This window comes from Grampus griseus (assembly GCF_964374135.1).
Source record: "Grampus griseus genome assembly, chromosome: X".
Lineage (NCBI taxonomy): Eukaryota > Metazoa > Chordata > Mammalia > Artiodactyla > Delphinidae > Grampus > Grampus griseus.
In genome coordinates, this window is record NC_138999.1 from 1,624,440 (window position 1) to 1,685,387 (window position 60,948).

General features: G+C 48.5%; 1 protein-coding gene across 5 annotated transcripts; it reads left to right on the plus strand.

Annotated features, from left to right (window-relative positions):
- The first annotated feature begins 25,941 nt into the window (after window positions 1-25,941).
- On the plus strand, window positions 25,942-60,555 carry LOC309839234 (CD99 antigen-like). 5 transcript variants are annotated; one of them, XR_014298489.1, is made up of 11 exons: window positions 25,942-26,084; window positions 40,907-40,939; window positions 42,214-42,252; window positions 43,512-43,553; window positions 44,191-44,259; window positions 45,549-45,593; window positions 48,745-48,789; window positions 50,760-50,873; window positions 57,250-57,306; window positions 58,591-59,016; window positions 59,248-60,555. XR_014298489.1 is itself a non-coding variant. In XM_082680894.1 (10 exons), exons 1-10 carry the CDS (start codon window positions 26,018-26,020, stop codon window positions 58,614-58,616), a joined length of 537 nt encoding a protein of 178 aa, XP_082537020.1. In that variant the 5' UTR covers window positions 25,942-26,017; the 3' UTR covers window positions 58,617-60,555. The 5 variants fall into 5 exon arrangements, 4 of the variants coding, with proteins under 4 accessions (XP_082537020.1, XP_082537023.1, XP_082537022.1 ...); XM_082680894.1 differs by having other exon boundaries at window positions 58,591-60,555; XM_082680897.1 differs by lacking the exons at window positions 57,250-57,306; window positions 58,591-59,016; window positions 59,248-60,555 and adding exons at window positions 54,212-54,248; window positions 56,127-56,631.
- Window positions 60,556-60,948: the final 393 nt, after the last annotated feature.

Below are 60,948 nucleotides of genomic sequence, written 5' to 3' on the forward strand. Positions count from 1 at the left end.
TTGGGGAAAGGGGGAGGGAGAGAGAGGCTGAGGCCAATTGGCCATTTCCTGAGCCATGACTGATTTACAGTGTTATGTAAGTTTCAGGTGTACAACCTAGTGGTTCAATGTTTGTACAGGTTAATATACTCCGCTTCCCTTTATTATAAAATGTTGGCTACATTCCTCGTCTTGTACAATATATCCTTGTAGCTTATTTAATACATAATAGTTTGTGCCTCTTAATCCCCTACGCCATCATGCCCCTCCCCCCTTCCCTCTCCCCACTGGGAACTATTAGTTTGTTCTCTATGTGAGTCCGCTTCTGTTTTGCACAGACGTTCATTTGGTTTATTTTTTTAGATTCCACACATAAGTGATATCATGCAGTACTTGTGTCTGACATCTCATTAAGCATAATATTCTCTTAAGTCTATCCATGTAGCTGCCAATGGCATTATTTCATTCTTTTTCATGGCCGAGTAATAGTCCATTGTATATATGGACCACATCTTCTTTATCCATTCCTTGGCTATTGTGAATAGTGCTGCTGTGAATACCGGGGTGCATGTATCTTTTCGAATTAGAGTTTTCATTTGTCTCTGGACATATGCCCAGGAGAGGAGGTGCTCGATCACGTGTGATGCACTCTTCTGCCCCCAGATGAGAAGAGCAGCATCACTGGGGTGTTTTAAGCCATCCACCGTATCCAGTGAAATCACTATGGGAACACACGGGCTCCGTGAGGCCGCGGGCCGCATGCGCGAGGGCGCGCCGTCCACAGGGCACCCGGGTGGCGGCCGCGGGGCTCGCCATCACAGCCCTTCCTCCCCGGAGAAACCTCAGTCACATCCGGGAACCCCGAGGAGCGCGGGGCTCAGGGGCTGCGAGTTTCCAGTGAAATCACTATGGGAACACAGAAGCCCTGGAATTTCAGTGGCTTAACACATTAAATGTTAAATGTTTATTTCTAGGAATTCCCTGGTGGTCCAGTGGTTAGGATTATGGCCTTTCACTGCTGCGGGCCCAGGTGTTTTTTTTGTTTGTTTTTTTGTGTTTTTTGGCTGCGTTCGGTCTTCGTTGCTGCAGGTGTGCTTTCTCTAGTTGCGGCGAGCGGGGGCTGCTCTTCGTTGCGGTGCGCTGGCTTCTCATTGTAGTGGCTTCTCTTTCTTGTTGCGCAGCACGGGCCCTAGAGCGTGCGGGCTTCAGTAGCTGTGGCACACAGGCTCAGTAGTTGTGGCTCGCGGACTCTAGAGCGCAGGCTCAGTAGTCGTGGCGCATGGGCTTAGCTGCTCCGCGGCATGTGGGATCTTCCCGGACCAGGGCTCAAACCCGTGACCCCTGCATTGGCAGGCGGATTCTTAACCACTGCACCACCAGGGAGGTCCTGCTCATTTATTTTTCAAGAAGTGTTTTCACGGGGGGAACATAAACTAATTGGTGGTGTTGGAAAGAGCCTACATTGTGTGAGACTTCCAATTATGATGGTAAAGTGATGTTTAGAGTGTGGCCATGGTGGTGACAGCTGAAGTTAATTGATAAGGGACGTCATGATCATAAAAGCGGTATCTTGATGAATATTAAGATAACTCCAAGAGGTGGGTATTCCAAGAGCAACGTAAATCAACGTCTGAGTCATGGGAGGAAGGGCAGAGGAACCCCAGAACGGTTAAGTTCACGTGCTTTGTGGGCAGAACCCAAATGCCACCTTCAGGCTGGATGACCCTCGGCAGGTCCCAGCCTTGTATCTCAGCCCTTCAAATGGGGTGTCTTTAGTCCATTCGGGCTGCTATAGCAAAACTATCACAGACTGGGTGGTTTATAAATAATAGAAGTGTATTCCTCACAGTCCTGGAGGCTGGAGGTCTGAGATCCCGGCGAGGGCAGATTTAGCGTCTGGTGAGGACCCTCTTCCTTGTTCATCGATGGTGTCTTCTCGCTGTGTCTTCACCTGCTGGAAGGGTCGAGGGAGCTCTCTGGGGTTTCTTTTCTAAGGACACTAATCCCATTTAGGGGGGCTCCACCCTCATGACCTCATCACCCCCAAAGGCCCCACCTCCTGACACCATCACGTTGGGGGTTAGGGCTTCCATATATGAATTTGGGGGGGGACATAGACTTTCACTCTATATCATGGGGGTGAGGAACCAACTCTGCAGGGTTGTAGTGAAAATAAAATCAGATCATGTAAAGGACTTAGTACCTGGTGCTTAAAAACCAGTCCATAAATATTAACTCTCATTACTTTTAAGACATGCCTGTTCATGTGGGAAATAACACTATAATAATAGGTTTAACATGCAAAGGAAAGGTGATTCTTTAATAGGTTGTGCTTCTCATAAATATGTTCCCAGGGACAGAAGATGTTCTGTTTCATATTAAAAATATAAAAAACCTCTTGACTTCTCATTAGCCTCTTAAAAATATTGCAGTGATGTCCATGGTATTAAAAATGTAGGGACTTCCCTGGTGGCGCAGTGGTTAAGAATCCGCCTGCCAAGGCAGGGGACACGGGTTCTAGCCCTGGTCCGGGAAGATCCCACATGCCATGGAGCAACTAAGTCCGTGCACCACAACTACTGAGCCCACGTGCCACAACTACTGAAACCCACGCGCCTAGAGCCCGTGTTCCGCAACAAGAGAAGCCACCACCGTGAGAAGCCCGCTGACCGCAATGAAGAGTAGCCCCCGCTCGCCGCAACTAGAGAAGCCCGCGTGCAGCAACGAAGACCCAACGCAGCCAAAAGTAAATAAATAAATTTATTCAAACAAAATGCAAACTTTTAAGAGATATTGTTTGTCGAGGAGCAGAGAGAGAGCAGTGGCTTAGCTGGCCTCTGGCCAGGATGGCTGGTGATTGATTGATTGAATTTTATTTTTTAATTATTCAAATCATACCTTAATTAAATGTTAAAATTCACATTCAGCATTGGCTTCAGGGTACTTGAGTGTTTCAGATGGTTTTCTCTCCCGGTGAAGAATGCAGTTACACGGGGCACCTCTCTCCCAGGGGTAGCTGGAAACAGAAGGAGACCTCACAGAGCCTCCTTTTTCCGTGAGTCTAGAATTCAGTTTTGACGCTGACCCTTCAAGGTATGGAGAACATTGTGTGAAAGACCGCACACTCAGTTAAGTGGTTTTAAAATCTCATTCTAAGCAGCCCCTGTTGGCCCCAGGAACTCTTTTCTTCCCTCTGGTTCTGACTGTCTGGGACACTTTGCCTTGCAAGGCAGGCTCTGTGGAAGGGAGGGAAGTCCTTCCGCATTTGGGTTTTAGATCCTCCTTCTTTTTCTGATCGCCGTCTGCTGGGAACAGCTTGAGATCTGCTCCCAGAAAATTTGTGAATTAATCTCATCCATGTTATTTGTGGTGAGTAAATTAATAAATATGGTAGATAGAGATAAATACATGGATGGGTGGATGCCTGGATAACCTGGATGGATGGATGGAGGGAGGGATGGAGAGATAGATGATGGATGGATTAGAAATAGATGATAGACAGATGGATATAGATAGATGGTAGGTAGGTAGATATAGATGCATGCATGGGTGGAAGAATGGATGGATAGAGAGGTGGATGGATGGATGGGTAAATAGATGATTGATAGATTTATAGATAGATAGATACATGGAAGGAGGGACAGGCGGGCCGAGAGCTGAAGCAGTAGTCACCCCTGAAGACTCCTGACCCAAAGGCCAGCTGCCGCAGAACCAAGAGCCAGGCCCTGTCCTCAGGTGGTGAAGGCTCCCGGCACCCTCTAGAACTAAGTGGGCTGGTGCGTTGCGCTCAGAGAAGAAGAATGGTCCATGACACTCATCATGAACCCCCTGAGTACCAGGCTTTGGACACAGGTTTTACTGAATCCTCCCCAGACCCAGGGAAGGGACCACAATCATGTCCGTGTCAGATACGTCAACAGTCCAGGAGGTTAGGAGTCGTTCAGAATCATGGGATTGGGCTTCCCTGGTGGCGCAGTGTTTGAGAGTCCGCCTGCCGAGGCAGGGGACGCGGGTTCGTGCCCCGGTCGGGGAGGATCCCACATGCCGCGGAGCGGCTGGGCCTGTGAGCCATGGCTGCTGAGCCTGCGCGTCCGGAGCCTGTGCTCCGCAACGGGAGAGGCCGCAACAGGGAGAGGCCCGCGTACCGCAAAAAGAAAAAAAAAAAAAAAAAGAATCATGGGATCAGTCTACATGGCCCACTGGGAGGGGCAGGCGGAGGTCGGATCATCCGTGTACCGGAAGATGCTGGGCGGACGAATCTGACCACAGAGAGAGATTGAGGAGGAGGGAGGACGCATCTACCCACGAGTTTGGTCAGACGGGGACTCTGACCTCTGTGTGCTTCTTTATCTATGTCTGCGTTCCTTATAAAATCCTTATTGTTCAAGATTGCATTGGCTTCTTTGCAAAAGACATGATGGTTACTAAAAATGGTACACCTAAATCCATCTTTATGGCAGCTTTGACTGCAAGAAAATTGACCTCCAATAACATCAAAACCTTTACTATTAGAAATGCATGGAATAGCTTATACATTATTAAGCTTTTCCTTCTTTGGCCAACGCCTAAGAGATGAGTCAGATATATTCTTGAGTGACTTCAAGCTCTAAATGCTGGCCTAGTTCCTGTTTTGTTTTGTTTTGTTTTCTGGGTGGAGACAACTTTCTGAAACATGTATAAAATTGTTTATCCTTCATGCATACTCCTTTCCATCTTGACAGAATTAAAACAAAAGACTTTTATAAATTGTTCTTTCCTTCCCCCCATCCTGTGCCAACAGAAAGCACAAGTGTGTTAGCCCATGTTTATTCACAAAGTTCTACTGCCAGATGTTTCATATCCTTGGAATAGGGTTTAACACACACACACACACACACACACACACACACACACACACACACACAACTTGAGAGTAATGGAAATGGGATAACCCAGGTCTGGATTTGAACATATAGCTCACAAAGTGTCCATTTTTGGACACAAAATATAGTTTTGCTCTGTTTACCTGTTTAAGCATTTTTTGCACTTTGTAAAGGACACCCACTTCTTTTTGGAATGGGCAAGGCTACGAGAACTCTGATGTGGACCCCTTCGTTGTGACATAAAACCGCATTGAACGGCCGATTTAACATGAATCACGCTTCCTCCCAGCTGCTTCTGCAGCTGCTTTGAGTTTCCTGAGGCCAGAATGATGCTCACCAGAAGTGACAGCTGGTTCCCAAGGAAACCTCACCCCAGGGGCTGCATCCGGGGAACCTTCTGCTTCCCTAAGAAGCAAATGACACACGCAACTGGGAAGCAACAGGGGTGCTTGCAAGGCACCCCCGGGCTCTGCTGCTTCCATTAATCTTTCAAACCTGAGAGTGACTTTGCAGACTTACATCACCTTGGCCGTGGTGACTCCCAGCCCTGTCTGTGTGATCCAGGGACCTTAAAGAACACCGGGAGCCACTCCCCTGCCCTGAGATTCTGATGTCTTTGGGGTCTTGGGGGCATCAAATACCCAGGGCTGGGAGGTGTGAAACTTGGGAATGAAACTCTTTATTCAGTGTCCTAAGCAGACAGGCATTTGGGCTGAACGGCCATGCAGAAAAGTAAGGATTAAACATCCAGCAATCCCACTCCTGGCCATATATCTGGAGAAAACCATAATTTGAAAAGACACATGCACCCCAATGTTCATTGCAGCACTATTTACGATAGCCAAGACGTGGAAGCAACGTAAGTGTCCATCAACAGATGAGTGGATAAAGAAGATGTGGTACATATACACAGTGGAATATTGCTCAGCCATAAAAAAGAATGAAATCATGCCATTTGCAGCAACATGGATGGACCTAGAGATGATCATACTGAGTGAAGTAAGTCAGACAGAGAAAGACAAATATCATATGATAGCACTTGTATGTGGAATCTAAAAAAAGCAATACAAATGAACTTGTTTACAAAACAGAAATAGAATGACAGACATAGAAAACAAACTTCTGGTTACCAAAGGGGCAACGTGGGGGGGAAGTGATAAATTAAGAGACTGGGATTAACAGATACACACTACTGTATATAAAATAGATAGGCAACAAGGACCTACTATAGAGCACAGGGAACTCAATATTCTGTAATAACCTATAATGGAAAAGAATTTGAAAAAGAATGGATATATATGTGTATGTATTGCCAAATCACTTTGCTGTACACTTGAAACGAACATAATATTGTAAATCAACTATATTCCAATAAAAATTTAGAGATAAACAAATCAATATTGGCTAAGAACAGGGTCCAAACAGCTCTTATGATTCAGCCCCTGCCTCTAGGTGCCTGGTCCGTGGGGCTCATGCCTTTGGGAGCGGATGACACCATGGCACGAGAGGGCAGATGCAGAAGGATGAAAGGGGGCAGTGAGGTGCCTTCACTTCCCGCCACTGTTGTCACAATTACCAACACTTAAAATAATGCAAACGTATTATCTGACGCTTCTGGAAGTCAGAAGTCCGGGATGGGCGTCGCTGGGTTACAATGGAGGTGTTGGCAATGTCACAAACGCTCTGGAATCGCTTCCAATGAATCCATTCCTTTTCTTGTCCAGTTTCCAGAGGCCACCTGCGTCCTTGGCTGGTGGCCCCTTTCTCCGTCTTCAAAGACCATCTCTCGGACCTCTGCTTTCATCAGCACACTTTTTTCTGTGGTTAAATCTCCCTCTTATGAGGACCTTTGTGATTCCGTTGGGATTGTGTGGAAAATCCAGGACCATCTCCCCATCTCAATATCCTTCACTTAATCCCATCTGCAGAGTCACCCTTTTTCAGGGACGCTAACACCTTCACAGCCTCCAAGGATTAGGATATGAGCATCTTTGGGGACCACTCTCCAGCCCACCACGTGATGTCTGTACAATTCATGGGATCCAGGAGCCTGGAAAGGAGGGAGCACTGGGTCGCTGTGGGGCTGGGTCCTTGAGAACCCAGTTGTTGGAGCAGGTGATCCAGGAAGGTGGTGACTCCTGAGGGCACCGGCTTAGCAGAATGAAGGGGTCCATGGATGGAGAGACACTGGGAGTCTCCAGCTGAGAGAGGGAGCCACCTACGTACAAAGGGAACCCTTTATATGTAGGTCCCTGTATGACACTAGGATTGTATCTAAGCAATTTACATGAATGGAGAAGTTCAACCTCAAGAAGGTGAGTGCAAGCGGTATCAGTGGTTTCCTTCAAGGGCAAATGTGAGTGTTGTGTGCGTGTGTGTTTTCCTCCATTTACCGTATTCTTTTGGTTTTCCTGGTTGTCTGTAATGAGCAGACTGCTTTCAAGATGGGAAAGTAAACGCGGCACTTTGATGCTCGAGGGAAGGATGTTAGCGATGGGACACCAGTAGAAGCAGCTTAAGAGCCCAGGCCAAGGGCAGCTGTGGGACAGGAGGGGGCTCTCGGGGAGCATGCTGGGATGGGGGGACCCCGTGAGCGTGGGAAGCAAGGATGGCCCTGGGGAAGAGTCAAAGGGACGTTTTCAGGATTGGGCTGCCCCCACCCCGCCCCCACCTCACCCTGCTCACTTTGCCCCACCCTAGTCCACACTTCCTCTTTTCTTTTCCCCACTTAGCATCACCCGCAGCCTCTGCCCCGCCTGTCACGTGGGATGCCGCCACCCAAAACTCCCTTCCGGCTCCCCTTGGAGTCACAAATCCTGCTTCTTCTTCAACAGTCAGCGCAGAGATTGCTTCCCCTCTCGCGAACCCCTCTGATCCCCATCTGGGCTCCTGCCAGACCCCCTGGGGTCCCCTTTGGAAGCATGCAGAGCCCCAGACCCCTCATCATTGTTGTTCGCACAGAGGTGCTTCATACTCTGTTGAAGATTTGGTTCCCAGCCTCCTCCTCTATTGGATTCTAAGCACAAGGAAGGTGGACGTCTGGCTGATCTGGGCAGACCCTGGGCATCTGGTGGTTTTCTAAGCTGGACCATCCCCATGGGTGCGGGAAATGGAATATTGCCAGCCATATCAGTAAACAAAGGATGTCACAGTCATCAGTGATTGCAGCCAGGTGAGAGGGTGAGCCCTGAAGGAACTCAGGAAGGGAAGAATGCCTGCCATCTAGCAGCCATCAGACGGCAGCCACTCCCCGCGGTGAGCCCTGAGGAAACTCAGGACGTGAAAACACGGGATCCTGGCCCCAGAGAGCTGAGGTGCCTATCAAAGGAATGCTTTCAGTGACCCCACACTCTTGCACTTTCCCATACATAAAAAAGCGCTGAAGTCCTTAACTTGACATATTTGGTTTTCTTTCTTTAACAGTAATCGTCTGACGTTGCGACTACCTGCCCTTTGTTACAAAACTCCTAGATATCCTAGACGCCCCCTCGCCTCCTAGGAGCAGTTCTCCCAGGGTCACTTGAGACGCTGCCCCCCAGGCTTGAAGTCTTAAAAATTCCCGCCGAATAAAACAGAACTCTCAACTTTTAGGTTGTGAAAATACTCTTTAGTCAGCAGGTGCACCTGTGCCCTGGGCGGGGGCCAGTCCTTTTGCTTGCTTCTTTCCTGTCACTGGACCGCCTCACCTTACTTTGCCCCCTGCCCCCGCCCCCGACCTTCACAGCTCATGCAGCTCCCAGGCTTCCTGGAAGTTCTCCCTGATGGCAGGAATGCATCGACGTGCCCCCTCCCTCCCATAAGTGCACAAATTCTGCAGCAGCTGCTACTCTGGGACTTTGTTGAGATTTCGCCTTTTTAGACATATCTAAGGATATAATGACAACGCACCTTCCTGCCAGCAGTCACAGGGAACAGCTCCAGACACCGTGAACGCGCCACACTTTCAAACCAACCTCTAATAGCTCTCCAGCTTAACACGGGCATCCAGCCTTCCCAGCATCTCCTCAGCTCTGTGCCCACCACCTCCCACCTCAATCCACCGTCTTGTCCCTCCTAATCCCCTGACGATCTTTGCAACGGCCATCATCAGATCCTAGGTCTTCAGCAAAACCAATAGCAGAGCAAAGACGTCCCTCTGGGTAACGGGGGCATCTTCCTCAAGTCTTGAACTGTTGACTTAATGTCCTCCCCACAGTAACATAAAGGTGTTATGTGAGTTTCCTATCTTTTCCTGTGACAAGTAGCCGCAAACTCCGTGGCTGAAAACCAAGCAGGTTCGTTCTTCTATACGTCTGGAGGTCAGAAGACTGCCCGGGTCTCACTGGGCTAAACTCCAGGTGTCAGTAGGGCTGGTGCCTTCTGGAGGCTCCAGGGGAGAATCCATTTCCTGGCCTTTTCTGGCTTGAAGAGGCACCTGATTCCTTGGCTGCGGGGCCTCTTCCTCCATCTTCAAAGCCAGCAATGCATCATCTTGAAATCTCTCTGACTCTGGCCCCCCTGCTTCCCTCGTTCACTTATAAGGATGCCTGTGATTCCACTGGGCCACCTGAGTCATCCAGGTACATCTCCCTGTCCCAGCGACCTTCATTCCATCTGGAATGTTAATTCAATTACCCATTGCCACATGATATAACATATCCAGAGGTTCCAGGGATTAGGATGTGGGCATAGCAACAGGTAGGGCTGTGGCTAGGGGGATGTCAACAGGAGTTGCCTAGGGATCCATGTGCTGGGCAGGAGGAATGGAGAGAGGGAGGGATGGATGGATGGGTGAATGGATGGATGGGTGAATGGATGGATGAGTATTTGAGTGGATGTATGTATGGGTGTTTGAGTAGATGGATGGGTGGATGGATGGATGGATGGATGGATGGATAGATGGGCAGATGGGTGTTTGAGTGGATGGTGGATGGTGTTTGAGTAGATGGATGAGTGGATGGATGGGTGGATGGATGGATGGATGGATGGGTGTTTGAGTGGATGGTGGATGGTGTTTGAGTAGATGGATGGGTGGATGGATGGATGGATGGATGGACAGATGGGTGTTTGAGTGGATGGTGGATGGACGAGTGGATGGATGGGTGGAGTTTGAATGGCTGGACGGGTGGATCAACAGATAGAGAGACAAAGGTAGCTTTATAACAGTGACAGCCAGAATTTCCCCCTTTGGGTCAGAAAGGGGGAATTACACCTCCAGGCCTGTGTCATTTTGTCAGCGTGGGGCCCTCTTCCCAGCCTCCCGGTGTCCAGAGAAAACCCGGTGCAGATGTAGAGTAACCCTGGGCGGTGAGCCCAGCTGTCTCCTCTGTGGGGTGATCTTCCCCAGATCCTTGAACTGTCCTCGGTCTCCCTCACCTCCTTTGTCAAGTGGAAGTCTCTGGGGTTCTCCTCCTCTGTGACATGTGGCTCTTCAGTATCCGGAGGAAAGGGGGGCAGCCTGAGCCTCTCTGGGAACCCCTTCCTGCCCACCACCTCCTATCTCTTTGGACCACACTTGAAACTCTAGGATGGGCTGCTCGGGTTTCTCTTCCGGGGCTGTTTGTGGGAGTCCCCGCCCCACAGATGCCTTCCCTCACCCATTCCATCCTCTCCTTCCTGCCAGTGAGCCGCCCCTGCTGGCATCAGCCACTTCCCGACACAGGGACCCTTGTTCAGAGCTCGCTGACAAGGCGCCGCCGCCTGAGTGGGAACCCGGCGGGGCACAGCCCACTGCAGGACATTTTTGCAAAAGTCACTCAAATGCCTGGTCGTTTACATCCTGTCTGCAAACACATTTGAACATGCTTTCCTCCCCACTGGGCACATGACTCCTTGCCCTTTCACCGCCAAACCAAGGCGGGGTAGGGAGGGTTGTCTATACTGCCCACGGGGTGGCTGGAGACAGAGTCTCCGAGCGTTTGAAAGTGGGGTCAGAGTGTTTGGTTTCTCCTAGAAGCCAGGCATGTGGCACTCAGGGCCACACCAGCTGAGTTTACGAGTGGCTGGCGGGGCAGCTGAGCGACAAACCAATGAAACGAGGCCCTGGGAGAGCTGGGGGGCTGGGATGCCATTTCCCTGCCCCAGTAAATTGCATTTTTTTGTCCTAGTTCTGGAGTCTTCCAGCTCTTTTTCCATCCCAAGTGGGCAATGGGATGTCTTTGCCTCTAGCCTGTCCCTGGGGTATCACCCCACCGTGCACTAAGAAAGACAGAACATGGACCAGGAGACCCAGCTTTTTCAGTCAGTGTGTGTATTCTTTTCCCCCATGGTGCGCACTAACTTATGGACACAGGCAACAGACTGTAACAGTATTCGAGCTGCCTGTGGATTTGTGACCAATCATAATCACAGGTATTTTCATATCACTGCAGTGGACTATCAAATATCTTAAAGTATCCTTTATGCTCATCACCACAGCAAAATTATCATGGTTATCATACCTGTAGATGCTTTAATTTAACGGATCTCTAAGTGCATGACAGGGTTTACCTGACAGCAAATGAAACCATGATTTACCAGTTGCCCAGGTGAATTGAAGCATGTTTGACAGCTGGGAAAAATCATTCAGGATTTTTAGAAGTCCCCTATGTAGCTGGATTTTAGACTTGGGAGTCAATCTCGTAGGATTTGCTGCCCGATTTTAAGATGACACACATGTTTGAAGACCTTGACTGTAGAATAGGTTTGGAAATGCCACGTTGGTTTCTAACAGCAGATGGATCTCATGTTGGGGCAAAACTGTATAGCCTTGGTAGTATCTAGTGTACACTTGTGTGGGCACGTGTGAAAATTTACAATTCTTTTCTATATTCATCTAAAGTGGAAGAGAACTGGAAATAGAGTGTGCTTCTTTTGCAATTCCCATACCTCTGCTTTATTCGTATATCAATTTCTAAGAGGAGCTAGTGGGCTGTTTTGCCTTTCAGAACAATACTCTTCCCTGACCCAAAATTTGAGCTGACCTAGAACCATCCCCACTGGACCCAACCGGGGACAAGCCAGCCTGAATTTTAGTGCTGTTTAAAATACATTAAAACCTCAATTGCTTTTTGAAGAGCTACCTTACCCTAGAACAAATGTGGAGATGTTCTCCTGTGGAAATTAGACATCTATCAGAGCAACCCAAGCTCTGCTTTACATAAGAGACCCACAATTATTTAGAAATGTCGATTCCTCGGGATTTGGAAATACAGTTCTAACCAGAAAACAGGAACTGCATGAACCCTTCCTCTAAACACTTTCAGTCGTCTTTCTGTTCAGAGTTGCATTTCCATCTTCTGTACAAATGCAGTGATGACGAGGAGGTCATGAATGCATGACTGAGGTCACTTCTGTGTGACCAGAAAGCTTCCGTGTTGTGAATGTGGGCATCTGTGATTCTCTCCAAAGGTTTCTCTTTAGTGTGGTGAATGTGTGATGGAGATGAAGATGTTCCATATCCTGAGGATGGTCCATTTTCCTCCAGACCACAGTCAATCACTGTGGCTTCAAAGGTAGATGTTCAAGCTCAGTTTTGCCCACAGACAGAGGCTGGTCATCACCTGTTTAGCAAGGGCACCATTAACGGTTGTGATCTCCCCAAGAGGACGGTGATGGTTGTTGTCATATTTTTTAAATTTATTTATTTTATTTATTTATTTTTGGCTGCATTGGGTCTTTGTTGCTGCGCGCGGGCTTTCTCTAGTTGCAACGAGAGGGGGCTACGCTTCGTTGCGGTGCGCGGGCTACTCATTGCGGTGGCTTCTCTTGAGGTGGAGCACAGACTCTAGGTGCGCGGGCTTCAGTAGCTGTGACATGTGGGCTCTAGAGCGCAGGCTCAGTAGTTGTGGCGCACGGGCTTAGTTGCTCCATGGCATGTGGGATCTTCCCAGACCAGGGCTGGAACCCTTGCACTGGCAGGCGGACTCTTGACCACTGCGCCACCAGGGAAGCCTGTTGTTGTCATTTTAATCGTGCCTGAATTTTAGCTGACATCCTGGGGGTGGAAAGCTCTGTGGGTGATACCCATTTCTCAGCCAAGGTGAGAAGCAGAGGTCTTACCTCCTGTGTCAGGGGAAGAGGCATGGACACCTGCACAGAATCAGAGTGTGGAGTGATGGGAAGGCAATCAAGGGCGTCTACTATAAACGTTTATGATGAATCCCTTCCACCTATCGACATTGGTTGCGGTGCATAGCCCCAGAGGGAAGAATACCCTGGAACAAGCAAGCATTGAGGAGAGAGTGAGGCTCAGGGCCTGGGTCCACGCCACCCAGGAGGATTCCAAAAAGTCTCAGGAAGCTCATTTCTGTTTCCTCTTTGGAGAGCTAGCTTTGGCGACTCATTCATCCAATCAAACGTTGCACAGATAGCTACCGAGCTAACCTGTCTCAGAGAAGCAGCCCAGAGGTGGAGACACAGGAGAAAGGGATGGCTGAGGCACACAGGGAGGGCATAGGAGACAAATCCTCGTGAGTGACATCAGTGAGCATCACTTTAAGGGATGCGGTCAGCAAGAAAGGGGTGAATTTTCATTTCAGAACTTTGCTCTGGGAGCAAAGGATGGATTTAAGGAGGACCAGAACAGAATTGAAACGATGTGTCCTGAAGGCCGGGGGGTTGGATGATGGGCAGACGCGAGTGTGAAGGTGACGAGGAACCCAATGGTGACGAGTTCATGGAAGGCTATGCAAGATAACCAAGGGTCATCTTTGTCAACTCATTCATACATTCTTCTGGCAGATAAGCACCGAGCCTCACCGTGCCCCACCGAGCATGTGTGTGTGTGTGAGAGAGAAAGAGAGAGATTTAGGGTGATGTAGCGGGGAGGAGAGAGAGATGGCAGGGGGCATTTGCTGAGGTGTGAGAAGAGGGAAAGAGTTCCTCCTTGGGACTTCCCTGGTGGTCCAGTGGTTAGGACTCCGAGCTTCCACTGCAGGGGGCACAGGTTCGATCCCTGGTCGGGGAACTAAGATCCCACATGCCTTGTGGTGCGACAAAAAAAAAAGAAAAGAAAAGAAGATTTCCTCCTTGGAGGAAGGAAGAGGTTGCCTACATCTATTGCCTTCGTGTGAATTACAAGACTTGGAGTGTCATGTGGGATCTGGCTTGGATGGAGATGCCCACTGAGTACCATATGTGTGATGGCAGCCATGCCAGTCTCCACGAGACAAAGGTATTCTGGTCTCCTTGTACCTGGAGTCCTATGGAGGGCCAGGAAGGGGAAGAATAAAGCAATATTCTCTTCCTGCATCTTGAAAGAAAGCATCACAGGCACCATCTCTTCCATGCAAAGGAGAAGACACACTCCACTCGCCAGTGACGTGGTTGTCAACGCTCCAGTGCAGACGGTCCTAGACTGTGTCCAACTTTCTTCAGGTTTGAGATGAGTGCGTGAAGGTTCAGGTCTTTAGGTCTGAAGCACGTCTCATCTATTTGGGGAGCGTGCCCTTAGGAATAGGATGACTTATTCTTATGCGCTGGGCAGAGGGGTAAAGATGGGGGTGATGAAGAGAGACAGAATTGCCCAGCACTGGGGCAGTCTCCAGTGAGACACATGCTATTTTTTGCCTCTGGGTCTGTGCTGTGTTTTTAAAAATATCTGTGGCTGATAAAATAACAAAATACTCAAAATATAGGAAAAATAAAATCCCTAAGATACCATAAAATATCTTCAGTTTATAGAGCTCACCATAATGTATCTTCAATTTGGAAAGGATTCAAACAGATACATATAGAAACTGCACGATAGAGTGAACTTTATTCTGATCAAAAAAAGAATAATTTTTTTTTTGTTCTTTGGACAAAAGATTCCTAAGAAGGAATAAGATTTGAAATATCAATGCTTACTATAAAGTTGCTTAAAGAAAAAAACTCAAAAAAAAATCCATGGCAATGGTAAGAAGCTTTTAAAACCTCAATCTGCTCCCCGATCTAACATTTTTCAGTTCCTGCAAACAAAACCTGCACCGGGGCAGGAAATCTTACTAATCTTCAGCCCTTCATTCTTTGTGGTTAAAAAAAAGCCCGATTTAGAGCTGCACAAGATCTCCATGGAGAAGGTGAAAACAAAACAGCAGAAGCGAGAAGTGCCGGCGGGAAGCCTGAGCTGAGCCACGCGGAGACCCGGCGGCGGCCGGGGCGGGGCAGCGGGCAGGCATCTGGGTGCAGAGGGCCTCTGCTGCTTCGGTATAGCTTTCGCTTGCGTTCCGCTTGGTAGCGAAGCAAACCAACACGGCCGTGCAGAAGTACCTTCATTTGTCCTGACCCCAAGCGAAGGGTGCTCCTTCTAGACCAATGAATATCTTATTTTAACACCACGGTCGGAGGGAAAAAAACGGACCTGGGGTTTTCCCTGAGACACATTTTACTTAATTTATGATTTAAAAAAATTTTTTTTTTAATTTTTAATTTAACTCATTTTATATTGGAGTAGAGTTGATTTGCAATATTGTGTTAGTTTCAGGTGTGCAGCAAAGTGATTCAGTTGTACGTATACGTATATTCATTCCCTTTTAGGCCCGGTGTCACCCTGACCGGAGCACATTGGCTGCCAGACAGGCCAGCTCCAGAGGACGAGGGACATATGATTTTTACGTGGCCGGTGACACCAAACGTCTTCCAGATGCTGGATGACCCATTTTTAAAAAAGTCGAATTCGTCATTAGAAAATGAAGAAGTATATGGGTGTCCTTTTCATTTTCATGGAGTAAAAGTCGCCTTTGCTCACGCTGATTTTTAGGGCCATTAGTGGGTTGAAACTTGGAGACCCTTCAAAGACATGTGGGAGACCCCGAAATAGGCTAAGACGAGGGGGTGTTGAAATGGGAAACGGAATTTCGAGGCAAATAAGCACGGCAGCTGGAGCGCTCTCCACGTGTGATTATTAATGAACGGTTCCTGACGGGCTGTGTGTTGAAAACATTAACAGAGCAGATTCACACGTCCCGGGAGATGAGGAACCTTATCATTTTATTTATTTTATTTTGTTCTCTTCTATTTTTTTTTTTTTTCTTGGCTGTGTTGGGTCTTCGTTGCTGCACACGGGCTTTCTCTAGTTGCGGCGAGCGGGGGCTACTCTTCGTTGCGGTGCGCGGGCTTCTCATTGCAGTGGCTTCTCTTGCTGTGGAGCACGGGCTCTAGGCGCATGAGTGTCAGTAGCTGCAGCACACGGGCTCAGTAGTTGTGGCGCACGGGCTTAGTTGCTCCACGGCATGTGCGATCTTCCTGGACCAGGTCTCAAACCCGTGTCCCCTGCATTGGCAGGAGGATTCTCAACCACTGCGCCACCGGGGAAATACCTCTATTTTTATTTGTTTTATCTTATTCTCTTCTATTCTACTTTATTCCTTCTTTATTCTATTTATTTAACCTTATTTATTCTTGTTTTCTTCTTAGTCGCACTTATTTTATTCTATTTATTCTATTCTATTCTACTGTTCTTATTTATTTTGTTTTAGTTTAGTTTAGTTTAGTTTTTCACAATTTATGGGATTTCTTTGTATTCCAATTTAAGCAATTCAACTGTAATCCAAGTATTTTAAGACAAAGGGTAAAGATATTCCCTGCCTTGATATTTGATGAAATTATGAATTGTTGATCTTATTATTTTTTTTTTTTGGTACACAGGCCTCTCACTGTTGTGGCCTCCCCCGTTGCACAGCACAGGCTCCGGACGCGCAGGCCCAGCGGCCATGGCTCACGGGCCCAGCCGCTCCGCGGCATGTGGGATCTTCCCGGACCGGGGCACGAACCCGCGTCCCCTGCATCGGCAGGTGGACTCTCAACCACTGTGCACCAGGGAAGCCCTGTAGTAGTTTTTAAATATGAAATTTCACCTTCAGAGATACTCAAATATTTATCGATCATTTTTAGGGTGTAATGGTTTTTAAATATGAAATTTCACTTTCAGAGGTAGTTACTCAAATACTTGCAGATGAAGTTTTATGATGTCTGGGATTTGTCTGTAAATAATCCAGCGTGAGATGAGCAATAGATGAAACAAGACTGGCTGAGTTTACAAGCGTACACTATTCTTTTTACCTTGGAAGAAAGGAACCTCCTATTTTAAACGAGACACTGAAAACAGATTATACGGCGCACTCACAGGGGTGACAGGGAAGGAATTTGCTGAGTGGAGTTTGGCTCAGTGACGCCTTGACACATCCTGGCGAATGTAGGGCCATTAAGAAGTGGATCGTGAAGTCCATTGCTCATGGCGGGCTGAACAGAATGGTGACAACTTTCCCACGTCTGGGCCGCTCCCCTCCCCGTGAACTCCAGCGCAGAAGCAACCTCAGAAGACATTTCCCAGTTTCCCTTGCAGGTGGAGGAGGGGACCTGAATCCTGGGGTCTGTGACCAGATGCATCTGTTCCCAGGATTTTCATGGGGGGCTCAAGACACAGCTGGAAGTCAGTCTCTCCAGAGGCAGAGATGGGACAGCAAGGCTGAGTTCCCGGGGCTGTGGTGCCCAGAGAAGTATCCTCACAGGCCAGTTTTGGGGGTTGGTTTGGGGGCATTTTCCTGTCTGCAGGGTCCCAAGGCTGCTTCTCCAGCTGAAGTCGTTTTCTGATAGTGCATAACCAACTAGTGCAAATTTAGCATCTTAAATCAACACACGTTTGTTATCTCATCGTTTCTGTTGGCCCAGGAGTCCAAGCCTGGCTTAGCTGGGTTCCTGCTTCAGGGTCTGAGCAGGCAGCCATCCTGGGATAAGCTGGGCTGTATTCTCATCAGATGCTCAGCTGGGGTCAGGTCCACTTCCTGTGGTGTTTGAGGCTGTTGGCGGAATTCATCTCCCAGCAGCTGCAGGCAGGGCTGATGCTTCAGTATCTTGTTGGAAGCAGCTCTCAGGTCACCGATCCTTCTGTATCATGTGAGCTCCTCTATCTTGGTCATTTGCCTCATGGCAGCTTGGTTTGCCAAAGCCAGTGACTAGAGGAGAGAGAGAGAATGAGAATAGAGCTTTTCTTGCTAAGAAAGCTACATCGTGTGTAATCATGGCAGGGACATCTCATCCTTTTTGCCATATTCTCTGGGTTAGAAGCACATCTCAGAGCTCACACACACCGAAGGCAAGGGGATTATACAATATTATAAACATATAAACATTTCATATCTGGGCACCCACCGGCTCTTTTAGCAATTCTGCAAATATCCAAATTCCTTTTTTTTTTTTTGCAACATCATTCAGAAGTCTATTCTTTGCTTGCACCTAAAAAACTGAATAGAGGACAGATCAACGGTGCAGCAGAATGACCCCAAACAACACTTGTGTCCCTTAATTATTTTTGCCTCTGACTGTCATATGTCTCTCCACCCTCCCTCACACACACACACAAAAATGATGATGTGAAGAAAGGCATGTGAGTGCAGAGAGGATATCGTTAAGCGCATGGACTCATCATTGTTTTATGGGAAAGACTGTCAGCACGGGTCTGATCTTTGTATGTATTTCCAGGGGCTGCCAAAACAAATTACCTCAAACTAGGTGCCTGAAAAACAACAGGAATTTATTTGCTCACTGTTCTGGAGACCAGAAATCTGGAATCAACAGGTCAGTGAGGCTAATTCCTTCTGGAGGTGCTGGGGGAGAATCTGTTCCATGCTGCAACCTCCACTTCATTCAGGTGGCCTCAGAGGCCACCTGTGTCTTCAAAGAGGTGTTCTTGGACCACCTCCTGCCTATCATGCTCCATCCTCATCACCCTCTCTGCCCATCACCCTCTGTATTTGTCAGGGTTCTCCAGAGAGACAGAAAAAATAGGATATGTGGACATACGTATAAGAGAAGATTTATTATAGAAATCAGTGGTGGTCCAGTGGTAAAGAATCCACCTTCCAATGCAGGGGACGCAGGTTCTATGCCTGGTTGAGGAACTAAGATCCCACAGGCCACAGGGCAACTAATCCCGCACACCACAACTACTGAGCTCGAGCACCTCAACTAGAGAGCCCGCATGCTGCAAACTACAGAGCCCACATGCTCTGGAACCCGTGCACCACAACTGCAGAGCCCACACACTTTGGAGCCCACGTGCCACAACTAGAGAAGAGAAAACCCGCATGTCACAACTAGAGAGAAGCCCATGTGCCCCAATGAAGAGACTTTGTATCACAAAGAAAGATCCCGCATGCCTCAATGAAGATCCCGCGTGCCACAACTAAGACCCGAAGGAGCTAAATAATAAATAAATAAATAAAATCATTTAAAAAAAAGAAAGAAAGAAATTGGCTCATGGCTATGGAGGCTGAGAAGTCCCACGGTCTGCTGTCTGCAAGCTGGACACCCAGGAGAGCTGGTGGTGTCAGTCCAAGTCCGAAGGCCTGAGAACGCTGAGAAGATGGATGTCTTTGCTTAAGCAGAGAGGGAGCAAATTCCTCCTTCCACCATCTTGTTTTCCCATTCTAGCCCTCAGTGGGTTGGATGAGTCCTGTCCACATGGGGTGTGACCTCATTCTTTTGGTTTCCAGCTTTCTGGAAGAGCCTTAGCCAACAACTTTACACTCCTGACATGGCCTCAGATGTAAAATTAAAGCCACATGGACTTGCTTGCTGCCATCTGCTTTTCTGTGTGTACCACCAAAAATGAAGTATTTCTTATTCATGATCATTTCCAGTCAGTGGCATTTAAACAGGAAAAAATTACGGTTTTCACTGTGAAACATTTCCTGTGACTTTTGGCTACACTAGTGTTCTACTTGTGCTTTTTTTTTTTTTTCTTTTCCTTGATACACTCTCTTTACATTAAGAAGCACCAATATTTCAGATATAATTAAAGACTATTTCAAACACTCCTATATACATTTTTTTAGTCTCAATTTTCTAACATCAGTTCGATGACAGATAGATGAGGGAAGAAATGATTCCTACCAATGAGAAATGCTGACGATAAGAAATAAAGTTCTAGCGGGCAGGTAGCTGTGTAGGTGGGGGCTTGGAGGAGGGAAATGCTTGTGGGCTTGGCCCTGGTGACTGCCAAAGGCCAACGGGTCAGGTGCTGCCCAGGCTTGAAGATTAAAGCCTTAAGCTTGAAAGGGCACTAGAGCTGACCTGATTCAGGGTAGCGGGCTGGCTGAATATACACCAGGTTGCAGATCTGTCAAGTTTGGCTGACTCCCCAAGAATAATTTAAACATCAGGAGAAAGTCTGGTGAACATGATTCGGTGTGGCCAGGTGCTAATAACATTTATCCATCCATCCCTCCATCCATCTGACCTTCCTTCCCTCCATCCTCCCATCCTTCCATCCATCCACTCATTGATCCATCCGTCCATCCACCTACTCCCCATTCACCCATCCATCCGTCCATCCACCTACTCCCCACTCACCCATCCATCCGTCCATCCACCTACTCCCCACTCACCCATCCATCCGTCCGTCCACCTACTACCCACCCACCCATCCATCCGTCCATCCACCTACTACCCACCCACCCATCCATCCATCCATCCACCTACTCCCCACTCACCCATCCATCCGTCCATCCACCTACTCCCCACTCACCCATCCATCCGTCCATCCACCTACTCCCCACTCACCCATCCATCCGTCCATCCACCGACTCCCCACTCACCCATCCATCCATCCATCCACCTACTCCCCACTCACCCATCCATCCATCCATCCATCCACCGACTCCCCACTCACCCATCCATCCATCCACCGACTCCCCACTCACCCATCCATCCATCCACCTACTCCCCACTCACCCATCCATTCGTCCATCCACCTACTCCCCACTCACCCATCCATCCATCCACCGACTCCCCACTCACCCATCCATCCATCCACCTACTCCCCACTCACCCATCCATCCGTCCATCCACCTACTCCCCACTCACCCATCCATCCATCCATCCATCCACCTACTCCCCACTCACCCACCCATCCATCCATCCATCCATCCACCTACTCCCCACTCACCCATCCATCCATCCTTCCATCCATCCACCTACTACCCACTCACCCATCCATCCATCCAACCATCTATCCATATATCCTTCCCTCCTTGCTATCTTCCTTTCTTCCTGCCATCCATTTTGTGTACATGTGAGACTTCAAGTTGACCATCCCCTATCCTTTAGCCCTTCTTCCACAGTATGGAGCTTTGATTTTATTGCGGGTGGTGATGTAGTGGACATTGTTGATGCTCCCCAAGCCTGGACACCTGACTGCCAACAGCTATGAGTGTTGGCTATTAACTGCCCCTTCTTCACAGAACGGTCCTGGCCTGAAGATGAGCCACCTTACCCTAAAGGTTATGCCCGTATACTCCCTTCCTAGGGTTGAAGGCAGTGCCTGGCCAACGACTGACGACTGGGGTGGACAGAAGCCCCTCTGGCCTCTAGGAGATACATTCCACGCTCCAGAGTGCCCGGCAGGGTCAGGGTAAGCCCTATCCCCAGCTGACACTACCTCCTTGCTCAGCTCTTGGCCCTGTCCTGGCCAGCCTCCCTAACTTTCTCCTCCCGCGAGCTCTCCCTCCATAACCCACTGGCACAAGAAGGCCCATCTCAGGTTCTGCTTCTGGGAATGCAACTCGAGCCTCCTCTTTCTCAGCGGCAGTACTTGATATTTTCTGCCAACTCCAGGAGGGCACTCTGCTCATATATTTTCTGGACTTCAGGCTTCCCATGGTCCTTCTGTCTGTTCTCACTGCTTCCACGTCCACGGGTGAGAGGGGAGGTCAGACTCCATCCTATTAAATTACCATCATATTTCCAGGACCTCCTTCCTGAACTAGGTCACACTCTAGGGCGTTCTCCAAATTTCCACTCTTACAATTTTAAAATACATTTACCTCCTATTCAAAAATAATGCAGTGCAGAAAATTTAGAAAACACAGACACCAAAACATCCCTCATAATCTAAGAACTAATCCCTACTGAAGGTTTAGCGTGTGTCCTGCTATTCACTTTCACTTGTTTATAGAGCGTTTCTATAGCGCTTGCATTGGCTTAGGCTGTGCCTTTAAGATGTACGAGTATCTGCAAATCATTAAACGTTCTTCTATGATGATTTCAAATGGCTGCGGAGTTTCCCAGTACACACTGATTTCCTGTAGTGCCTATCGTTGTTTTCTGTTGTGTTTGTTTTTACTATTTTGCTGTTGTAAAGAATATTCTTGATGGATGGAGGTGGTTATGGACTGAATGAAAATTCACATGCAGAAGCCCTGATTCCTGAGGTGATGGTGTTAGGATTTTAGGAGGTGATTACGGTTAGAGGAGGTCATGAGGATGGGGCCCCTGTGATGGGATTAGTGTCCTTATAAGAAGAGGAAGAGACACCAGAGCTGTCTCTCCATCATGTGAGGACACAGCAAGAAGGTGGCATCTGTAAGCCAGGAAGAGAGCCTGCCCAGGAACTAATCTGCCCATGCCATGAGCTCAGACTCCCAGCCTCCAGGACTGTGAGAAATAATGTCTGTTGTTTAAGCCGCGTGTGAGCGTGTGTTTTAGAGGAAATATATACCTATGCATGAATATCTGGCTTGGAGAGCAGGTTAGGAAGGGACCAAAGTCAGATGCATTAACAGTTGAAAACTGAAGAGATCGACGAGGTCCCAGCTTAAGACGGGGAGTCACCAAGGGTAACGCTGGAACACAGAATTGCCCTTTGCCTCCATCAAAAATGGTCCAACCTTGGTCACGTCCTGTGGTTCAACCAGCATAAGGCACGTGTTACTGAACCAGGTTTGTGCGCCTGACACCGAGCAAGCCAAACGCTGTGATGCTGAGGTCTGCAGCAGAGAGAAAGGGCTAATTCACGAGGCAGCCAGGTGGGAAGACAGGAGAAGAAATCGCACCTTGGCCTCCCTGAAGGTGAAGGGCTCAGGGTATTTATGGGGCAGAGCTGAGGTGTGGGGAGTGTGTGGAAAGGTGACTGAAGATAAGAAAAAAACGTGTGATCACAATGGTCAGAATGGACAACAGTAAAAAGTCTACAAATAATAAATTCTGGAGAGGGTGTGGAGAAGAGGGGACCCTCCTACACTGTTGGTGGGAATGTAAATTGATACAGCCACTATGGAGGACAGGATGGAGGGTCCTCAGAAAACTAAAAATAGAGCTACCCTATGATCCAGCAATCCCATTCCTGGGTGTATATCCAACTAAAACTCTTAATTCAAAAAGATACATGCACCCCAGTGTTCATAGCAGCACTATTTACAATAGCCAAGACATGGAAGCAACGTAAATGTCCATCAACAGATGGATGGATAAAGAAGATGTGGTATATATATACAATGGAATATTACTCAGCCATGAAAAAGAATGCAATAACGCCATTTACAGCAACACAGATGGACCTAGAGATTATCATACCAAGAGAAGTAAGTCAGAGAAAGACATGTACCATATGATGTCACTTATACGTGGAATCTAAAATTTTGTGTTCTAAAACACAAAAGAACTTATCTACAAAACAGAAACAGACTCACAGGCATAGAGAACAGACTTGTGGTTGCCAAGGGGGGGGGGGGTGGGGGAGGGATGGATTGGGAGTTTGGGGTCAGCAGATGCAAACTAATATATATAGCATGGATAAACAACAAGGTCCTACTGCAGAGCACAGGGAACTGTATTCACTGTCCTGTGATAAACCATCATGGAAAAGAATATAAAAAAAAGAATGTGTGTGTGTGTATCTATTTATGTATAACTGAGTCACTTTGCTGTACAGCAGAGACTAGCACAACACTGTAAATCAACTATACTTCAATTAAAAAAAATTTTTTTTAAAAAGTGAGTTGATCGTCACTCTGAGAAGGTGCAACTAAGGTCCAGGCTTCTTCATGGGACCATTGTTCAGAAAATGTTGGCATTAGCTTGTTCTGAAGGTTGAGTTTTTGGCCCTGGGATGTGAAAATGTCATCAAGTGGACTCTCAGAAATGCCCAGTTGGAGGGTCTGTGGTGTTGACCAGTCTTACCTGGCTTGAGCTCAAACTGGACACAGCTGAACCCAAGTTCCTGAAAAATAACTCTGGCAAACATCTAACAGTTTTTTTTTTGTTTTTCTTTTTTTGTTTGTTTGGTTTTTTTTTTGGCAAACATCTAACAGTTTAGGCTCTGTGATGCTTGGGGAGCGTGTGAGGCTTTTTGTTTTCTGGGTTTTTTTTTTTTTTGGTAGCAACAATTGAAGTGATCAGTGAAGGCAGGTTCCAAGTTCATCATGTATTAAGCACGTTACAGTTTAACGCATCTCACTGATGACTCCCCTGGGTTCCCCACTTGGAGCAAGAAGCCTGCTCCCAAAATGCGTTCTATCCAGCTCCCAGTCCAGCTTATGGACTTCACATGGGCTCTGTGGTGTTTGGATACAAGGGAGGAAGCTTTTTCAAGTAATTTAATTTTCATTCTGGAAGTTAGAGTTTTCTGAAGCCAAAGCATCTGCATGATGTTATGGAAATTTTTATTTTGAACTAAGGAAGGCAGCACTTAAAAAAAAAAAGAAGAGAAGTAGCCAAAAGTCATCTTAATAAATTACAGAAGCCTTCAGAATGCCTCCCTGTAGGGACATAAATCTAAAACCTCCAACCCTGGCATTCAGAGAGCAATGGTGCCTGAGGTTATGGCTGATGATGGGGACTCAGCCCCTCAGTGACCAAATGCACACAGCCTCCAGAAGCTTCTAAAAAGAGAAAAGTGTCAGCCGTGGTTCAGCTCAATTGTCGGAGCCTGGAGATTTGCCAGGTAGGACTTTTCTTTTGAAGGTAATTGGGGTGAGCTGAAAAGTTCCCAGGGAAGGGTCTTTGGAATTTGACCTGGGCAGGAAGCACATGGTTTCTTTATCTATGCTTCTTTCAGAGGCTGGCTTACCTCAAGGTGCCAAAATGGCTGCAGCAGCTCCAACATCCCCTTCCTCCCTCAGAAGTGCCCTGGACGTCCTCTTGTTTACAACTGACCAGGGTCCATATGTCCTCTATTGGCCCCAAGACTGTGGTCTGGGAAAGGGAAAGTGGTAATTGGCAGAGTCAAGGCTGAAAAGCGAGGGGTAGAAAAACATATAGAGAGAAATTTCCCTGGAGGTATTGGGCTCTCTGGCTGAGTGGTCAACCCAGGTTAGCTACAAGAAGGGACACTTCAAAGACGGTTTTTTTGGTTTTTGTTTTCGCCCGAAAATGATTACATTACCTTCCTGCCTGTAGTCTACAATCATGTGTTGGGGTTTCAGTTGGCCGAGAAAAGGAACCACCTTCTCCCTGGGTACAGGTGTGTTTGTTCAGATTGCTGGTCTTGTAAGATAAGCAGTCTGGGGGCCCTGGGGTGTGGGTCCAGGCACCTCTGGCCAGATGTGTGTCTGACCCAGTGGGTACACGTGTCCGTTGTGTATGGCGGCAGATGGCGGTGGAAGGACAGGTGTCAGGAGGGCAGGGAGGAGGGGCCCTGAGTCATCCCGGGAGCCGGAGGGGTGTGATGGGTAAGACCTGGCCCTGGATGGGTAGGGTCGGGAGGGTAGAATTCCGGAATGTGACTCAGTGCTATTTCTGTCTGACACCTTCGTTCCAGTGTCCTGAAGGAACACGGATAGAATTTTAAGCTAATATCTTAATTTAAAAAATATTGTAAGCCCGGGACAGGGAAGGGCACCCACATTGCAGCTGTGGCTTGTGACTGTCGCCAGAGATGCCTCTCCCCCCCACCAACCTGGGCGCCAGCTGCTTCGGATGGGGGAGGGGAGACATGTCCCACCCCTCCCCACCTCCGGCTCGGCGGGGAGACGCTTCCGGAGCCCGGAGGCTCCTGCAAAGGAGGCCCTTGGTCAGGCTGGGAAGTAAGGGCGGCCCTGCGCCCGGAAACCCCTACCCGTGCTCTGCGCTCTGCTACTCCAGACTGGACTTTGGGGACCGCGGGCTGTTGCACCCGAGGCAGGGGGTCCACTCTTAGCAGACCCCGGAGCGGGGGCTTCACTCCGTTGTCTAGAGAGGCCGCCCGGGGGGGTCCCCGTTAAAGAGGGGTGGGAGGGTGGAGACGCGGCCCTCCACTTTGGGAGCAGGAGAGACTGGCCTCGCCCCGCCTCCCGAGCGCGTGCCCTGCCCCTGCGGCTCCCTGTGGCCCAGGGGTGGGGCGGCCGCCAGCGGGGAGGGCTGAGGCCGGGGCGGGGCGACCGCGCTGCACCCTGACCCGGCCCCGCCCCGGGGGTGTCCCTCCCGCCGCCACCGTCCGCGCGCCACTCCCGGGACAGACACTGTGCGTCGCGGGGCGCACCATGGCGCGCCGGGCGGCCCTCGCGCTGCTGCTGTTCGGCCTGCTTGGCACCCAGGTGCCCACCCGGGGTGAGTGAGAGGCGGCCGGTGGGGCTCACGGGGGCGCGGGCCTGGCTTGGGGACCCGCGTCGGGGCCCCAGGGAAGGGCCATGGGAGGGGGTCGAACCTTGGGGGACGGACGCTCCGTGTGGGGTGGACATACTTCGGGGGGCATAGTGCGTAGGACACGTAGTTTGGGGGTCGCACTGGGGAAGCATGCACCTCGGGGGCGCGCTGTGCGGGGCCTACACACGTTGGGGGACGCATGGCGAGGGACGTATTTTGGGGGCGCACTGTGTGTGTGGGGGGGTGGCGCGTGGAGGGCGACGCGCCGGGGAGCCCTGAGCCGTCCTTCCCGCCTAGAGGGACCCGCTGTGCCAACGGGTGGCCAACGGCCCAAGGAGGCGGCCTTACCCTTTCCTCCCCGCTTTCTTCCCGGGCGCCTTTGCACTCACTCCGCAGGCGGAATGTCAGCGTTTGTTTTCACATTCACAGACTCTTAAAAGTTGGAAGGCCCCTGGGTGGGGCGGTGGCCCCCGAGTCCCCTCCCCCTCCTCCTCCCCCCGGGGTTCCCTTCAGTTCCCGGGCGCGGGTGTGCGCCTCTGCGGCCGCCCCGCGCCCCGGCCAGAGCGCTGGCAGGGCCCGGGGACCGCGTCTTTGTTCAGGCGCTCGGTGGCCGCCTCCGGGCGCCACGCCCTGCGGCCCGGGACTAAATTTGGACTCGGCCGGGGAGCCTGAAACCCGGGAAAGGGGGAGGAAGCCAGGAAAAACTCGGGGCTCTAGAAACGCTCAGCAGCTCTTGCGGTGTCCGGGCCGCGGGGACTTTTGGCGAGCGCGCGGTCGGGTGCAGAACGACGCCGCCAAGGGACACGTGTTCTCAGCCGATCGTCCGTGTGTCCGAGTAGATAATTCGGAAAACCGCACCCAAAAAAGTGTCAGGAGAAGGACAGGACGCCCGGGACGCCCACACTCCCCAGCCAACCTGGCCTGTTTCTGGTTCTTGCCTGCGTTTTTCTGTCTTTCTTCTTTTAAAATGGAAGTTGAGATCCAGTTTTCCTGTCTCTCTCTTCTTTGAAAAGGAAAGTTGGGATCCTGCTGGGCGTGGCATAAAAAACGGGTTTCTCCGACTAACGGTTGTTTTCTGTCCTTACGTGGTTATTTTTAAGTGCACAGCCACTAGGGCAGTGTCTTTTCAGGAGTGGTCTGGTCGGTGGAGGACACGTTTTAGGAGCCAGACACAGGACAGAGAAGGCCCGGTGTTTACCTGGAAATTTCCAGCTCAGCGCTAGAGGTTGAATGTTGAGCCCTGGTCCCCCGCCTGAGTTTTATTTTGGGGAGGATTTGCTAATCGATGTCTGCATTTTTAAAATGTGTGCCACGTATTCTAGAAGTTGTGTGTTCGTTGCAGGCTTTAGAACCAATTCAGCCTGATCCACGGGAAACTCTTGGAATAGTTTACAGCTTGGTGGGGAGGGCCTGGGATGGGTTTCCTGTTTCTCTGTTTCCTGCCCTAAATCCCACCTAGCTGCCTCACCACAGAGTTCTTCATTAGTGGTTTTGTTTTTTTTTTTTTCCTGCCGTGTGGTTGAGTCCCATCTGCTCACGAGAATTTTTCGTGCACCCCCCTGGCTACACCTTCATTCACGTTTCGTGAGTTAATTGCCCTCTGAGCCCTTAACCGTGTGCCTCGCCCCAGGGAGATGGATCACAAGGGGTTCCGGTCGCCCAGGAAGGTACCATCTGCTGGGGGGAGGGAAACATCTCACCAGGCAGATAGGACACAGGGCCGAAGAATGGTGACAGTCCCACAGTTCAAGGACTCCGGGGTGGGGAACACAGCCTTGGCCAGTGCGAGGGTGTGGCTGAGTTGGAAGCTGTCTCTGGTGACAGTTGTTTTTCGTGTGTTTGTTTTTTAACAGCTTTCACGTACACGTTGTATTCTGCCCTGTATATAAAATGTGTAATTTTTAGAAGAAACCCAGAGCACCGTTAGCCTGGAATTGCCTGGTTTCTATGCAGGTTGCTCCCAGCTACTCGGGGTTGGTTGATGCTTTCAGCCAGCAGATGTTGGGGCTTGAACGGCAGGGGGATGGGAGGGGGGCACAGAGCAGCGCGGGGGTGGAGAGCCAGCCTCGCCCCGAAAGAGCAGAGGGAGAACAGAGCCTTGATACGTGCTGATCTCTTGGAGGGCGCCTCCCCCGCCCCTGCCTGATCCTTCTGGGGTCCGAGGCAGGGAACGGACTCTTCCTAAGATACAAATGGGGTTTTATCAGGAAAGTTTGCTTTCGAGTTGCTGAAGTTCAGAACACACTTCCCTCTAGAAATCGGGGTTTGGCTTCGTTTCCATTCTGGCTACAGACGTCCGTTGAGTCGGGGGTAGATCTTCATCGGGGTGCAGGTAGCACTGGCCTGGTTTCTGAGGCCTTGGGACCCAGGGCTCTTGTGTTCCCAGGTTTTTCTGGAAATCCCCGTGGGACAGCGTGGGGTGGAGAGACGCAGGGGCCCTAGAAGGCAAGAGGCAGCTTCGACTTTCAATGGAGCCCTGCTTCCTCCCGCCACCAGGGACACTTGGCCATGTCTGGAAACGTTTGTGATTGTCTCAACTGTAGGGGGCGTGCTCCCGGCATGTGGCGGGTGGAGACCAGGGCTGCTGGTCCACAGCCCGCAGTGCCCAGGACGCCCCGTATTAGAGTCACCCAGCCCCAATGTCAGTCGTGCTGAGGCTGAGACACCCAGACCGAGCATGGAGACTTAATATAAACCATTTATCTATGTGTCCATCCATTTGCCTACCTGTGGCTGTGGTTTGCAACCTGGGATGACTTGGTTCCCCAGGGGGACATATGACAGTGTCTGGGGACGTTTTTGGTTGTCACACTGCGGGGAGGGGGTGCTCCTGGCATCCGGTGGGTGGAGACCAGGGAAGCTGCTGCACACCCCGCAGTGCCCAGGACGCCCCGCATCAGAGGGTCCTCCAGCCCCAATGTCAGTCGTGCTGAGGCTGAGACACCCAGGGATTTGTGTCACACGTTCCAGGTTGCTGGTGGCTGGGGGTTTGGTTTCCGTAGTCTTCCTCCAGGTAGGACACTTACATCCCGGGTTTTAGAACTCCTGGCACCTGGGCGACCTAAGTGCGGACCGGGTGGGAAATGGGTCCAGGAAGGTGCTGAATCGAGGACCCCACGCTCCGTGCCAGCCTCTGCACAGTAGCCAGTGCCGTTCGAAAATCCAGAAACGCCTATAGGGAAAGCGACACTTGCGGGGCACCTGCTAGGTTTCCGGGGATTCCCTCCTCATCCCCACCCGAGCAGGTGTGGCTTCTCCGGCTTCCCGTCCGGCTATTCCTGTTTCTGCCTGCCACGCAGAGAAAGTGAGTTTCATTGTCCTGCCTGCGTGTTCGGCTCTGATAAAAAGTTAATTGCGTGTTATTTCCTTTAGGGCTTTGGCTTTTTCTTCATTCTCAGTTTATGATGGTTCAACCCCCCCGCCTTTTTTTTCCATCTGGAGATATGAAAATACTTGATTTGGGGGGGGCGGTTTCTTCATGGGGGGAGATGCACTTTTCTTCATCTGGGTGATATGCTGAGTGTTCGGAAAAAGAATGCAAGTGGTCGAGTAGTTATATCCATCCGACGTGTAGGAGGCAGGGTTTTCACGGATGAAATGTGGAATTTTTTCCAGCTGAGGTTTTCCTCCCAAAGGAGACTGACTACCACACACATGGAGCCCATGTGTTTGTTCCTACTGAGATTTTCCAATCACGGTGGCTTCTTTTAGGGAGAAAAGAATCCCATGCTTGTGTATGACTTACAGACGGGGTTAGAAAGAAGACGGAGGTTGTCTTGGGGTGAGGTGTCAACTCATTCAGCGTCCTGGCTTTCCACAGAATCCTTCAGACACCCAGCTGTTGGAGGACGCCCAGCCCTGGTGGCAGCTGGGAAGACACATCTGGCACAAGACATCTCACGGAGTCCCCATGTGGTTTGTTCTGACACCCGGGTGTCCGTCCCATGTAAATCAGTGGAGATTGCCCTTTGATCTCCTTTGCCAGTTCTTAGGGTTAACGATGGAGTGTGTGTTTACAGATCTCCGCAAGTCCTTCTGGGGGGATGCAGTGGTTTTGGAAGCGTTTTCTGCAGACAGAGGGGTGTGTTCTAACCCTCAGAGGATGACACATACTTGAAAATGAACTACCCGCAAGCACTGTTATCAACATGGGTTTCGTGATACAAGTCACGGCAGCCCCTTCCTGGCGGTAGTGTTTACCAGAGCGTCTCTGGTGGAACAGGGAAGGTGTTGTTGGGGAATTAGAATTCAACCCAACATCAACCCAGAAAGCCTCTCTGCCACGGTAAAAGGGAAAGAAACCCATTTTATGATTGAGTGAGCGTGACGCCAGGATGTGACGTGCATCACAGGTGACCCACTAAGGCCGCAAAGACGCACTTTTAAAAGTAGCTAAGTAAATGTCACCCGTTCTATACAGGTCGTCAAAACAGGCTCCTTTAGCCACTGAAAATATTTACCCACCTTGGAAAAGGACAGAGAAAGATCTTCTGGAAGCAAAGGGCGAGGGAAGAGAAGTCTCTTCCTTTGTTTCCACCAGGGCTTTTATTTTTCATTTACAGTCCCTTCCAACCTTATAGGACAAAGACCCACATCACACACACATGCACACATACACACACATGCACACAGACACAGATACACACACACACATACACACATAGACACTTCAGTCACAGTCAACAGCCGTGAATATTCTGTTATATTTGTGTCCTTCTGGGAGAATGGCCAGGTTGTGTAGGATACACAAATGGTTGGTCTTAGGAGATGCTGCCGTATTGCTTCTGATTTTGGCTTTATCCTCCCAGGGAGTTCTGGTTGCCCACCCAACACTACGTGTTCTTTTTTTGTTCGTGCCTAATCTCTTGGGTGAAAGAGGTTAACTAACCAGAATTCCTATGTGTATTGACCTAATAATAGGACAGGCACACCTCAGAGAGATTGCGGGTTCGGTTCCAGACCACCCCAGTAAAAGCAAGTCACATGAATTTTTTGGTTTCCCAGTGTATGTGAAAGTCATGTTTACATTAGACTGTAGTCTGTCGAATGTGCAGTGACATTATGTCTTAAAAAAAAAACAATGGGTCTTCCCTGGTGGCGCAGTGGTTGAGAGTCCGCCTGCCGATGCAGGGGACACGGCTTCGTGCCCCCGTCCGGGAAGATCCCACATGCCGCGGAGCGGCTGGGCCCGTGAGCCATGGCCGCTGAGCCTGCACGTCAGCAGGCTGTGCTCCGCAACAGGAGAGGCCACGACAGTGAGAGGCCTGCGTACCGCAAAAAAAACCGAAAACAAAACAATGAACATGGCTTAATTGAAAAATACTTTATTTCTAAAAAATGCTAACCATCCTCTGAGCCTTCGGAGAGTTGTAGTAGTAACATCAACGATCACTGATCAAAGGTCACCGTCACACACGTATCATAATGCAAAAGTTTGAACGATTGCGAGAATTACAAAATGTGACACAGAGAAATGAAGTGAACAAACGTTGTTGGAAAAGTGGCACCAATAAATTTGGTCGAAACAGGGTTGCCCCAAACCCTCAGTTTGTAAAAAACATAGTAAAGCTAAATGCAATAAAATGAGGTCTGCCTGTGTCTTTCACATCTGCATCTGTATCTGTCCACATAGGGACACAGGAGTTCCTTTTTTTTTTTTTTTTTTTTTTTTTTTTGCTTTTTGGAATCTCCTGTTTGTATTCTTCGCCTAATTCTTTTTTTTAAAATTAATTAATTAATTAATTAATTAATGGTTGTGTTGGGTCTTTGTTGCTGCACGCAGGCTTTCTCTAGATGCAGAGAGCGGGGGCTACTCTTCATTGCGGTGCACGGGCTTCTCATTGCGGTGGCTTCTCTTGTTGCCGAGCGCAGACTCTAGGCGCGTGGGCTTCAGTAGTTGTGGCACGCAGGCTCAGTAGTTGTGGCTTGCGGGCTCTAGAGTGCAGCCTCAGTAGTTGTGGCGCACGGACTTAGCTGCTCCGTGGCATGTGGGATCTTGCCGGACCAGGGCTCGAACCCGTGTCCCCTGCATTGGCAGGCGGATTCTTAACCACTGCGCCACCAGGGAAGCCCCTCTTTGCCTAATTCTTATGGCACTTTTGGGAGTCGGTACACGGCTGTGTTAGTTTCAGCTTTGTCTTGAATGACTCGGTGTGGCCACCGTCTCGCTACTCGTATTATTTTTTAAAAATCCCGTAAACAGAAAACCAGAAACTTCCTTTTTTTTTTTTTTTTCTCCCCCTAGAGTTAGATACAAGCCCTCTAAGCGGTGTTTTTCTAGTGGCGATTAGGAACCCTTGGACAGGCTGGGAATGTAGTGCACGTCCAGCAGCGTTGAAACAAGGAAGATCAAATAGAGTAGAGTAGAAAACACCAGCATACTTTACCCATGCTTTGCTAAGTAAGCATCGGTGTGGCTTCGGTGCCAGTTCAGCTGTCTGGGTGGACTGGGCCGTGTCGTAAAATGTCTTTATTTCCGCAGAAGGCAGGCGGGGGCGTTTGAAACCCGTTGCAGATCTGAACCCCTTTTCCATCGCTCTTGCTTTCTGCACTTGGACGTTTTTGATAGAATCCCTCTGTTTTCAAAAAGGGCCATAAAGCCGCAGGGCATCAGCAACTTTTCAAAGAGCCAAGTAATGACTCCCAAGGGTGCTTTTGAGAAGGAAAAAAAAAGAGAGAGAGAGAGAGAGAATTCATTTTCATTGCTGCCTGTTCACCGCCCTTCGTGAGAAGGCAAAGAGCCAGACCTGTTGTATTCCGGGACTTGGAAGGCATTCGTCATCCGCAGACAATGCAGCCAGCGAATTCCGGCTGTTTCTGTTTGTGCATCCGCAGGGCGTTCCACCCTCCCCTCCCCCTCGCCTCCCCTCCCCTTCCCTCCCCTCCCCCTCCCCCCGCCCTGACTCGACTCAATGCTGAGGAATTAATTAAAGACTAGTGGCCTGGCTGGAGTGAGGTAGCGCTGGACAGGTGTGATTGATGATTGATTGGTGCATGGATGATAGATAGATAGATCATAGGTTTATAGAGGATGGATGGATAAACAGACAGATGGTGGAAGATAGATAATGGATAGATGATAGATAGACACAGGATAGATGGAGAGATGTCAAAAGATAGATGATGGATGGATGAATGGATGGATAAAAGATGATAGATAGATGCGACAGATTAGATAGAAGATAGATAGATAGATGATAGATAGATAGATAGATAGATAGATAGATAGATAGATAGATAGCTGCAGTACCTATCTCAAGTGGTTGCCAGTTGGAGGGGGCCATTATCTCACTGCTCTGAAACCACCAGCACCTAGACTCACCATAAGCACATCACCAGGCAGTGGGTTATGATCTCTGCATTCCTACAAGATAAGGAGCTGACTCAGAGTTGGGGAAGGAATCAGCGCATGGGAAGGACAGAGCAGAAGATGAGTCTCAGCTGGGGTGTGGACTGCATCCTGCTACCACAGAGAAAGCTTTCCTGGTCACCTCTTGGAAGGCAGATGCTGGTTCCCCTGCAGTCCCGCCCCCAGATCTCTCTCCACCCTACGCTAACTTCCATAAATGCTGATAGATCTGGTCCATCTGGATGCACCCACGGTGTCTACATTGCTTCATATCCCGGGCTTCTTATGATGTTCTCCCAGGCCGGCATGTCCTCCTTCACTCCTGCTTCTTGTGATAGGACCATTTGCCCAGATTCTCAAAATGAAAAGTCAGCTTTCATTCCTGCCAGCTCCTTCTCCCATATCCGATGTTAGCGAATCCTGTTGATTTCATTTTCTAAATCTTTCTCCACCTATGCTCCTGTCTCCATTTCTGCTTTCATTTTTAAGGCTCCCCCTGCTCCCCCAAAATCCTTCCAGGAAGAATACAAGAAGCCCTTAACCATTTTCTTTCCTGGATGCTCAGGTACTTTGAGAAGGCCTGGGGACTCCCCCTCAGAATAACATTTCTTTTTAATGCATAAAATAAAATACATAGGACTGCCAGGGAAACGGATTATATTAAACCAGCCACCCAGTGTGCAGGGGAAGAAGATGCTGGCCTTAGCTGAGGGTGTTGGCAGAGCCTGGACCAGGACAGCAGAAATGAGAGAGAAGGGACCAGCTGTGTTAAGGAGTAGTAAGGAAATAAAAATCTATACTAGTGGCTTGCAAACCGGCCCCCAAAGTTTTTTCTTTAATTGGCCTGGGGCACAGCCTGGGTCTCGGGACTTACGAGGTCTCCTTGGATGTGCAGCCAGAGATGAGAACCAAGATCTGTATTTGAGCTTCAGAAACTGTAATGTGCATAGGAATCACCCATGGAAATGCTTTAGTCTGGCTGGGAGGGATGCTGAGGGCTTCCTGTAGGAGGGCAGCCTCTTATCGGGGCTTTGGGGACTGAATAGGAGTTTTCCTGGTATGGACAGAAGAGATTGGCATTTACGGCCAAGTAGAGGATTCGAGGGAAGCCCCAAGGACGGACAAGGTGCCCAAACTGTATGACCCCTCAAATCATTCACAGGTTGCTGGGGGGATTGTAAATTTTCGAGGGACATAGAGTGACATCTATTGTATTTCTATAACATCTTACCGAAAAACCTGAGTGAACTTCTTGGCCATAGTAGTGATTGTACCATCCATCCTCAGCATTCAGATTCCATATTTGCAAATCTGCCTACTTGCTACAATTTATTGGTAACTCCCAAATTGATACTGAGTTCAGGGATTTGTGCCCAGCTGCAAAAACACGGAGTCACCTCTCCGGTCTTAGATTGTAAACAAGTATCTGTGTCGTGCCGCATTTTTGTGCTTTATGCTTGCGATTTTGCTTCTAAGCACGAGAAGGTTGCCGCGTGCCTGAAATACGTGTGTGAGATGAGCTTCCTTTAGGCAGGAGAAAGAGTGCTGTGAGCATCAACAGTCTAGATTAAATAAGGTCAAATTCCACAGAAACATGCATGAAACAAGGTTATGTGCGATTAGCTGATGGCGGTGTGACCTGAGGGCGCAGGGACTTAACCCTGGAGTTCCCCAGGAGCCATGATTGAATATTATTAGCTCATTCAGCATTTCCGGTGACTGTAAGAACAGAACCACTACGGATGACGTGCCTTGACTGTGATTAATAAACAGAACTGTCAGGTCTAGGTTAGGGGCCTTGGGCCAGTTTCTGGAGATGCAAAGCCTCTGTGGACTGATCAAGTTTGGGGCCTTCTGATGGGTCATTTAGGGCCAGTGCGAAGGGGCAGGGCGGTGACCCAGGGTGAAGGGTGATAAAATTGGAAATGGATTTGGGGCTTTGAATCAGATCCTGGAGATTATCTTTCAGGGTGACAATGACTTGGTTTCCTAGCTCAGGGAGACTGAATTTACCGGGGTCCTAGAACTACCTCCCTACAGCCGGGATGAGGGTCCTGGGCCACTCTCGCCATCCCAACCCACCCACCAGGATCAGCATCACCTGGAGGTTGCTAGAAATGCAGGTTCACAGGCCCGGCTCCCACCCACTGAGTCAGTGTCTTTGGTATCAGGGCCCAGGAACCTGGGCTCCCCAAATTCTAAAACTCACTGGTCCATGGCACCCGGAGCCCAGCCCACAGCTCCCCAGATGCTCTGGGTTCTTCCAAAGCTTGACCCAGCCCAGAGTGGCACCCCCAGGGTTATGGTACAAGAGAAGAACCTTTCCCCTCCTTGTCACAAAATCTGTAAGGCAGAATGTTCAATGACATGGCTCGAGAAACGGCAAAACTATGTCTGGAGCAATTCCTTCCTAGCTACAGAAAAGTAAGGGCATCTCTAATATTTAGAAATAAAATAAGATCAAACAGCATTCACCATCACCTCTGGCCCTGGACCAGCCCTGAAGAGCAGTGACCAGCCTGCACGGGGCCAGGGCCGGGGGGACCCTGGTGTTGCCGTTGACATTGCAGGGGACTGGGGGTGAGTTCTGGGGTCTCCGTTTCTTCCTCCCTAAAAGAGGGTCTTGCAGATCAATGGTATTATCTAGACAGCTCCAGGAGCATGCAGGCCGTCCAGAAAATTCATCCATGGCTACTGTTAGTTTTACGTGATTCTTACCTCATTAGTAGGAAAATCTGAAAGCCCAAGGAATCTTTTAACTGCCTAATTTTTATTTTGATTCTAACTTTATTTCTAGAATTTATTTCTATTTTATTTGTGCCTGTGTTTATATTATTAGGTTCTGTGTGTAAATGATAAAATTTATGTATAATTCATAATTTCTATAATTTATTATTATAGAAATTTAAATTTTATCTCTACCCTTATTTTCTTTCTAGAGTTTGTTTCATGTATACATATATCCACTGATATAATTCATAGGTTCTGTGTATAAATTATAAATTACATAATTTATAGTTCATTATTATAAAATTTATATTTTCTAATTTTATTTCTAGAATTTATTTCTATTATATGTATACAGGTGTTCATTTACATAATTGATAGGTGTGTATAAATTACATAATTTATAATTTAACTTTTAATTTATAATTATAAAAATTTCTATTCTCATTTTATTTCTAGAATTTATTTCTATTATATGTATACACATGTTCATTTATATAATTGATAGGTGCTGTGTATAAATTATAAGTTACATAATTTATAATTTAATTTATAATTATAAAATTTATTTCTTATTCTAATATTATTTCTAGAATTTATCTCTTATATTTAAACATATATTCATTTACATAATGATAGGTTCTGTGTATAAATTATAATTTATATAATTTGTAATTTATTATTATGCAACTTTATCTTAGTTCTTTTCTAATTTTGCTTGTATAATTTATTTCTATTTTATTTGTATATATTTATTTATATAGCTTATAAATTCTGTCTAAAGTATAAATGACATAATTTGTAACTTCTGTAATTATATTTAATTTCTCTTCTAATTTTGTTTCTAAAGCTTATTTCTACTTATTTTTATATATTTATATAATTTATAAGTTCTGTATATAAATGATAAATTCTATAGTTTGTAATTTCTGTAATTATTATTGCAACTATATTTTCTTTCTGTTCTAGTTTTCTTTTTTCTTAATTTTTTACATATTATTTTTGGCTGCGTTGGGTCTTCGTTGCTGCGTGTGGGCTTTCTGTAGTTGCGGCGATCGGGGGCTACTCTTCTTTGTGGCGCGCGGGCTTCTCATTGCGGTGGCTTCTCTTGTTGCGGAGCACGGGCTCTAGGCTCGCAGGCTTCAGTAGTTGTGGCTCACGGGCTCAGTAGTTGTGCTTTGTGGGCTCTAGAGCGCAGGCTCAGTAGTTGTGGTGCTCGGGCTTAGCTGCTCCGTGGCATGTGGGATCTTCCAGGACCAGGCCTCAAACCCATGTCGCCTGCATTGGCAGGCGGATTCTTAACCACTGCACCACCAGGGAAGCCCCGATCTATGTTTTGTTTCTGTTCTAGTTTTGTTTCCGTATTTATTTCACTTCTTTTTCCATTTGTATAATTTATAAGCTCCGTGTATAAATTGTGTAACTGATCATCTCTATAAATTATTATCAGTAGGATTTATATTCTCGTTGTGATGTCTGCGTCAGTGCGCCACCCTAATTTAAGGGAAACCGGATTCGGGCCTCGTGCTGTGCGCTCGTCACTTGCACAGTTCGTGGTTGTGGAACCTCAGATTCGCGGTTCAGCGGGTTTGTGAGGCACGTGCAGCTGCACAGCTCCCCCGGAGGAGCCGGCGCCCAGGGTGGCCTTGGGGACGTCCTGGGGCTTGTCCTCGGTCTCGGGAGGAGGGAGCCGAACAGATGGCTGGGGGGGGAGGGCGCACGGCGGTGGGGGAGGGCGCACGGCAGGGGGTGTGTGTGCTGTGGGGATGACTCAGGCCCTGCGTCTGGCGGGGCCGCCTCACATCTGGAGGTGTCCCCTTCCGCATCTGGAGGTTGGAGGGGCCGCCTGGAAGCTGCAGAGGCAGTGCAGGCTGCCTCCGATGGGCTGGGCAACGGCAGCCGGAAGAGAAATGCCTGGGTGTCCCCCTCGGATGCCCGGCCCCTCCCCCAGCCCCACTGGGTCTGCTGTTCCTGGGTTTTCGTGCGGGACCCCGGGGGCTCAGCAGAGGGCTCTGAGTTGAGCCGTGACCTCTCCTCTAAGCGAGGCCACGTCAACGGTACTCAGGAGCCCAGATGCACGGGGAGCAGGGCGGGGCACGGGGAGCGGGGTGGGGCACGGGGCCCAGGTGGGCTGGGGAGGCTCCAGGCCCTGGACACGGAGCTACCAGGCAGACAGACAGACATGTGCACACACACGTGCACGCATGCTCACACGCAGGGCACAGACACGCATACATACACAACACTCACGACGCATATTTGCGCGCGCACGCGCCCATGAGCACATACCTGCACCGCACAAGCACCAGTGCACGTGGACATGCATGTGCACAGGTACACGTGGGCACGCGTGCAGTTCACCCACATGCAGTGTGCACGCCCGCGGGTGCACGTGCTCACAGACACGCGCACACGAGTATACTCACGTGCACATCCGTACACAGACACACCCACACAGGAGCATGCGCGCGCACGCATCACGTGTAGCAACATCTTACGTTCAAGTGTGTTGCTGTTGGTTTCAACATTCCAAAGAGCCTTGTCTGCTTGTTCTTTCCAAATCCCCGTCCGAAACGCAGCATCTCCGCTCCTTGAATCGCACTGTTTGGGGTTACTTGCCTCCCCGCCCCCGCCACCGTCAGGTGTGGAGGCGTCCCGATGGCAGGGGCGCTGAATATCTCAGGAAGGTCCCAGCGCCGTCGCTTCGGCAGAGGGAGCGTAGAGGGAGTGATAACGGTTGCGGGTCTCTAGGCAGACGTACAGGACCAGAGACGCGCATGTATGTGTAGGCTCTGCACCTGCCCGGGGGGCTCTTCGAGGCTGAACAAATCCCACCCTCCCCAGCCGCCCTGGCTACCACGTGGACATCTGCCACATGCTGCAGGAACAGCTGAAACCACACCTGTCCCTTCCGGGCTCTGAGATCCAGAAACCAGCGCCCCTCCCCCCGCGAGGGCTGGGGTCCGTCTGACGCAGGGCCTTCCCGGATGCTGCTGCTTCTGCTGCCTGTTGTTTTCTTTGTTTTTAATTCGGGGGCACATCTCATTGTTCATGTCGTAGTTTTTATGGAAGTAGAGTTGATTTACAATATTAGTTTCAGGTGTACAGCAAAGTGATTCAGTTAAATATATATATATATATATATATATATATATATATATATATATAGCAGATTCTTTTCCCATGTAAGTTATTACAAGATATTGAATAGAGTTCTGTGTGCTCTACAGTAGGTCCTTGTTGTTTATCTATTGTATATATAGTCATGTGTATCTGTTAATCCCATACTCCTAATTTATCTGTTCCCCCCTCCCTTTCCCCTTTGGTAACCGTAAGTTTGTCTTCTATGTCTGTGAGTCTGTTTCTGCTTTGTAGATAGATTCATTTGTGTCGTAGTTTAGATTCCACATATAAGTGATATCATAGGGTGTTTGTCTTTCCCTGTCTGACTTTCTTCCCTTAGTATGACAATCTCTAGGTCCATCCACGGTGCTGCAAATGGCCTGCTTTCATTCTTTTTTACCTGCCTGCCTGTTCTTAATACACACATGGAAAATCACACACACACAAATACACTTCCCAAACTGCACGTAGACACACTTACATATGGGCACACGCCCAAACTACACACGTGCACATACAAAACCCCACATATACACATACACTACACACACCACAAATACACACATGCCAACTGCACTTAGACACACACATGTGCACACATGCAAACCACCCACACACCTACACACAAAACCCCGTGGATCCCAAACAACTCAGTAAACGGACACACACACACACCCCCAATCGCTCACACACATAGCTGCGCGCGCACACACACACACACACACACACACACACGAGAGAGAGAGACAGAGACAGAGACAGAGAGAGACAGAGAGACAGAGACAGAGACAGAGACAGAGAGAGAGAGAGTTACAGGCTGACACCTGTCTGTGAGACATTCAGGGGGACTGAACACATTGCAACCTTCTGGAGGCCCCCGGGGATGAAGGTGGCTTGTTACACGCCCAGCACTTCCTGACATGGGACACGTGTGCTTTTTGCTTCTGCCCCTGCAGGACGATCCTCCGACCTGCTGTCACCCTCCTTTCCGCTGACCGGACGGTCCAAGTGGACTGTTCCCCGATTCCCTAACTATGCTTTCCTTCAATCCATCATTAATTGGATAGAAATAGAAATCGTATTGAAATTGCTTCAGTAAAGCGGTAGCAACAGGATAGAAGCACCGTGGAATTAAAGGCAGTTTCCCCCGTTCTCTGGGATCACAGGAAATTTAAAAGAAAATGTACCTTTTTCCGGGTTGTCTGGTGTTTCTACGAGAAGTACATTTTGGTCGCGTAATTATAGAGATGTTTTTCTCTCCATGTTTTTTCTCCATCGTGTATTGGAAATCGTTACTCACCTATTTCAAAACACCTGCTTTCTTAGACTAACGCACGTGCAGAATTATCATGGTTTCCCACTAATTTAATTGCTGCTAAACTCTAAGGATGTCCATAATGTAAAACCTAAGCTGACATGTTCTTACGTTTACGCATGAGAGTGAATATTTCAAATGAGAAATCACAGCATGTGATGCATTTTCAAAGCCACCAGACATCTCAAAATCATGCCCTTTTTTAATTGTCTTCTTAATTTCCCAATTTACTTTTATTTGACTTATTTCTAATTGGACTCTTTTTTCTTTTAGGCCAAGATTTTGATTTATCGCACGCCCTTGATGGTGAGTAACATTAAAACATTTTGTAAACTACAGGGAATATTTCACTGGACTATAGTAAATCTTTTGAAATATGTCTTACTGTGATAACTAGACTCACGTAGGACGAGGAAAATCAAGATGCCCTTGTCAGGGTAAATGAACCTGTTTTGGTGGAATAATTTCCACGTTCTGTGGTGGTGAATGAATGCCACGTGGGCTTGCCATGCGCTTGGGGAAGGGGCTGGTCCCCCGTGGGCTGGTCCCCTGTGGGCTGGTCCCCCATGTGCTCACTGATTCCATCCCTTGGCTGGTGGCTGCATGACCCCAGTCTCTGCCTCTGCCTCACGTGCCTCTATGTTTTCCCATTTCCTTCTGATAAAGGCACTCGTCTATAAGGGTCTGTGCTAATCCACTGTGACCACATCTTAACCAGTGTTTCCAAATAAGGTCACGTTCTGAGGTTCCCAGTGGATGTGAATTTGGGAGCCCAGTATTCAACCGAAAACATCTTTTTTTTTTTTCTAATTGGAGTACAGTTGCTTTACACCGTTGTGTTAGTTTCTGCGGTACAGCAAAGTGAATCGGTCATACGTATACCTATATCCCCTCTTTTTTGGATGTCCTTCCCACTTAGGTCACCACAGAGCACTGAGTAGAGTTCCCTGTGCTCTACAGTAGGTCCTCGTTAGTTACCTAGTTTATACATAGTACTGTATGTATGTCAGGGCCCCAAGATATCTTTTTCACTCCTGGGGTCCGATGCAGAGGTGTGAGTCAAAACCGTGAGGGCAGTAATATTCCCAAAAGCCAGCGGGGGTTACGTCTTATTCTTGATGATGAAACCCTCACTGGCTGGTGGGGAGAGATGCCGGGGAGGTGTCTGTGGTCCTAATGGCCTCAGCCCACACTGCCTGGGTTGCCTGGGGGTCCCAAGGAGCAAAAGGTGTGCTGCACGCAGTGAATGTGCACAGCCTTTGAGGGCCCCGTGTCCCTCCTTCTCCCACACAGGTCCCGGGCTCTCCCTTGTGTCCTGTGTTCTCCCGGGTTCCCCTTTCACTCACAGTCCCCCCACTTGGCGTCATGAGGTGGGAGGGGTCCTTGGTCTCGGTGGCAGCCATGGTCGACATCATCCTATGTTCCTGTTGCCGTGGGTCCTCCAGTGCTTGGCCACTGCCAGGAAAAAACGATGCTTCCAACGTTTTCTGAGTCTTTTTAAGGGAAACAGAACAGTGTCGGGAGTTGCTTTCTGTTTCCCAGCTGCAAGTTTTACTGACAGAAATGTCTTTTCTCTTTAGACAAGAAACCCACTCCGGTCCCACCAAAAAAAGCCACCGGTAAGAAGCAAAGGCGCCCAGCGTGCAAACACAGCCGAGAAATCGTTGTCGTGCGCCCCAGTTTTCCCAAGAGCTGGGTGAGACGTAGTCAGCGATTCACCGGCTCTGGGTCCAGCCTGGTTAATATTTGAATTATGCTGGGATGCGGGTGCTTTCAAGTCCACAGCGACTGTAAGAGAACGGACGCTGACACTTTGGCGAGATGCGTTTGGGTCCCCTGGAAGGCATCTCGGGATGCCTTTCTCCTGAGTGTCTGTCCCTGGTTTTGGATACTCATTTCTTGGCAGGAACAGTTTTAAGGACCCTGGGACCCTCCTATAAGCCATGAGCAAACTTCGATCTCAGCCTCTAGGAGGAGCCTACTAGCTGTCACTAACCCTTTCCAATAAAAGTCAGGAATCAGACCGATCACGGAATTGACCAAGGGTCAGATTCATTGGTGGTTAGTCACCCACAGTAAAATCGATGCCCAGAGTTACAGAGCTCTTATCACTGATTTTTTTAAAAATGTGATAGCTCTCTTCAAATGTTGGGCTTCTCATCTAGAAGGGCATCTTATGAGGGAAAAGATAGCCTTGTTCAGAGCCAGGTCCTTGACCTGTGCAGGCACGCGGAGGATGCTGGACCAGTCATTATTGAACAATGGACTTTGCTCCCTGGGGCAGCAACGGTGTTTCCCAGTCGTGACTCGTGATGGGTCAGTACATCGTGTTGGGTGGATACACAAGCTCACCTAGATGTCGCTGGGACTTGCAAAGAGTCCTTAAAACTAAGAAGGCAACCTCAGAAGCCATCAGGAGTTGTCACATCATTTTGTCAAGCACACCTGGGTCAGTTGAATCATTTTCTTGGTGGGCACAAGCCCAGATCTGGCCTCAGACTTCCCCCCTTATCTCGTACTATCTACCTTGTGGAAGTTGTTGGCAACTTGGTAGGGGAAGATGCTAGGATGAACGGTCCCCGGGGAAGAATTGTCTGCAGGCGGAAGTTGGAATTTCAACTCGGTCCATGGGCGTACTTGATTTATAAATTACTTGCATTGTTTTGGTTTGGTTTTTGCCTTTTATTCCTTTCCTTGGAGAGAAGGAGGATGTGGATACGGTCAGGAATTTGGTTTTTCTGTTGAGACGTTGGTCAGACTGGTATTCAGGAAAGTGGAGATGTGGAGATGCAGTGTTTCCTCCATCTATTAAGGAAGTCATTTCTGTTCCTCGTTTCACCCAGAACTTCAGTATTAACTATCTGTTTTTCTCCTTTAGATGATAACTTCAATTTAGAAGATGCCCTTGGTGGAGGGAACAGTAAGTGGTACCTCTTAAATCTCCTATGTGTCTGACTTGCTTATTTATCATTGCAAAGAGTCTTGTCTCTTTTAAATAAGTCGAATTCGTTTTTACCACGAAAACCTAAGGAATAGATGTATTGTTTGTTGTGGTTGAGTTTTTCTGGCTTTTATCCGTAGGCCTGCTTTTATTTTAAAGCTCTTACAGTCTTTGGGGTGATATAAGACAAACTGAATATCCTTGCCAGGGCTGGCCTCGTGGGTGCGTAGGGTCACACAGGGCTCCACACTCAGAAGGGCTTCCCTCCTTGGTGGACTGCTCTGTGGCCGCCATATTGAATTTCTTAGTACAGTTTAAGCAAGGGACTCTGCATTCTCATTTTGCCCCGGGCTCCGCAAACTCTGTAGCTGGTCCAGCCGTCTGCTTTATTTTCTGTTGGAAATACATGAATTTAAGTATTGCAGCTGGATGATGATGGAAAGAAGTCCACGGGTGCCTGTGTGTACGGGTATCCCCATCATGACAAAGTACTTGCCCCGCCGTGACAAAGGACACGCTTCCGTTTCTAACTGTTCAGTAAACCACCTGTGTGCAAGTGCACGTTTTGTTGTTTTGACTGCAAAGTGCTCATAATTGCACTTCTCCTCTTTTACAGATGACCCGGTGACACCCGAAGCACCCAAACCAAAACCTAATCCAAACCCCAAGCAGCCCGGCTCTTCTGGTAAGACCTTCTCGCCCCTGTGGGTTCTTGTGTGTTTTTCAGAGTACAGCGATTTCCATGTCAGCTGAAAGGAGGTAATTTCAGATTTAGCGCGATCTTACTGTGAACTCTCTGCGCGAGGTAATGCCCATCTTCCAGTCGTGGAAAACAGTTTTCAAAAAGATATTTTTGGTTCGGGGTTGATTTTTAGTTTGCTGATTTCACTTCCAAGGTTTTAATGGAAACTTTAAAACATTAAATGTAAGATTTTAAATATAGAGAATCAATATGGAGAAACGTATCAGCTTGTTCTTTCCCTTTAGAGAAGCTCTTGGTTTTTTTTTTTTTTTTAAAGGTTTTTGCCGCCTTTTTTCGGACACATCATAGTATTCTCTGAGTATTTGACCAGCATCAGTGTTCTGAGTTGAATGGCTGTTGAAACTTCAGATTTTGAGTTGGCTTTTTTGATTGTTTATACATTTGTTTAATTTTTAATGCAGAAAAGTAGAAATACTGCCCGTCCTCTACCACAGTGAAGATGGTTTTTCTCCCTAGTATTTTATATCAATTTAAATGAAACAACTGTTAAGTAAAACTGTCAATCTTTTATTCACACTGTGTCATAACATTATGTTTTGCTTATTAGTATTCCATAAGCATTTTCTTATGTCATTTAATAATTTTTATCATATGACTTTTCTTGGCAGTTATATACTGTCATAACTAATCCCTAATTTTGAAAATGTTATGTTTCTCTGCTATTTTAGAAGTATGAGTTGCAAAGCAAATTGAAGCCACCTTCATATGCTTTCTTATGGTTTTATTTCTTTTTTTTTAAATAAATAAATTATTTTATTTATTTACTTATTTTTGGCTGCGTCGGGTCTTCGTTGCGGTGCATGCGCTTCTCATTGCGGTGGCTTCGCTCGTTGTGGAGCACGGGCTCTAGGCGCGCGGGCTTTAGTAGTTGCGGCACGCAGGCTCTGTAGTTGTGGCTCACGGGCTCTAGGTGCGCGGCCTCGGTAGTCGTGGCGCACAGGCTTAGTTGCTCCGCGGCATGTGGGATCTTCCCGGACCAGGGCTCGAACCCGTGTCGCCTGCATTGGCAGACGGATTCTTAATCACTGCGCCACTGGGGAAAGTCCAGTAATTGTATCTTTGAAAGATTCCTTCCATAGAGTAGTACGTTTATGGGGTTCCCCGCCACCCCATGTCTGCTTTTGATTCTGATACGTTTCCCTTCACCCCAAGACATCAAGATGCTCCCGACGGTTCTGATGTGAGACATGATGCTGTCTTTTTCCTTCTAGATGGCTTTTCGGATTCGGACCTTACTGATGGGACTTCAGATGGAGGTAGGGTTCCCCTTCTTTTTTTGTCTTTCTCTCTTTTTTTTTTTTTTTTTTTAATCTTTTGTCTGCGCCGCGCGGCATGTGGGATCTTAGTTCCCCGACCAGGGATTGAACCCACACCAGGAAGGGCAGAGTGTTAACCACTGGACCGCCAGGGAAGTCCCTCCGTTTTTTATTTTATATTGGAGTAGAGGTGATGAACAATGTTGTGTTAGCTTCAGGTGTAGAGCAGAGTGAGTCAGTTCTACATAGACACGTGTCTGTTCTTTTTCAAATTCTTTTCCTGTGTAGGTGATTACGGAATATTGAGCGGAGTCCCCTGTGCTCTACCGTAGGTCCTTTTCCACCTCTGTCTTTAAAATCTTAGGTCAATGTGGAGGCAAAGCAGTATTTAAATATAATAAAAAATAAGTGTAAAATTAATATATGCTTAGAATAGTTACAACTTGATGAAATATATAGTCATTTTTATGTACTTATGTATGTATAAATGATAGTGTATATGTATGTTACATATAAATATATTTTTACTGTATTCATCTATTATGCATATGTAATCTAAAATAGGTATATGTGTAGCATATGTGTATGTAATATATAAGGAATAGCCAGACACAAGGTAAAGATCTTCTCCCCCAGGATTCCTTTGGGTCACCCTCAGGAGGTGGGGAAAGATTGTGCGTCAGGCTTGAATTTGGGCGTCACTCTTGGCCCACAGCCTCCTAGGAGAGCTGCAGACTCAGAGCCTCTGGACCTCCACCTGGAGGGAAGCTCCTTCCATGGCAGTTAACTCCAGCTTCCCCCCCCCAGGTAGAAAACCCTGGCTTCAGCCCCCAGTTTGGGAAGTCTTTTATTTCTAACTCTGCCATCGAGCTCTGGTTCTTGTTTGTTTCTTGGAGAATGGAGCGTAAACGGTGAATAATAATAATAAGATGATGTGAAGACTTCCCAGGAGGTGACCCGTGACTCTGACATCCTTGGGGAGGGACTTTCATGCTCTGATGTCTCCCCACACTCCCGCCCTGACCCGTGTTCTTCCCCCTGCGTGTAAAATCTGTTTATTGTTCCTTCTCTTTTTAAGCATTTAGGTTATACCAGTTTCTTTTTTTTTTTAAATAAAAAAATAACATTTTTATTTGTTAACTGCCTGATACTCCTTAATACTTTTTTTTGAGTTTATCGTTGATGTACAGTATTGTATAAGTTTCAGGTGTATGATGTAGTGATTCAGTATTTTTCTAGGTTGTACTCCATTTAAAGTTATTATCAGATATTGGCTCTATTCCCTGTGTTGTGCAATCTATCCTTGTAGCTTATTGATTTTATATATAGTAGTTTGTACCTCTTAATCCCCTCTCCCTATTTTGCCTGTCCCCCTGGGCACAGACTGGGAACCACTCCTCCCTACTGGGAACCACTGGGAACCACTCGTTTGTTCTCTGTATCTGTGAGGCTGCTTCTTTTCTGTTATTTTCACTAGTTTGTTGTGATTTTTAGATTCTGCACCGGTTTCTTGTACATATCTTTACGCTTTGATATTGGATGTCCTCCATGTGGTTCCCTTAAGGTGGTTTCTAAGAAGTAGGGTTTCTGAAAGGAGTTCCCACTTTTACATCCCTTCATGGATTGCTAAATTGCTTTCCAGAATGGCTGGGATCGTTGATAGTCCCACTGGTAAGAGGACCATGTAAGAGATTGCTGGGTTCATTCCTCTCTGGCCTGCCTTAAATGTTACTGGAAACATTTTTGCTTTGAATCCTTGCTTGTTGGAGTGCCATTGATTGACATCAATGGATGAACCAGCCCCCAAAGGGTTATAAGTCTGTTTCTATCAGTCACGCCCTTACGGTGACATGCTTTTTTATCGTCTCGTTTGCCTTCTACCGGGAATGCCCCTACCTCCCCTCTTGAGCTCACATACCTTTCAGAGTAAACCCCTTCTACCCTGGTCCCCAAAGTCATGTCTGCAGTGGCTAGCTGTCTACCTTCTAATTGGTTTTCCGTTTAAATTTACATCTCTAGGTGCTGTACAAGATCGCCCCATTTTGAGGAGTGTAACAGACAGGATTCTAGTTTGATACCCATGTAACGTGCTCTTACCCACTGAATGTAACAGGCCGTACGCTGGCTCTGTAGCTGCGTAACATGCAGCCCCTCCTTTGTAGCAGGCAGTGTTGCTCCATAGCCATGTAACATGCAGTGCCTGTGTGACTATACTGTAAAGACACACTGGGAGTGACTGGCTGACATTAAACAAAGCTAAAGACACCCTCACAAGTGTACAGTCCACTGGGTGGATTCCTGGTTTGTGCACTAATAATTGTACAAGCATCAGCTTAACATCAAGTATCAGGAATGGCCTGACGGTCCAGTGGTTAGGACTCTTCGCTTTCACTGCCGAGGGTGCAGGTTCAGTCCGTGGTTGGGGAGCTAAGATTCACAAGCTGCGTAGTGTGGGCAAAAAGAAAAAACAAAACGAGACAAACAACGACAAAAGCATCGAGTATCCATTGGCATTAAATGTGGAAAAAGTAGAGGGGGTGGTGAAGCGGTATCCCTTAGCCCCGGGGAAAGCACGAAGGAAGACCATACCCAGAGGTGGAGGGTCCATGGATGGCACATGGCTGACAACCACCCTTAGTGAGACTGGGGGGCCTGAGAGGTAACAGGAATGTGCCTGGGATGACCCCATAGCCATGCGAGCATTTAGGTTATACCAGTTTCTTTTTTTTCTCCACTTTTTTTTCTCTCTTTTTTTTCTCTTTTTTTTCTTCAAGGGTGGAGTAGAGCTGTGCCCACTTCTCAGGTGGGCTCTGAGGCCCTTGCTGGGTTTCTCCCCGAATCCCTGGGGGACTTTGAAGACTCAGTGGGTCTCCTGGGGCCCACCATGGGGCCAGGGGGTTGAGTCAGGTGCCAAGCCTGGATTTCAGGGACACGGGAGCAAGACAGGTGATACCTCCCGCAGAATGAGGACAGCCCCTCCCATCAGTGGAAAGGGACACCCTGATATTAACGGCCTCATCAGTCCCACGGTCATTCCTCTTAAGGAACCTTCACAACCCAGGGTCAGAGGAGCTGGTCCTTGGTATGAGTTTTCGGTTACCGAACGTCTTCCCAGCGCCATTTGTCACCAAGCCTCGTTCCTCTCTTACAGGAGGCGGTGATGGCGGCAACCAGAGGCCTGGAGGGGCGGACCAGGGTACGTACCCCTGGTTCCTGATGTCCTGGGTTCCTCACGTGTACTATTGAGGAAAGAAGGAGCCAGTGGTCACAGCCTCACTTTTAGTATTTGCAGCGTCATCTGAAAGATACTGACATGAAGAATGGTTCTCTGGACACGCGTTCCAAGGGGGCTCAGCGGAAACACAGGCAGACCCCGGAGATGCTGAGGATTCAGGTCCAGGCCACCGCAGTCAAGCGAATATCGCGATACCGCAAGTCACACGAATTGTATGGTTCCCCAGTGCATCTAACAGGGATGTTCACACTACACTGTAGTCTGTTCAGTGTGCAGCGGCATTATGGCCAAGAAAAAAACACCACGTGCAGGCCTAGATTTATAAAACTTTTTATTGCTAATGAATGCTCACCACCCTCTGAGTCTTCAGCGAGTCATAGGAGTAACGTCAGAGATCACAGATACCGTCACAAACAGAATCATAATGAAAAACTTGAAATATTAGAAGAATTACCGAAATGTGATGCAAAGACGTGAGGTGGACAAATGCTGTTGGAAAAATGGCGCTGATAGACTTGCCTGGCGTAGGGTGGCCACAAACCTTCAATTCGTTAAAAAAAAAAAAAACAGGGCTTCCCTGGTGGCGCAGTGGTTCAGGGTCCGCCTGCCGATGCAGGGGACGCGCGTTCGTGCCCCGGTCCGGGAAGATCCCACATGCCGCGGAGCGGCTGGGCCCGTGAGCCATGGCTGCTAAGCCTGCGCATCTGGAGCCTGTGCTCCGCAACGGGAGAGGCCACAACAGTGAGAGGCCCGCGTACCGCAAAAAATACCCCAAAAAACAAAAAACCCCACAGTGTCCGTGACGCGCACTAGCTTGAGGTCTACCTGCTGCCGACGGGATCTGCATTTTAAGTTCAGTCGCCCTCCCAAGGTGTCCTAAGAAGGAACGCCACCCATATTACCCAGGGTCCTCCAGAGAAACGGGACCGCTAGGATGTATAGAGATGAGTAGAAAGACACTTATTGTAAGGAGTTGGCCCACGTAGTTACGGAGGCTGAGAAGGGCCTCGATCTGCTGTCTGCACGCCGGACACTCAGGGAAGTGGCCAGTCAGTCCCCATGCAAAACACCGACAACCAGGACAGCAAATGGCGTAGGTCCCAGTCTGAGTCCAAAATCCCAAGAAGCAGGATCACCAATGTCCAAGGGCGGGAGAAGACAGACGTGCCAGCTCAGGCGGAGAGCAAATTGTCCCTTTGTGATCTAATCAGACCCTCAGTGGATTGGACGATGCCCGTCCACGTTGGTGAGGGCTTTTACCCAGGCTAACGGGTTCGAACGTTATTTTTTTCTGGAGAGGGCCACATGGACACATCCAGAAATAAAGTGTTCCCAGCTGCCTAGCAGGCCCTGGCCAGTCCAGCTGACACATAGGGTGAACCGTCCATCACACCGTCCTCCTTTTTATTCACGGGGGAGGATGTCTTGTGCACCTGCCGTGTCAAGAAACAGCTGTAGATGTGGGACGGATGCAGGTAGTTTTAGGATTCTTGGTGGGGGGTGGAAACCCCGTCACCGTAGAGCACATGAGACTAACGAAGAGGTGGGCGACTTTGATTTTTCGGAAGGTACATGAAGAGACGGCCATCTGGCTGCTTGAGGTCACACGGCCTCTGAATGGTCCCCGCTGGGATTTATCACCCACCTGAGACCTTCCTCACTGAGCTGGGAGGACAGCTGAGCTGGTCCTAGGGGTGGGGAAGAGGTGGGGTTTGGCCTCCCACTGGGAGCCAGTTCTTGGATTGGAAACAGCTCGCGTAGTAAAATGAATTCCGACGTGGCTCCGGAGTGACGGGCCCTCCGTGGTTACCGGGGGCCCCGCCTCTCAGGCCTCAGCCCCACCCTCTTCCTCCGGGCAGGGCCGCCAGCCCCCGGCGTGGTCCGTGCGCGAGGGTTACGTGTGTCATGGTGTCCTGTGCTTCCTTCCACAGCCGACTCCCCGGGGGTGGTCCCTGGGATAATCGGTGCCGTCGCAGTGGCCGTGGCCGGGGCCATCTCCAGCTTCATCGCCTACCAGAAGAAGAAGCTCTGCTTCAGAGAGAACGGTAAGGTGCTCACCGCCGCGTCCTTTCCGTGGGGCCTTGCTGCTTTGAAAAGCGTGCTTTCTTTTAAAAAAAAAGAACTAAAAAGCAGAGCTCAGGTTGGCACAAACACGTGGAAGGCGGCCGAGGGGGTCCTGAAGTGGCTAGAAAACTGGGATCTGTCTTTGTGGCTTTGATCCCAGCGTCTCCTGCGTTTAGCCGTGTGAGCTGGTGCAAGTTACTAACCATTCCATTTTGGGGGGCGGGCGTCCCCGTAACGGGGAGAGATGAGAGTCTGCGCTTTAGGATTTTTGTGAAGGTCAGTAAGGTCATGCGTGAAGGTCAGTAAGGTCATGCGTGAAGGTCAGTAAGGTCATGTGTGAAGGGCAGTAAGGTCATGTGTGAAGGGCAGTAAGGTCATGGTGAAGGGCAGTAAGGTCATGCGTGAAGGGCAGTAAGGTCATGGGTGAAGGTCAATAAGATCATGTGTGAAAGTCTTGACAGGTTGCCTGGGAGAGAGTGAGTGTGGAAGAAATGTTAGTTCTTACGATTCTTTCGTTGTTATTTACATGGACCGCCAAATACCACCGTTACAGCACAGAGATCGGAATTCCAACACTGGCCATTTTGGGACTTTGTACTCAAATGCTAAGTTACTTAGGATTCGTCCTGACATCAGTGAGTTCTGCTGTTCTGAGCACAGTTTATGTTTGTGCATTTCTGGAAGGTTCTGTCCAGGTCTGGCTTTGAGAACCAGCGAGGGCTGGGTTGCGGTGTTTGTGGCTGTGGCTGCCCATCCTCCATGGAGGAGGCTTGTGGTATCTGAACTTCCCTTCTGTGTATGACCCTAAGTCCTTATCCATACTTTGCCGTTGGCCATAGGTGTCATCTGCCTAAAGGACCCTTTCCTGAGGGTTCTTGGGAAATTCCCAGAAGACTTGATGGAGGCCAAGTTACCCTCTAGGGATGGAGTTTATCCTTCATCTTCCATCATTCCAGATTTCTAGGTTCACAAACACTATTTATAGCCTGAAATTAAAAGTCTGACACAGCGTTTGGATTCAGAGACCTAAAATAAGAGGCCATTTTTATATCCCTCTGCCAGCAGTGGAGGGTAAGGGTGCCTGAGTGCATCTTATTTCCCTCGTGTGAGTGGGTCGCCTTCCATCTGGCCGTGCTCAGGAAAGTGTGGTTGGCTGGCGGAATGGTGGGCGTCCAGCAATGCCCAAATGGATAGATGACCAAGTTCCAGGAGATACCTATAAAAGATCTACAGTTAGAACCGAGTGGGGGGAAACAGCACAAAAGAAAACACCTTTTTCTTTTGCTTCTCCTAGAACGAGCAAAGACTTAAAAGACTAGGGATTCGATAGAAGTGAATTTCTGTTTCCTTTTCAATCCCACTTTCCGCTTTCTCTGAAGATGCTCAAACTCAGAGCTTGACGCTCAGCCAGGAGAGGAAGGCACTCACTAGGCAAGAGGCACAGGAAGTCCTGGCCCCGAGATTTTCTGAAAATCTTCAGGTGAACCCCAGTTGGACTCTGGAATTACAAAGCATTTCTATTACCGTGTGAATGGGATATATGACTCTCTGGATGTTCGTATGTCAAGACACAGGGATTTGAGGAAACATCCAAGAGTCTTAATAGACTTGACATCATCTACTATTTGGAAAAGGGATTCAGAAATTGGGAAAACCAAGTGTTCTGCATCCCACCCTACCCCACCCCGGGGTCTTGGTCTTGGTTTCAAGCACTGTTCCACCATTGCAGGGGGAAGGGGTGGGCATGGAAACGGAAAGCTTCCCGGGTAGAAAGAGTTGAACGTCCGATTTTCAAAACCAAAGCGAACTTTCTGAAGAACTGGCTCAGAGCAGGTGAGGATTCAACTTTCGCTTCCGGAGAGGCTGGCTCCATTCATTCCCCTAGAATATGTCCTCCAGTCTGTCTTCGTAGGCTGAATTAACATTAAGTGCGACTTTACATTTTTGATTTGCTTTGTGGTTTTCACAGGTCCATGGTCTTGAGCTGATGCAGATGCACAAAGAAAAAGGACAAAAAAGGGGGGGGTGAACCTTCATGAGGGAAGGGAGCGGGTGTTTCTGATTTCAGTAATTAAGCACTTTTGTCTCCAGCTGTAAAGTGTCCAGCAGTGACACAAAGAAACTTGGGTCCCTTTTCTCATATAAGCACCGAGTCTAACGCAAACAGTGAGCATCTTTCTGACTACGTGCGGTTTATAGACCTGCCTTATAAAATGAATTCAGTGTTTGTTGTCAGTTATGTGTTTTTATGAACAGAGATGGCCAGGTATCGGGTACGTGACGATGCTAGACCTTTTCAGGTCCGTGCAGGACTATCTTATAGGTTTTATTTCTGGGGTGGTTATTTTAAGGTGTGCAGCTGTGAGCCTGGAGATTTCGTAAGGAGGATGTGGCTCCAGCGGGTACAGTGAGCTCGCGTCCTTGGAGGAAGCATGGTTTGGGGTAAACCATTATTCTCTGAGCGTGGCAGTTTGCAGAGTGACTTTCCGGGACCTCGTTGTTGTATTGAATTTTGTAGTGTCTGTTGAATTTGCGCCAAGCTTCCTCTCGAGCACTTACGGGGGGAGCAGATGTGTTTTCCCAACGTGGAGACACATCCATCTAGTACTGTCAGTCTTGATACATACTTAGTTAAGAGCTTCTCCGTGTTACATTTTGTGAGAAGGTATGAGAAAACCTCCACGGCCAGCAAAGTTTGGTAGCTCTGTCTTTTATGCCTAAAGGTTTGAAGTTGTGACTCTAGGAGTTTAATCTGGTTTTCTTCCAAGTGATGCAAGCTGGCCTCTTAAAGCCGTTTTGGGACGCAGGCTCCTGGTTGACGTGTGTCTTTGCGTTTTCGTGGGTTGGGTTCAAGTCACCAGTTTAAATGATGGGTGACGCTGAGACTGACCCGCTGGGACAGGGCACAGTGTTTGGTTGTTGTCACTGGATGCGGTCGATAGCTGATTCTCGTTGCTCACTGCACATCCGCCAGCTGCTTCCCTTGTCCTTGATGGTAGCAGATTCTTGCGGCTTTGGTGAAATGAGCTACTGGCATGTCCTCTCCCTCCCTTCTTTCCTTCCTTCCTTCCTCCTTCCCTTCCTGCCTTCCCTCCTTTCCTCCCCGCCCCCCTTCCCTCCCCCCACTTAATTCTGGTGTCCACTCTGTGATGCTCTGCTCTGTCAGCTTGTCTCCTCAACTTCTGAGCCCAGAGGGCATCTTCCTAACCGCTCTCACTGCTGCCTGGGCTGTGGGCACGCACCTGAAGCAAACCTTTCGGACGTTTACTTCTCGTTGTTTGTTTCTCTTTCATTTCCCTTTCCTGACTTTCCGTTTCAGATGAGTCGAAGACCTAGGGATGAGCAGAAAACCCCAGGTGGGGCCTCAAGATCGTCCTTTCCGATCCGTGTTTATCTACCAAGACGCAGAGTCGAAAGCAGACCTTGTCATTTGTCCTTTTCCTTATTAGTAAAACTGCCACCGTGATGTGTTTCTCCCAGACCAGATGCCATGCCTTGAATCCTATATGTTTTCTCCCTTCACGGTGCACAGAAGCGTACGATATGATATTTTAAGGCCCAGGTAGCTTCAGAATAAGGAAGAGAAATGCAGACATTTCCTTTTAACGTAAAATCCAACAGAAAGAAATGGTACCGGCGGGGGCTTCCATGAACGAACCAGGTTTCTCAGCATCCCCCATCCTTGCCAGTGTATCCTGCAGGGGGTGAGCCGTCCTGTTTTCAGAGTCCTGGGGCAAAGCCGGCCCTGGGTCATAGGGTTTCCTCTCTCACGCTCATGATGGAATTTTTACCCTTCTGATTCCATAGCCCCTGGATTTTTATGGTCCATTTCCATGAAGTATTTCCTAACTCTTGCTCAGATCAGTTTTTGCCAATTATGTGAATTTCCCAGTTCGCAGCGGGTGAAAAAAAAATCCACATATTTAGGCAAAACCTAAAAATCTCACGATCTTAAATTTCTGAGGTCAGCGGAGACGTGAGTGTTGGGATCTTGACACCCTAGAATTCTTGCATCCTTGTATATCCCCGTAAGCATGGAAGTCATCGCTGCATTTTTTTTTTTTTCTTTTTAACATCAGACCATCTCCTTCTTGTGCTGGCTTCTCGGGCTTCCCTGGTGGCGCAGTGGTTGAGAGTCCGCCTGCCGATGCAGGGGACGCGGGTTCGTGCCCCGGTCCGGGAGGATCCCGCACGCCGCGGAGTGGCTGGGCCCGTGAGCCATGGCCGCTGAGCTTGCGCGTCCAGAGCCTGTGCTCCACAACGGGAGAGGCCACAGCAGTGAGAGGCCCGCGTACCGCAAAAAAAAAAAAAAAAAAAAAAAAAAAGAACCCTGCAACGGAGGCTCTCCGTGCTCCTCCCGTGGGCCTGGTCATCTTCCACCGGTCACCTTGATGGCCTTGACAAGTGGTCACCTTGCTGGCCGTCTGGGTCTTTGAAGAAAGCGTCGCAGATTTCTTGGTTCTGATGAAATAAAGCCCGTGTCCCGGTTAGCACAGGGGTGCATTTAAATCGAATCTCTGTGCCCCAAGAATGAAGTCCTGGGTGTGATCTACAGATGAGACCCTGCCGGTCAGTGGTCTCTGGGGTCTGCTTTTGGCCCCCAGTGCCTGCTGTGTTTACATAAACAGCCCGCACACAGAGAGACCCCTAACGCTGCCATTGCTGTAGTTGCCTTCATAGCTCGAGTGGCTCCTGGCTTAAAAGAAAGGCATGTGAGCTGCTTTGGTTTTGAGTTTGAGATGGGGTGTGTTTGGCCTTCTAAGTGTTGAGGTTGCAGCGGGAAGATGCACCTGGTGGAGCCCGGGTCTCCTCTTAGGGGTCCACGGGGTTGGGTTGGGCGCTTGGCATCGGGGAATCCGCCCCTGCGTCCCTGACCACACGGCTCCGGCTAAACGGATCCCAGGGGGCCGATCCCTTTCCCCGCCCACGAAGCACCCACCCACTCTCAGGCTCTCCCCAAATGCTGGGCGTTGGTGACACCAACATCAAAACTGGGTGTGCCGGCATCCCCTCCCCCTCCCCCCAAATATCTCTTCAGATAATGGATTGAACATGTCTTTTACTTGTTGGAAATAACGTTTGGCCCCACATGGATTTGGGTTTGGCTGTACTTTATTATTTCCCAGGGGCATTTCTTTTTTTCTTTTCCTTGAACATACCTGGATATAGGTTTTCTGCGGACCCATTAGAATATTTTGACTGGGTTTTTTCTTCCTTTGTTTTTCTTTTGGTAGGGAGATTCTTTGTCATGTGAAATTAAAGCACATTTAGGATTTATCGTCATAATAGTTGACTCTACAATGTGAGCGTGTTCAGAGCCTGCCTCCTGCCCGGCCAGCAGAAGACGTGACATTGGCAGTGACCGCCCTGCAGTGTTTTCACAGATCTCTTCAAACTCTCTCCTCTTTGGGTGTTTCTCTTTCTTTTTTTGTCATCTTAGAATTTTGGTCTCTGACTGGGGTCTCCTTTCGTGGTTGGGGGAAAGGGTGGTGGCTCACGGAATCCATTTCATACAGACGGGAGATGCGTGTTTCTGGGACCGGGATGAAAAGTGGTGTTGGGCGTTCACGCACGATGCTAACCCCAGATGCTTCTGTTTTGCGAAAATCAAAGCTTCGGGAATAGAGGAGAACGGTCGTCAAGGGTCCCGTGAGCTACTTCTGTCCTTTTCACGTCATACGTGCTTCCGTGTCCCTTCCCAAGCATGCAGTAAAGAAATAAACATGTTCTGACTGGGAATCTCTCCTGCGTTTTTGTTTCTAACTGAAGTGTAGTTGGTTTACAATGTTGTGTTAATTTCTGCTGCACAGCAGTGATTCAGTTATACACATATACGTTCGCTTTCATCATCTTTTCCATGATGGCGTATCCCAGGATATCGAATCGAGTTCCCTGTGCTCTACGGTAGGGCCTTGTTGTGGATCCATCCTCAGCATTAGCCGTTTGCATCTGCTCATCCCAGTCTCCCACTGCATCCCGCCCTCCACCCTGTCGTCCCGTCCTGTCCCCCGCCCCGCTCGCCCGTGCATTTTGAATTCTGTCGCCTCGCACTGTATGCTGGGAGATCGTTTCTGGGGGCCGGCAGGGCGCGGCAGGGTCCTCTTTGCGTTGACGTATGTGTGTTCCAAAACTTTTGGAGTAGAAATTGGGAAATAAAATGATAGACTGAAGAAGCATGGGAGCGAAGAAGCCAGACCGACCCCGCGAGGTGCCCTTCATGCTCTGATGACCAGGGCGGTCCTCTGCTTGGGGGCAGCGGATGGAGACAGGAGGTGGGAGGCCAGTTCAGCTTGAGAGTGACCATCAGGGCGCGTTGTCTTGGTAGTCACCCTCCTGGGCGTTTTGTTCTTCTTGCAGCTGACCAAGGCGAGATGAACATGGAGAACCATCAGGGCACCAACGCCGAGCCACCCGGTAAGAAGCGTCCTGAGTGGCCCCCTCCCGCCCCCCCGCGGGTCTGTGTTACCTCCTCTCACCACTGTCCTGCTCAGATTCTTGGATGGGATCCTTTGTGTCTCGAAGTTTTCAAGGGGGTTCTCTGGGGAGATGCTACATAGACTTTCCGGGGCTTGAGGCTTCCGGTGAGACCTAAGTCTGCTTCAAGTTCTCTTTAAATGTCGGCCAGGAGAGTTTTCCAAGTGTCGCCCCACTGCCGCATGGCCGGAGTCAGCAGCTGGCCGGATTGCATCTTCTGAGATGCACCCTTTGCAGCATTTTCACGTGCTGCGGTCACTTTTACAGAATCCTCCCAACCTGGTGGAGAATTGGACCAAGAACAGGAGGTGGTGCAAATTATGGAAACTTCTCAGGGCCAGAGGTGGGACGTTCAGTGATTAGAACCACTTCTGAAAACGGCAGGAAAACACAAATTATGTGTCTATACACCTGTGTGTGTTTCTTTCTTTCGTTTGTGTATATATGTGGAGACCCACTCCTTTGCCCAAGAAAGGCAACATTTATTGCATAGGATGCCTGTGGAATTGATATAAGTTTGGGGTTTTTTTTTTTAACGTTTTTGGCCACACCCCACGGCATGTGGGATCTTAGTTCCCCGACCAGGGATTTGAACCCATGCCTTCTGCGTTATAAGGCAGAGTCTTAACCACTGGACCACCGGGCAAGTCCCGAGATAAGTTTTTAGTGAAAAGTTAACATAGTTTTAATTCTAAAAATACGGACTTTTAGAAAGTGTCTAGCTCGTTGCTCTTTCCAATAAGGGAAGGATGTGTAACATGAGCTATCCTTTTTTAAGGACAAGAAAATGCGAAAGAGACCTCCAAAACAGAAATGAACTGATCCGAAAATCTTAGCCCTGCATTGTTGTAAATGAACCAACGCCGTGGCCCCTCATTTACAGAATTATTTATTCTGAAATTTGTAGTTTACAGACATTTCTTACCGTCTCAGAGAAGTCGCTAGTAGAGAATGCCTCTTCTTAGTTTCTTTCTACTTTTCCCGAAGTGTCCGTTTTTTACGAGTGACCGCTGCATCGTAGTATGAAATGTACTGAATTGTTTTTTCTAACCAGTTAGATTTAGTTTTTGCTTTCTGTCCGCAGTGAGTTTTGAGCACACTTCTATCTTCTGTAGAAATAGAGTCACCCGCTTCTGGAATTTTCCACCTGCAGGTACTCGCGTGCTTGTCAGGGCCGCTGGGGGTGCCTTTTAAAATCTGTTCTTGTGTCTCGGTCCTCTGTAGTTCAACAGACCCTTCTGGAGAAATAGGAGGTCGGCCGCCAAGTGAGTCATAGCAGGGTCTCGAGCTGGCCTGCTGAGCCTCTCCGAAGATCGCCTGCAGGGACAGAGCGGCCCCGCCGGAAACAAGCCCCGGCTTGTCCGTGCCTTTGCTCAACTTGGGATTCCTAGTTTGAATCTTGAGGTGCGTCACCACCGTGCTGGGTGGGTGAGATTGACTTGGGATGAGTTTTGCCTGCAGAGGGCAATTACACTCACCTTCTCCACGGCCCTGAGGGGTTTCCCGCGTGCTGTGAAAGGCTGACCGACCAAGTCCCCGTCATTCAACCCCACTGAAGTTCCCCAACCAGAAACGCCGCGCTGTTTACAAATTGCCTGTAAATTGAATGCGTCTGAACCTCTGCCGACATTGACCTTTTTATAGAGTGAGGTAAGCCTTCGGCTAGTTTCCTCAAAAGTTCTTCCATTTACTAGGATTTTTTTTTTTTTTTTTTGCCCACACCAAACTAATAAAGAGAAATTAGAAACCAAGTACTTTTTACTTAATGTTTTGCCATGGGGTAACTTTTAAAAAAGGTTGTGAAACTAGTGGGATGGATCCCCTGTTCCCTTCTCTGGGGCTGTAAGACAGACGATCGCGCTAAGTGCTCGCTCTTTATAGCATCTTGCAATGAACGGAATGCCTGCTCTTCTCCCGGTAACACACGATGACTTCTCCACCTTTGGAAGCATTTCCCCCGTTTAGGACAGCGCACGCACTGCACAGCGCCCAGAATGCTTGCTTTTATACAGAAGGGCTTTGCGTGGACTTTTGTGTTCATCTCGGGAAGTGCAGAAGCCCTGGTGGTGCAGACGGGCTGGACCCCACCCGTAGACTACCCTCCGCGGAAATATTAGTTTCCAGGGGCACAGGCTTGCCTCGTCTAAAGCTCTTAGGATAGTAACCCAGAGCAGTGGCGGTTTCCTGGGAAGACTTCCTCTTGTCACGGATGACGGTGTAAAGAACTGTGTGTGTTTCACCTCAGCCTCTCCAGGTTCAAAGGTATGACGTTAAGCACACCTGCGTGGGCTGCCTTCACAAAGCACCTAACTTGGGAGAGGGCTGCTATGACGTATCAGTCATGAAGGCTGGGTCTTTCTCCCTTCTGAAGCTCAGAAACTCTGCCAGTAGTTTGAGGGGTAGGCATCTGCGCCACCCCCTGCTGTTGAGGACTCAACCCCTCTCCACGCCCGTATCCTTTCTGTGACCTCTCCTCCCTGCGTTATCTAAAAGCGTTTGGACTTTCTTTCTCGGGGTATTGCTGGAGACCGTCGTCTGGCTCTCTAACTTGTTCTATCTTTGACACTATGATAACTTTAGAGTATATGAAATGGTGTAAAAAAAAAAAAAAAGGATTGGTATTTATCCTATCCATTCATTGCTGTGTTCAACAAATAGCTATGACCTGGTGTGCACAGTGGTGAACATGACATTCAGGATTCTACAGGATGGAACACAAATATATGACATCCATCCATGGATGGGGTCGGCCAGTCGTCAAGAGCTGAGGGCCAGGTTGGTCAATATGCTTGGGTTCCCTCGCTAACTGGCTCGGAGCACCTGGGTACAAAGGTCGAGAGCGTCCATGTTCTCCCCAGTGAGTCATCGCGGGTTGCCTTTGAGGTCAAGATTGTGCACGCTGACTTGCTTCATAATAAGAAAAAACGCATACAGTCTTTTTGTAACTCTGAATAACATTGGCATTTTTATAAGCATTGCAATCATACTATAAGCATAAATGCCTCATTAAAGAAGAGAAGAGTGAAAGGATGGGTATTTCTTTAAGGATATGAAATTATGACTGATTCATAAATAAGTATACATTTAAGAAATATGTCAACTAGGCTTTTCTTACGGATGGTGGATGTACATTGTTGTAGACTCGGTTTAATTTCATGTTCACATTAAAATAAACATGATTTTATCAAAGGTCTGTCTTTTGAAAAATTGAATTTAAATTATGTGGCTTGGATCATTAAATACTTGGCATAACGATTGCTTTTTAAAATCATTTTGGAGCTCCCATATGAAGAAATCACAGTCCAACAGATTTTGAAATCAACAGAAAGATTTTATTTAAGGGCCAAAGGGAGACAATACCAGTGGAGGATTTGTTACAAGTCTGGGTCATAATGGGTTTGATTAACCCACTTAAGCTGTGACCAAGTTTTTGCTGTCAAGATGCTGCAGTGAATATCTCTGTAAGCACATTTTTGTGGCTGTGTGCAAGTGTGTGTGTTGCATTAGTGCCTGAAGTTGGCTTTGTGAGGAAAAAAAGCATGTGTATATTTAATTTTTATGGACACTGCCCAGTCATCCCCC

Bases quoted from the DNA above. Each gene is read 5' to 3' on its own strand.
- LOC309839234 (XM_082680894.1), top strand. From the start codon at position 26,018: ATGGCGCGCCGGGCGGCCCTCGCGCTGCTGCTGTTCGGCCTGCTTGGC. The intron at 40,940-42,213 runs GTGAGTAACATT...TTTTCTCTTTAG, and splicing joins TTTATCGCACGCCCTTGATG to ACAAGAAACCCACTCCGGTC. The intron at 42,253-43,511 runs GTAAGAAGCAAA...TTTCTCCTTTAG, and splicing joins CCCACCAAAAAAAGCCACCG to ATGATAACTTCAATTTAGAA.